We start from the raw sequence: 72,089 nt of genomic DNA, 5'->3' as shown, positions 1-72,089 counted from the left end.
CCCACTGACTGCTGCCACTGCATCAAATATTTATCAAGGAGTTTCAAACATGTCGGTAAATCAGCAGTGCATGTCTGTGTGTGCCCTACGGCCGCACAAAAACGCGCAGACATCCTTCCTTGTCACATAATTCATCTCCAATGCTATTGAAACAGTGGGAAAAGTGAAGACAGGACATTTAAAAGAGGAAATGTGGAGTCAGACACGTCCGTTTGTGCAATGTCGCCATCTCTTGGTGATTTACAGTGAAGCGTTATGTTGCAGCTCTACTGAAGTTCTTAAACCAATGGGCTTCAAATCACTCACAGATAATAAAAGTGTAAAAAAAAAAAAGTGTCATGACTGACTAGTGATTTCACCTCTAATCTCTTTCCGTCATTCAAGTATTGACTTTATATGAATAAGAATAATTTCTGTGACAAATGTGAATGTCATAATAACATGGAGAGCATCACATACCATTCTGCTCACACTTAGATGTTCCCAGAGGCCTTGTTAGGAGGTAATGAAGATGAGGGCAGTCAACACCACTTGTCACTTGTCACTGAAATTTCATTAAAACGGCATAGAGCGTTGATGATGGCTGATTCAGAATGCAAAACGCCATTCACTGAGCCGTCACATTAGAAAGTCTCTCCGGCAGAAGTCTGTTCTATAAAAAAAAAAAAAAAAAAAAATACAAATTGACACATTCAAATGCACAAAAATTTTTATAATTATAATACATGATTTATTACAAACATTAAATGTAAGTTTTTAAATATTAATAATACATAATAACAATTTTCTATCAAATATGATAACATTTCAATTTTATACAAGGAAATTGTAATCATAACATGAATTGATTAAATAGAAAATAGTGCAAGTCAGGAGAAATGCATGCACAATTTTCTATTGTTGATATTTGTATTTAAAATGGAATTCAAGCACAATTTTTTTTTAAAGGTTTGGATATAGACTAAAACATTTATAATGCAACCTCTTTTACACCTTTAAAGAGATACAAATGTGCATGAATCCTAAATAGAGGTTCATAGAAGTATTCAAATAACTAAAAATACATAAAAACTGAATAAAAGTGACCAAATTTAAAAATACAAATACTAAAATAACAATTAAGGCAAAAAATATAAAAAACAATCTAATTCAGTGTAATATCTTGATGTTAAAATAACAAGAAACTGCAAAAGCTACAGTACTGTTAAAAGTACTAGGCACTTGTGTAAAACTTCTGTCTAAATTAATATCATAAATAGATTTTCTTTATCAATTAACTTCTATTAACAAAATTAAATCAACATTTGGTGTGACGTCCTCTGAATTTTAAAGCAGCTTTAGCCGTAGGTGCACTTGCTCATAGTTTTCAAGTAGCTTCGCAGGAAGGTTTCTTGAAACATCTTAGTGATATTGCCACAGTTCTTCTGGATTGAGTCTGTCTCAGTTTGTTCTGTTTCTTCATGTTATTCCAGACAGTCTGGATGATGATGAGAACAGATCTGTCTGTGTGGAGCACTGACTGCTGTCAGACTCATTGTGCAAACTAAAATCTCACTGGATTATTACAATTAACGGCAAAATTAACATTTGGAAATGTAAACTCATACGTCCTACTGACACAATACAGCAAAAGATAAAAATAACAGACTTTAAACCATTTTTACCTGCTGAAAAAAAATACTAGCGTTCTAATAATTTTTGCCCACCACTGTATATATAAAGTATATTTTATGTACAAATACTAAGGACAACATACCCTATATAAGATGATACTGTAGGACGAAATGTGCTTTGCTGTAACTGTATGACTTTAGATCTTAAGCATTCCTCGCAAATACATAAAACATGGCAGATCAGAGAAACGTGAAGCATTTGGATTTCATAACTCATTTACCTTTCCCACCATCACACCTCGGTAGAAGAGAGGAACTGGCAGCCTCAGCGCTCTTGTTATTGGCGACACAAGAGAGCTCTACCATCTCTCAGCTGCGGCCGATTTGGTTGCCTTGGAAGAACAGCGGCAAGAAAAAAAATGAAAAGGAGAGGATTGGGTGTGTTAAATCAGTTCCACTCTCTTGTAAATTACAACCCTGCATTTTTAATTTCCTCTCCACATACAATGTTATTCATTGGCGTCCAAGCCAAACACGGACCAGCAGCCTTTTCTGCGCGCGAGAACAAACCGTCCTCTTTTGCGCTGTCAAAAATATGATGAAATGCACACATTCCTTATGTCAAGCTGAAAATTTTAGAGCCTGTAGATCAACACTAAAACAAAAGGGGCTGTTGGAAATGAAAAGGACTGCGGGATGTGACTGACGGGGTCCTGCCTCGGAATCGACCTCATTCCTGCGAGAACAAAACTGTGTGAGAAGTTTCTCCAATTTCACGCATGGGGTTTCAGAGGGGTTTTGTAGGTATACTGTATACATGGACTTATTTCATGCCAATGATGCAGCAATTAGAGGACCAATGCATTCATAATGTGCCTGAAGATATTGTCTTGGCAGTACAAACCACAAGATCAAATGCTGGGAAAAGCTGTCATAATATTGTGTTTTATAACGCAGGCTTTATCTTAATTCCATCTGAAAACCTTAGACCTTTCAATCATATAAACATTTAAAGTGTTAGAGATTCATTTCGTTATTCGTTTTTTTCCATAAATGGTTGCCATTTTCACATTTTATGGATTACATACACATGTAGTGTATATGATTAATTGTAAAAAATAATAAATAATTTAGAAATTGCTAGCTTGACATAATTACAAAACAGTAAGTAACAACAGGTGAAATTTTGAAGTAGATCTATTACGGTAATCTTTGTTTTATTTAAAACCTCAAAAAACTGATTTTTACAAGGTGTATATTTTTTTCATGCATTTGCACTGGAGGTCAATGCGCTGATATGTCCCTGTCATCTTTTTTAATTAATAAATGCAGATCAGACAGATAGTTAGAGTCACTTGTCTGTCCTTCCTTGTTTCAGTATAAATGCAACACCACAGGCCTTTGCTTCACACCAAGTTTGATCCAACAGAAGTGCAAATGAGATTTGAGAGCTATTGCTGAGGGAAAGATGCCAGTGGAACTACAGTGGGGAAAAAAGTATAACACAGGTGTGAAACAACATTAGAGAGTGAAAGATTGCTTTCAACAGTAAAAGGCCACGGTAGTAGTAACAGTACTCATGAACAATAACAGGTTAGCTCAAAGTTACGACAGCATCTACAAATATTTGTAAATAAGATAAAAAAAATAGTACTGTTGTTAACGGAGACACTTTATGCAATTTAGGCTTCTTTATAGTAAATCTTTTCAAAATATTCATTAAAAAAAAAGTCTCAATTTCTATGCATATGCACAAATAGCTACAGCTATATATAGTAAAAACATATGTATACATAATTTTTTTTGGGTTATTTACAGTTAAAAAAATAGTTTTGAAGTCTATGTTCACCACAGCTTTATTTATTTGGTCGAAATACAATAAAAACACTAATAATGTCAGTGTGACAAGATCCTAAGAAATCTTCAACATTTCTTACTTAATCTTTCTTAATTTCTTTTTTTTTTTTTTTTTGATTTTTTTTTCTTTTCTACAGGATTCTTTTGAAGAACATCTTTTATTTCAAATAGATTTTTGTAACATTCTACATGTCTTTATGTTGTTCACTTAAATAAATCCTTGCTGAACAAAGGTTTTCAATAAATAAAATATTACTACCTTCTATATAGCACATTAAACCATTATATAATGTACTAATTACGAAAAAACACAACCCATGAAATACAAATGCTGTTTAAAATTTCAATTAAGACACAAATTATCTGTAATTTTCTTAGATCGTATGGTGGATCATTCAGTTTTAAGGCCTGCCGAGGTGCTGTGGCTGTGTGTATGAGTCAGTGTGTGTATGTGTGTGTGTGTCTGTATTTGGGAGTATGAGGTTGGGGGTGACCATAACTGAAACTCACTCTTCGGAAGGAAACCCAGACATTTAACAAACACATTTTATGCTTGGACTCCTTTCTGAGGCCCTCCATTGTCATTTTCACTTTAGACCGGCTCTCGTCAGAAGAAACCTCAATGCTTTGGATGTCTCAGTCGAGGCGGGAGAGCTCAAATGTCCCGTACTGTGTGTTTACACATTATTATGTTTTGATTTCACGACAAGCCCAGTCTAAACCTGTGAATGAGAGGCGTAATAGTTCTGCTTATTTCATCCAATGGTGAAAAAAGCGAGCGCTCTACAGTACGGAGACCAGATGTTTTCACTTGGGCATGTGTTTTGTTTTGTTTTCACGATGTAGCGCCACTGCACTGGCATGTCTCTCTGGCAGCTCCAGATCGCTTCAGCTGCCCGAGCTGCTGTTTCAATCCAATACGCTAATCAGATCAATGGATCCGAAATGTGCCAAAAAACTGCAACACATTAAACGGCCTACTACTGCACTGCATAATTCCAACAGATTTTGTAAGTGAATCAGAACATTTTGCATAAGAAAATATTATGAGTGTACATTTCGCTAACATTAATTTTAGCATATTCGCAGATACGTGACCTCCTAAGTACACCGACATTAAAAGAATTAGCCGTTCATGCATATCGTAATTCCAGGCCTTACGATTATGTCTTGGCTACTTCGCAAGCATCACAGATTAGTCAGGTATGTACCACTGGACTCATAAATAACCTTGCTTTCCTTCAGAAGAATGACAAGTGACGCCAGACAGGCGCGTTCGCTATAGCAGTCGAGAGAAAGAAACCCTTAATTATCCTTTGGCTCGTAGGTCAAATGAAGTCTTAATGATTTGGAATGACAACAGAGGAAGAAAAGTTTCCTCCAACCACTTCCGTCCCCCCATCGATAACCAGCAGACCTCAAGCTCTTGATGGCTTCTCCAGAAGGATACAAAGTCCATTCAACTGTGGTTGCTGTTTGAAATAAAGTGACAAGTTTTTATGAGCTCTGAAACCTCAGAAACTTTCAGCGTCATGCCAAAACTGATCCCGGCAGATCTCTTTCATGGGGCCTCTTATAAAAGAAGGGATGCCTAAACGGATATAATTCCCTTAATTGCTGCCATCATAGGCAACGGATGCTTTAGAGTTATGGGTTCTTTTAGCTGACTTAACAGCCTACACAAATCTTGAATATATATATATATATATATATATATATATATATATATATATATATATATACACACACAAACACACACACACACTCTCATACACACGCACATATATAGGATTTCATGGCAACTGTATTAAATCAACAGTATTTAAATTTAAATACTATACTAATAACAATTATAAAGAAACTTTCCATTTAAAGGGATAGTTCACGATCAAATTACATTTTGGTATGTTTTAGCTTACCTCAAGGACATCCAAGATGTAGGTTTCTTTGTTCCCGCAGGTTTGCATTTTGATATTTTTAGGTCAAACCGTTCTTGTTTGTGACTCACATAATGGAGGTCTATGGTCACCACCTCAAAGAACATGCACAGAGGAGTCCAAATTAAACAATTCCCCATCGTAAGTACACATTGATGAGCTAAGACACGAAACGAGCGGTTTGTGTAAGAAAACGAACAGTATTAATATCGTTTTTACCTCTTGTACACAACCACGTCCAACTGATCTGAGGGCGCATGTGCTTCCTGTTGTGTGCGCGTGCTCAAGCTTAATCTGCGCAATCGCGGAAAATGCCAGAAGTGATCTCTTGCGCATGAACGTCACTTATTGTTTACACTTACTGTCTATGGTTTACACAGAGATTTCGGAAGTGTTACCTTTCACTGTAAAAATATCAAAAAGGGAAATACTGCGGAAAAGAAGACACCTACGTCCTGGATGCCTTTGAGGTAAGCTAAAACTTATCAAAATTTTATTTGAAAGTGAACCATCCCTTTAATAGGCCTATTTTATAATGATTCTAAAATTATTCAAGGAGAAACTTTTTATGAATAAAATCTAATATACTAACATCTTATATCAAGTCTTAATTTCATTTAAAAACTGACATTCTATTAAGATATTTTACATTTTTACATGAAATTCTTTCACAAAGAAAAAAATTATATATAGTATATAGCAATGCATACATACACACACACACACACACACACACATAAATACATTAAAATGTTATTGAAAACAATTATAATTAAGAATTTTTAAGATGTGGTTTAGAAACGTGCTTGGAAAAAGTATATGATTTTAATATATTGCCCAATAATTACACATGTACACATACAAAATAAATGAATGAATTTGTGAAAAATCTTTGAAAAAATAAATGTAGTTAAATGTAAAAAATGTTTTAGAATTTTTTATTATTATTATTGATAATAATAATAAAAATAATAATAATAATAATAAATGTTATTATTATATTTTCATGTGTTTTAATTTCACATTAAAATGCAAAATGTTTAAAATATTCCCCTGGAGTCTCCACTAAGGTTTTTCAATGTTGATTTTGGGATGGCAGTTGGATGCCAAAATCCCGAAGCCAGCATTCGTTGAAAGCATGTTTAGAAATTGGGTGTAGGTTTACAGATTTTTTCTATTTTCTGTCACACTCAATGTTCAACTCCACTTGGCGTCATTCTGAATGGAGCAGAGAGATGGAGAGAATCTCTGTTTGGTTTGTGTGTCAGGATTCAAAGGCAAACAGGAAATGCAATTACAGTTCATTTGGTCTAGGGACAAGGCCCAATTTCACAGCAATTTCTGCGAGACACCATCTGGTAAGTAGTCCTAATGAGGACTTTCATCTCTCTTTCGCACAGTGTAAAGCACCCTTTTGCGGTTTCATTCCACTGGAATTCAATACCCCTAATATTCTACGAGCTGTTTATACTGTACACTCTCAGTGTGGACACATACGAGGACCTGGAACAAGCCGAGGCCTGTGTTTGTAGAACGCCAGCATTAATGAACGGCCAACCAGGATTCAGTTACTATTTGACATTTTTGGGGGCAAAGGTTTCCTATTAGTACAGGCTGGAGCTAAAATATACATTATTTTCATAACCTGGGTGGCAAATTAAAGATTATGTGTAGCTGGTTAAACATAAAATATAAATTCAACATGTCCGAGAGTCCTTCCAGTGAAACACACAAAATTTAATATAGTAAATGAAATTTGTTTACTGTAATCCTAATAAATTTATGTTTAGGATTACAGCAATTAAACATAACATTTAATCTTTTATACCTGGTATACATATATATATCTCACAATTCTGACCTTTTCTTGCAATTTTCTCGCAACTGCAAGTTTACTTCACAATTCTTATTAAAAAAATTATAATTAATAACTGCAAAGAAATAAACATGCATTAAAAATCTGAATTGTGAGGGGGAAACGTCGCAATTCTGAGAACTGAATTGTGCAATTGTCACAATTCTTGCAATTCTGACTTTATTTCTCATAATTGCAATTTGTCGCGCAGTTCTGTCTTTATAACATGCAACAGCAAGATTATATCTAGCAACTTTGAGAAAAAAAGTAAGAATTTATCATTTTTGCCATGCAATTCTGAGTAAAGAATTCTGAGATGTTAACATAAAAAAAAAAAACAGAAATGTCAGAAAAAGTTGCGATGACCTTTTTGATTTTTATTCAGTGGTGGAAAAGCTTCTATAATATTGAAATTAAAAACTCACCTTGACTTTCTTTCATGGGACACAAATTAAAATATCTTGCATAATATACATGCTCCCCCCCCCCACATAACAAAAGGACTAAAAAATACATCCTACATATTGGTTTATTTTGTATTTCTAATATATTCTAGCTTGACAGCCCAGGTCACAATGTTTTTATTGTATATACACGAGCAGAGAATGTTATTCTAAAACATCTTATTTTGTGTTCCACCGGAGGAAAGTAAGTCAAATGGGATTGATGAAAGGATGAAAAGATGACAGAATTTTGGGGTAAATTATTCCTCATCCAATTTTAAATCGTCTATGACATGAAGCATGATATGGCTGGAAATATATACATTAAACAAACTAAACATTAGACCTCATCAGTTTGTGATTTAACATTTTCCTCCAGCTTTAAACTCCTTAGCAGTCATGGTTGTCCCTGGCAAGAGCTTATAAAACCCATATCATCTGTAATTTAATTGCTGAAACACCCACAATTAGTGGGGTAAGTTGTATTACATAGTCGTGGAGACTGTTTTTTCGGTCATCCAAGCCCTTTGCTACCCGTGCCAAGACACTGAGGCCAGTGGCACTTTTGCTGGACCACCCAAACGCCAAGGAGGAAAAACCAACAAGAGTTTAAGCCACAGACTTAGCATAATCTCAGCCTCCTCTTAAAAAACTTTGACAAAGGACTGTTCCCCCTTCATTAACTCCCAGGCATATGCTGATTGAAGGTTTCAGTTTTCCATGACTGGACAGTTTTGCAATAGAGTTCATAAGTGAAGCAGCTGCCCAGAGCTGCCACTTCAGTCTATGAATGAGTAGTAGCCTTTGGCGTACACTTCAAACATGAAAACAGGCTTCAAGAACACATTACTAAAACGAAAACCCCTGTGCCAAAGAATGATGTTTTAAACCATTCATCTTACTGAGAATTATTTTATTACTATTATTTGTTCTGAGACGGAATGATCAAGTATTCATGTTTTGACCCAATACGCAGTGGGTCAAGAATCTCTGCTCTATATAAGAGATGCAGTATACTGGATTATCATAGGGAACCTTGAAAAAACTTGAATAGAGTGAGCTTTTGCACATTTTAGACTCTTTTTCCATCTTATCATTGTGCAATACTGCTCCCTTCTGGTAGAGACTCTAAAGGTCCTTTAAGAAAACAAAAATCTGAAAGAAAGAAAGAAAGAAAGAAAGAAAGAAAGAAAGAAAGAAAGAAAAAATTGGTGAAGTAAAAATTTCCCCTTAATGTTGTTAATTTTAATAACAGTTTGTAGAAACAAAATTAAGACTTAATGGAATATTTGTACTATTAAACAATAATTGCACTGTGCACTCAAAGACCCAATTTGTGGTATAACATTTTCAAAGAAGTGATTGTTCTTCACAGTCTGTACAGTAATTATGAGATTATAAATCAGTGTATAACTCCACACTAGACTCTTGATTTAACATTGTTTTTGGGTTAAACACTGTAATTCATCTTGGAGTACACTATTATTCACCTCTGTGGCAAATAATACCTTGAAAGATTCATGCGATTTGCACAAAATGCATTTGTTATTCAATGCTTTTTGTGTAAGACTGTGGGCTGATGCATTTTTAACATTACGTTTTTTTTATTAACTGAAGGCATTAATCTATAGACAGCTTCAATTAAATGAACAGCATTCTTTTTTATGGTTCTTCATGATTAATACATGAACATAATTTAAAGACTTAACGTGTCCATTAAGTATGCAGCAAAATGAATGTTCTAATTTGAGAAGTAAGGAATCATTTATGAAACTGGTCAAACTTTATACTATATTAAAATGAAATATGCATGCAACAGATAAAATAGCTTGTGTAGTTAAAGCATCCACCAGCAGGGGACATACTAACCATCCAAACCCGGACCCCTTGTTCAATACCAGGTACGCTGCTGTTTAGTCACTAGGTGTTTACTGTATTTATTAGGTACTTTAGACTAGTTCATCTGTTGTTTGTGACTCTTTAGTCCCCCGTCTCATCTCAGTGTACGTGAAACTAACAGGACACCTCTCTCCTCTGACAGATTGTAAATCGGACTGACAGCATAAGACTCTTACAGCTGAGCTCTGCCTGGCCTCATACACATTATGAAAGACATCTACAACACACACACAGCTCTGGCATATTTACAAAAATAGCTCTGCGGGTTTGCATAAAACTTAATGTCACCTTAAAGGTTTCCTCTGTGTGGTTCATCTAAATGATTCTCAGCAGTCTAAGATGCACTTTTTGGATCTTGTTAAATTAATCAATAGATATTCTAGTTTAAAATGAAAGTGGGCTGATTTGTTTATGAGACTGGAAGGGAACAATTCTAAATAATTTAAGAAACATCTCTGAAGGAAAACGCTAGAAAAATCCAATAGAAGAGAGAATGCATGAAAACTAAGTGCACTATACTGCTCAAAAGTTTGAAATAATTATGTTTCGTGTGGACACGCATTTATTATTATTTTAAACGTGCATCTATAAGAATGTATTTTTAAATGACATGTATTCCTGTGATGCAAAGCGGAGTTTCCAGCATCATTGCTACTGTCTTCAGTGTCACACGATCCTTCAGAAATCATTTTAATATGCTGATTTTGTGCTGAAGAAACATTTATCATCTCAAGAGAGACTCCTTAATTATCCAAACATTTGAAAGGTGGAGTTACTGATTAACTTTCATATTAAAATGATTAGTAAATTGTGAAGAAGAATGAACAAACACCTCAAGAACCTAATATTGTGTTCTTAACATCGCACCATGTTTAAAGCTGATGGCATTTGAAGTACAACCACGCTTAAAGAAACTGAAGGTTGTGACAACGAGATCCAAATGGCCTCCAGAGCTGCCATGTGCTCACTCTGTAATTAAATACATTTCCTAGAATCTGTTTAACATCAGTTAATCCGTTTCGGTGTTGTGCTGAACTAAGTCACTAATGCATCTACAATTAAAGGCCAAAAGCCTCTGGAAAGTCCCTGAACACATCTGTTATTGATCGCAGGCGATGGAAAATTGTGTACTGGTTCAAAAAGACCAATCCAATCAATCAACCGGGGCTGCTGAGAAAACACTTTATGCTCAAGAACAATAAAAGCAAATCCTTAAGCAACTGAGGTTTGTTTACAGCAGTGCATGCTGGGTAAAATAATGCTTTTTGAAGACAATTGCTAAGTCCCAATTCAAACAGCAAAGCATATAGTTTTTACATATTTTTAGGGTATAGTATGAGGCAAATTGGGATGCAGCAAATGTCATTGAAAACCTGAACCTTTTATTCAATGTTATGCAAAGCCACAGAAAAACATCTTTAGGAAGCAAGTCATTTGCATGCACTCAAAACCACAGTCCAGGAAAGAATACAATTCATATTCATGATTCATAGCCTTGCAAATGTGCTTTAACTGAGCTAATTTTGTTTACTGTTATTATGTAAAACAGTAAAGCAAGATCAATTATGAAACAGGTTTAAAATAAGAAAATAAAATTGTCATCAAACCATCCAAATGCATTACATAACATGTCATACATTTCAAGCATGAAATAAACTGCTGTTCATTGCATTCTTTTATATGGTCTCAATGAAGGGCATGCTGATAACATACACATAATGATCAATGACACAGGGCTCCAGACCAACATTTGAGAGCGGGACCTGCACCACTAATTTCTACTGATGGTGGCACCAGGAGCAGATTTGGTAGTGCTGGGCGTATTAAAATATAGATCATTTAAATCACAAAACTACTATTGTTTTGCATTAATAAGTGCAGTTACTAATAATATTACATTTTCATTTCTTGTTTATATTATTTTTTTATTATTGTTTATACAGATTTGACAGTAAAGCACTATGCTTGAGTTAAGATGGATACAAAATGTACTTTTATTAACAACAGTAATAGGTGAAAAATGGAAAAATGTATATTAAAAAAAATAATATATTCAATTCTTATTAAATGTACCATTTTTCTTCTAGTATATGGAACTGACCAACTTCATTGATTATGTGTGATTTAGTAGCAAATTGAAGAAAAGTTAGTTTCAAGGCACTTTGTGACTTTTCTTACTTTCTCACAAAAAAAAAGAAAAAAAAAAGTGTAAAATTCTGACAAAATCATTTCAATCAAAAAACATTTCTTGATGATTTGATATTTTATTATAGTGATTAATGAGGGCTCCACAGTCCGGAGCACTGTTGACACTAAATTCATGTTCAAAATTTAACATAACCTTATTGGGGGTTAAAGGTTTATTTGTGCAGGGTTAAAGGGTTTATCCAAACCCTTTGTGGTTTAATGCACACATTCAAAGACTAATAAATACTTATTACTACACATGGCCACCGATCGATTCACTCTGATTATTATTTGTTAAGAAATTTGTAAATAAATGTGATCTTATAAGTCTTTGTAATTATTCAATTGCATTAGACTACAAACACATCAGCAATGTAAAATTCTGAAAAATGCTTTAACTAAGCTGACCTTTGAGCTGGCAATTTCTGCAGTGGAAATAGCCTAATATTACACAATAAAGAGTTTTTCTTTACTTTATGTTGTGTGAGAGGTCACAAGCCTGCTCTCAATTTTCAATTAGAATGGTTTGTGAAGATTTTTCTAAACCATTAGTAGCATCCACAACCTTTAATCAAAATTTGTTACTATTCATTCATTCATAGCAGTCTAAAAGGACTTTTTTGTAAGAAACGAACAGTGAAATAGGAAAGCGAAGGCTGAAAATCCATTCAGCCGTTCAGTAGTTTGCTTTTAACGCTAGTGCTATAGGTGACGCATGATCTGAAAGACTCGGGAGAAACTGAAGTTGCATGGTTTGAATGATATAAAAGATAAAAATATATATATTATCCCACATTAGATTCCCAACATTTCCCATGAGTTCCACCCACCAACAGCTGCTATAGCATAGACATCTAAAAGGACAAGAATGGAGAGCAAATGAATAATGGAAACAATCTCTGAAAAATATTTGCCCTATCCTTTTGAATCTTCTACATGAATGTATATTTTTGTTTGTCTCAGTGGTACTTTGTAATGGGCTTTACTTCTGATTCCTGAATGTTTCTAGGTAGAATGGAACTGAAATAATTGCATCCTCTGATAGCATCATCTATTTGCACACACTGCCATGACTTTCTTTCATGCATGAAACACAAAGCAAGATGCTCACTGTGCACATAATTATGATGTTCTTTTCCATACAACAGCATTATATAGCGAGCTGAGCTCAAAAAAGGACAAAAACACACAATAAAAACACATCATAAAAATTGCTACATAATACACTTAATTGCATTGACTTTAAATCTTAAAAGTATTCAAAACAGTACTAGCAGATAACATAATATTCATTTAACAAAAGCCCACCTAAGTGGACTTAAACTAGAGGTTGACCGATTGATCGGCCAATTTTTGGCATTTTTTAATTATTTGGCATTGGCCGATTGTAATGCAGATTTTGCTGCTTAATAGGCAGACGCACCAGCGGGGAGCCAAGCATTGTTGCTGAACTCCCTCTGAGGAAGTGTTACCATGTCCGGCTACTTTTACACTGTTGCCTCCGCAGGATGATCTTTGTGGCCGTAGGTTAAAGTGACCCCAATAACTTGATATTTAGCCCCTGCAATGTGACTTTTACCAGAGGAAACCACCAAAGAATATGTATTTTACCCCCTCGGAACACGATTTTTACCGGGAGAACAGCCATGAAAAGCCATTGGGCTAGTTTTGAGTAGCAATTGTTCACACGCAGCTTCAACTAATGGCAGGGCAAAACAGCCCGTTTCGAAAGCGTAATTACCTTTTACCCTACTAGAAAAGTTATCATATTCATAAGTGCAACAAGTCTTTTGCATATGAAAGTAGAAAATTAGTTACTTAACTCTTTTCAGAAGTATGCAAAAGTGCACTACATTTTTACAAGGGATTATCTGACTTGTGTGCTTTGTTTCAAGTCTTTTCATGTATCAATCTTTTTGAGTTTACATACAGTACAGTTCAGTGTTGAGTATGGAATTATAAAAAGAACTTACATGAATATGAATCAGGCTGATATGATTTGTGCTGGCTTAAAGGTCAAGTACAAAGCTAACTGTAAGACCGTTGGTGAGAGCTGAAGAGCCCTTAAAATATTGGTGATGGTTTAATCTTCAATGGAATCGAATACTGCATCCTGATAATGAAGAAAAACAGTGACATTTGCTAGTGATAGAGAGTGCGAAAGATCAATGGTCAGGTAAAAATCTTAAAAGAAAAGTCCAGGACAGGTGCTATAATTCTCACAGCATGGAGCAATAATCCATAATACACGAATTCAAAGGATGTAGGATCATTGGTAGGGCTATATAGACATAATGGAGTAGCATACAAAATCACCCCTGATGCTTCATTTGAATAGAAATTCTGGAATTTAATCATGCAAACCACAAACAGTGATGACTAAAAATTAAATATGCACACTGAATATATAATATGTCCTCAAATAGACTTCGGGAACAGCCGAACAAAAAAAATTGCACACTTGAGTATTTTAGCCTAGCAGCAGCCAACCTTTGCTTCTTAGCATCCAAATTCATTACTTTGTGTTCAATGTATTAAAATGATGCCGAGTTTAATGCACAGTATCTTCTGCAATACCTAACGATTTTATCTGATGCCCGTTTATGATAGGTTTGCAACAGTGACAGTGTAACACATTCTAGAACTCGATCTTGACACATTTTGTCTGGTATATCTTGCTATAATGAAGCTCCAGGAACCTACAGAAGCTATATGAAATGAGGAGAACAGTTTGACGCTATACAGGCTGTCACGTTGACACACCAGTGTCAGTTGTAATCCTAATCAAACGGATGGTTCGCGATGATTCCTGTGCAAGCTGAAGTCAGCACACGGCTGAATAGTTTGTGTAAGTCGTCCGTGTATGAAGAGGGATTACTCTGAATGAAAAAGGTGGGGGGAAATTATGTGCCTGGTGCAAATGATTATGATTACAGGATGTCAAACTGGAGTGTTTTATTTCCTGAGAAAGTGGAGGTGGCATTTGCAGTCAATTCAGACGGAGGAGCAGGAATGGATCGCTACACCTCTAAACTGTCTCCTGCTGTTGATTATGGTGCTGGAGTGTTCTTGTTGGTGGTTGGTAAGTACTGTTTTTTCACACTGCTATTGAAAAATACAAGCAAGGTTTTAAATTTTCTACATTAATGACAACCCTCTGAATTATACCTAGGAAGTCATGTCGAGTGTCTGAAGAGTGATAAAAAGATTCATAACCTTCTTCCAGGTTCTGTTTAAATGGGAATGATTGTCACTGTGAAATATATAATATGAAGTATCCACATTCTCAGATTTGATAAATGCATTTAGTTTAAATTAGACTTTGAGAAACTGAAACATTCAAACAAAACATATCCATTACATATCCATACATATTTTTCGCATGTTACATTAGATTGTGTACATAAATTATGTGATTTTTATATGCCAGGGATTGGTAGACATTGGCAAACTTATCATTAGACACCATTAATCGCCTTGTCCATCTTGGACCAGCTAATGACCATCACACAAGCTCAAAAGCAGCTTCTTCCATAACTATCATTTTTAGCCAGGTATCTTGAATGTATTAACTAAATGTTACCTATCAACCCTCTCCATTGCGACTAAATCACTAGCATAAGCAACTAAATTTTACTCTGGGTGATTAAATGATGTCTATCGTTAGCCATTGGCTAATAAATTCTTAGATTTCACTCGCTAGTTTGTGTGTTCGAGGCTACTATAAGATTAGCACATTTTAATTTGCTGAACACTGACTGACTCTCTCCATCAAGCGATCTGTACTGTTCAGTTCATCTCAATGGACGCACAGCGCACCTGTATTTGCCAAACTGTAAACTCTTAGTGAAGGCGCACAACTTTTTTTTTTTTTTACAGAAACCCTGAATGGCCAACAATATCTTAAGCATGCTTAATACCATAATATAATGCTTGACTAACTGATTAACAAGCTATGATTTAAGAAGCTGTGCCATTTTACAAAGACAAGCTGATTGGAATCATATATGTGTGTGTGTGTGTGTGTGTGTCTGTAAAACAGTATATCAATCTGGCAAATAAACTGAAAAATATACTAGCCGATGGTGATTGATTATATTGCCAAGGTGTGCAATGAGGGTTGCCTATGATATTAATGAATGCTTGATGAAGCCTTATCTCTGAATGGATTTTATGCTAAAACTGCATCTCATTAGAAACCATACCAACTAGATGCAGAATGCGCAGCTCAATTTATGAAATATCTGGTAATGACATTGGTGACCTAACAGACTAGAAACAAGCAAGCAAAGGTTTCATACAATGTTCAAAAGCCTGCAATCCAGAGTTTTAGTCATCGGTCAGTATAAGCCGCAAGTACAGATTAATCACTCATTAAATTATGTAAAATAATCAATCAAAGCCTCTGTCCCACGTTGCATTCAGATTAACCAGAAGTGCTATATTAAATCTAGATGCAGATTATGTCATTGATTGATGCAGTATATAATGCTTTCCACCATTATTAGTAGCAATGAAATTTCAAAGTCAGAAAGCCATGGTAACAAAAGTCTATTTTATTTTGCAACTGAGACAAGTTACTTCCACATAAACTCAGGTATTTAAGTAGCAGGTGATGAATGCCACTAAAAACACGTTTAATGAATCACTTGTATAATTGGAGATGAACTCAGAATCCAGCACTACTGCATACAAATACAGTCACATCAAGTTCTAAAGAAAGCGCTTCTCATCTTCAAGGCTTCATACGTTCACAGTCACCAGCTCTTTTACATCAGATTTTAAATAGACAGATGTTATGCTCTTTACAACATAAATCAAATATTCTGCAAACGATTCTAAACAGCAGCATTCAAAAAGGTGTTGAACTAGGATATACAATTTGTATTTATGCTAATTCCATGAAAGTTAAGTTTTATCTAGTTTAGAGCATTGTATTTAGTTTTTAGAGTCATTCATACAGCTCTTTTTAAAAAAAAGATGTGACGCAGGTAGTGAAATAGGTAATACATGCAAGAATATGGGAGTTAGCTTCTTTTCAATTGAGCGCAGTGTTTTTAGAAAGGCGCAACTGTCAAACACATTCATATTCATACAGAAAAAACAATGGTAAAGCAGCGCAATCAAATGTAAAAGATTGTATGTCTGATATTTCATGTTTGCATCATGGTGACAGGCTAAAAGCTGTTGTTGTTTTTAAAGAACTGTTATAGTTAATAATAGGGGAAGTTGTAGCCTAATGGTTAGAGAGTCAGACTGGCAATCGAAAGGTTGTGAGTTCGATTCTCGGGCCGGCAGGAATTGTGGGTCGGGGGAGTGCATGTACAGTTCTCTCTCCACCTTCAATACCACAACTTAGGTGCCCTTGAGCAAGGCACAACCCCCAACTGCTCCCCGGGCGCCACAGCATAAATGGCTGCCCACTGCTCCGGGTGTGTGCTCACAGTGTGTGTGTGTGTGTTCACTGCTCTGTGTGTGTGCACTTCGGATGGGTTAAATGCAGAACACAAATTCTGAGTATGGGTCACCATACTTGGCTGAATGTCACGTCACTTTCATAGTCTGCTGGTGTTAAACCTTCAGTCATTATGAATTAGAATTACCTTAACTTTTGCAATTTTCTAACAGAATTTTTATTGTATTATTTCTGAAAACAATTAGTTCAATATGTGAAATATTGTTAAATAAAATACAATATGTAAAAAAGACAAGTTGGTACAATATGTAGTTGTAGTTTAATAAATTATTTGTGTAAAATTTACATGTTGAAAACTTTGTGTGTGACGCACTTGGAATAGAAATGTAGAATTTTCTTTAACTAGAGGAAAGAAAAAGTAACTTGAATCATGTTGTAGTTACATTTTCCAGTTGACTAGTTAAAAATCGTAAAATTCTGGAAAAATTGAGATAATGTGAAAAAGACCTGCTTCCAATAAACTACAGATAAAGCACAGTCTCCAAAGGCTGGCTTTGTCAAACAACAGCCATTTGTTGTTTATATTTTAATTGGAAATTTAATTAGAGAAAAAAAAACAAGCAATTAATTGCTGGCATATCTAGCTCACCAATTTGAGGACATGTTTTATTAGCATTATATAGTGGACCACATTATGCAAAATCATGCCTTTACTTACATTTTTGCACAACTCCATATGGTCTACACAGTATGGCTGCACGATTAATCGAACGCCATTAATCGCGGTTGTCAAGCACATTTAAGCCGGGCATACACTGTGTGATTTCGGCAAGGTACCAACTCACACTGTATGATTAGATCGCATGCGCGATGTAAAACCAAACCTCACGATTATTATGCGCTCACTGTACGGTCTGATCGTCGAGTTGCGATTTGACTGCGCACACTATATGTGGGGGAGTCAACATGTAGGATCCATCAGAACCCGGATGTTTGTGGCGGTTTCAGAATAAACACGCTTTAAAAAAATATATATATATATATATATTGTTAGCTTTTGCTTAAAACAAACAAAAATATCAGTCAATGGGGTAAGAAAAAAAATCTTAATTAAAAAGCTAAACAAGATTATTTTTCTTGCTCCACTGGCAGATATTTTTGCTAGCAAAATACAGATTTTTATTTATTTACTATTATTTATTTTATTTTAGAATTTTTATATATTTACAGAAAACGACAAAAATACTGCTTCATAGCTGTTTCATATTCTTTTAATAGAGCTTCACTGCAATGACAACCTTTCAAGTGAGATCAGATTTGTTGTGTTAAAGCTTGATGCTTTTTTTCCTCCTCTCAGAATCCTTGCTGAACATGCTTTGCCAATAGCAATGTCATTGTCCTCCACTGCCACCGAGAAAAATACATGTTCACGGGTGAAGACGTAATGAGCGCGACACAGTTCAAAGCTGCAGCCACTTGCACTCGGAAAGCGGATGAATCCTGGATAAATCAGACTGATTGATTTACTAGAAACCAGTATTTTATAAGGGCTGGGTAAAAAGAATGATTTTTCGATTAATCGTTTTTTAAAATATGGTCGATTCAAAATCGATTCTCAAAGGCCATGAAATGATTTTTTTTTCCATATTTATTTCCGCAGATACTGAACGTAAGATTAACATTTATCTAATTACAAGTCTTCTCCACTAGATCTCACCCTCTTATTTGCCTTGTGCGATGTTACCAAGGAGCGAGAGGCGAACATGTCATTAATTTATTCGGTGCTTAAAATGGTGGTTTCAGTTGCTTTGTCGACGTTGATGCCACTTTCACATAAAAAGTCAGAGGTATGGAAGCATTTTAGATTTCGCAAGCAAGATGATGATGATTATGTTGTGGACAAGAACAAAGCATTTTTCATCTTGCATTAAAAAATTTTTTATTTATTCAACATAATCGTGTGCATTTGAAAATTAGAGATGGGTTCTGTTTTAATGTACCCAAGTGTCCCTAAAATAAAAGTTTAATATACAGGTTTGTGGCTCTTAATTTCTTTTTATTAATTACCCATTTGTAAACTTATGTTCACTGTTCTTTTTTTAAAATATATTATTTGTATTAAATCTATATTTATTGAGTTGAATCGAGAATCGAGTATAGAAAATCTAATTGAGAATCGAAATCGAATCGATTTGAGAGCCTGTGAATCGAAATCGAATCAATCTGGAACATCTGAATCGATACCCAGCCCTATTGGATCAAAAACTGGATTTCATTTATCGGAGAAATAAAAATTACATGTCATTCTTTTAATTAAATGCCACTTGATTTGATATTGTGATCCAAGGACATTCCTTTTCCGGTGTGGAACATATACATTTTATGGTTTTACATGGACAGACTTTTTAATACATATTATACTTAAGGTTGCTTAAGGTTTTAATTCGCCTCAGGCTCCATGACTGCAGCTGCTTGGAACGGAATAATGTAAAATTGTATATTACTGTACAGATGTCATCTCTCAAAAGACCACTCTTGTTTTTCTTTAACATGTTTCTAAGAACACTGTTGACTGCACAAGAGAATCAGTCAGATATCTTCCCTGCTTTCATACTGCTGTTGGCTAGATTGACATGACATGCCTTGCTGTTCAACCCAGGGTCTGCAAAATTGATCTTTGGGGGGATTTTCATCACGAACAGATGACGTGTATGTTTTTCAGCTGAAGAGTCATGGTGATTGTTTAGATTTTTCACTGGTATTTCCAAGGATTCTTCAGCTTACTAAGATAAACCAAAAACTTTGAAAAAAAATTATATGCATGTACTGTATTTGCTAAAATGCAAGAAATGGATTGACTATACAGAGCACTGAGACTGTACCACCTATAGCCATACAGTCTATTTGCTTACTGCAAATGATTCAAAGGTTGAAACAACAAAGCCTACTAAAACATATATTCATTAAAGTATACATTATTTCAACTTCACCTTCAAACAACGTTTTAGCAACAATAACGGTCAGCGTGGCTGAATAAATTAGATTAACAAGACCTACGTGTTGTCATTAGCAATTTGTCTCTATTATCAAACTCTTCTGAGGCGACAAGAAGATGCAGATGAGAATGAGCCAGGTGATGTCATTACCGCGTGCCACCAACAACAAACGAAATCCCGCACGTTGATAATAGGTCTACTTTATTGATAGTTGCCATATCGTCACCTTGAAACTATTCAGTTCAGGACACATCAATAATTCCAATGGGAAGCTCGTTTGTTTAATTTAGTATCGGAACAGGCCAATGCCTGGGTGACGAATGATAAAAAGACGAATAATTTAATAAAAAATTAATTTGCGGTACAACAGTTAACCAGCACCGACTCAACACACAAATATACATCTGAAGTCAAAACCCTACAGATTATGTAGGCAGGCATTGAAAAGAATAAATAAAAATATGTGACAACCTTACCTCATGATGCTCTTGGTGGAATGTATACAGGAGCTGCGTTAGGAAGGGGGCTGGAGCCCCGAATGTTTTCAGTAAAGCCCCGAATGTTTTTATTACTACCATGCCATCAATGAGTTTTCATGCCCAATAAAGTAATTTATATTAGAATTTAAATAAATGAATAAATATCTCTCGACTCCACGTCCACAGTGTCTGTAAATTTACCCAAGTAAGTTACACGTTGTCATTCACACCCGACGAAAACCGCCCACTGTGTCTAGTGCTTCTGACTGACATGTAAACTGGCCAACCATCGATGATCGTCTGTACGATCCAGCCAATGAAATGAGCAGGTGGTTTGTTGGCGTGTAGTATTTTACTAGATCAATTTATTTGAAAATTAAAATGGATATTGCAAAATTCATCTTTTTCTTCTTCAAAAAAGGAAGTAACCCCCCCAGCCAAAACACTTGAACGCCAAGATACAACAGCTTCAGGTATCTGTAACTTTTAATCTTATTATATTTCTTTTTCGGTTTTAAATTGTGTCTGATTTAATGTTACATTTTGAACATCTAACAGTTAACGGTTGCGCAGCACAGTCTTTAGGACACACACACACCGCTACGAACTCCCGAGCTGATTCAAATGATTTGCGACCCCAAACTGATCAAGTGATTCGCGATCTCGCTACGAACTCCCGAACTGACTCAAATGATTCGCGATCCCGCTACGAACTCCCGAACTGACTCAAATGATTCGCGATCCCGCTACGAACTCCCGAACTGACTCAAATGATTCGCGATCCCCAAATTGACTCAAATGATTCGCGATCCCGCTACGAACTCCCGAACTGATTCAAATAATTCGCGATCCCCAAATTGACTAAAATGATTCGCGATCTCGCTCCGAACTCCCGAACTGACTCAAATGATTCGCGATCCCGCTACGAACTCCCGAACTGACTCAAATGATTCGCGAATCCGCTACGAACTCCCGAACTGACTCAAATGATATGCAATCCCAATAATACACATAATGCTATAAAAGTGTGCACATCCAGAGAAATAAACAGCAGATGTTCATGTTAACAACTTCTTTAACTTGAGCAAACGCTGCTAATACATATAAATTTGTTAATAAAGTAAATAAAACGAAAACATGAATGTTTTAATGCTACTGAATAAAAATAAACTATCCACTCGAAAGTCTCTGCTCATCATGACAGCACCTGGATCAGTGAGCTGCGTCTAGGGCTGATGACGTCATTTCCATGGAGGCATGTTGTACACGCCCCCGTCCATTGACTCCGCCCCCACGTCAAAACAGTGACACAGAGACGTGCAGAAAAGTGAAGGGCAAAGGAAAAATGGCTTCGCAAGCTCAAACTAGACTGACACGCAAAATAAAAGCAGCGTTGCAAATAAATTAATAGATATGACCATGGAAAATATGTATTGCAAAATCATTGCTTTCGCGCTGTTTCATTTGTTTTGCAATTCTTAATTTTTGTTTGCATAAAGCAAATGTATTTTCCTCAATACTTTAAATAAAATGTTTTAAATTTGTTTTTGTTTGTATTGTTTTTGTATATTTTAAACAAGGTAAATCTTTCTGATTTATTCAAATAAAAAAGTCACATACATGGATTTTTCTGGGCTAAGCCCCGGATCTCCACTCACCCTAGAACCACCCCTGAATGTATATATATCTTAATCAGAAATCCATAAAATATTGCATAATCCTAGATGAAAAAAGAAACTCCCAAGTAGATGAAGTGTGATTACCATAACCTTGAAAAAACAAAGCTGTATTCATACCGTCAAATGATTCAAAGTTGGCTTTAATTCCATAAAATAACAACTTTAATATTACTATATAAAAATATATAATCGGAGTGCTACAAACGCTTGGAGTTTGTTTAGGCCTAACGTTGATCCTGTCTCTTTGAGAGGAATCGCTTGTTTCCCTAAGAAGTCACTAACATAAAAAATTGAAATATATACATTTCAATATACTTTTCATGCATAATTTTTAACATTATTTTTGGGCGCTGATCTTTATGTTGTGTTGAATTTACATCTACCTGTACAGACCTGCGTAATGCACGAGCCTCCAAACGTAAGCACGCTGCACGCGAAGTCCTGCGTTTACTGTGTGTGTGTGTATCAACATTTTCGATTACGAATATCGAATAAGCCAATTTGCAGATGACACAGTAATATTTTTAAAAGATAAATCTTTAATTAGAAAAGCCCTAGATATAATATCAATTTTTTTCCAAAGCTTCAGGATTATGTCTAAACCTGAAAAAATGTGAAATATATGTCTTCATCCATGTGCTGAGACAAATATAGACTCCATACCTGTCAAAACTGAACTAAAATACCTAGGATTAATAATGTCTAAAGATAGAAATAAGAGAGAACAACTAAACATTGAAGGGAAAATAGAGAGTATGAAAAAATCTCTTAATCATTGGCTCATGAGAGATCTCTCTATTCTTGGTAGAATCTTACTAACAAAAGCAGAAGGTTTATCAAAATTAGTATATCCTTGTCAATCTCTTTATGTCCCCCCTCAAATGATTTAAAAGGTAAATTCAATCATTTTTAATTTCATATGGAAAAATAAGACACACTACCTTAAAAAGTCTGTGATGGTTAAAGACTATAAACATGGTGGGCTGAAAGCTGCTGACTTTGAATCCATGATAGGTGTATTAAAGTTAAACTGGGTTAAAGCTTATTTGACACAATCAAATTCCATATGGTTCCACATACCAAAATATATTTTCCAAAATGTTGGTGGATTAGAATTTTTGTTAAGGTGTGACTTTGAAATAACTAAACTTCCAATCAAACTGTCTGACTTCCATAAACAGATACTGCTCTACTGGAAAATGATGTTCACTCACAACCTCACACCGCAGTTCCACCTTGTGGAATAATAGAACCATATTAATTAACAGAAAGACACTATTTAAAAAAGAATGGGATGGTAAAAATGTTCTATACGTTACGGACTTGATGGATAAAAATGGCAGTCTGTTGCAGTTTAATTCCTTTGTCAATAAGTTTAATTTGAAATGCTCTTATAGAGAATTTAACCAAATCAGTAGAGCTATTCCACTTGCCTTAAAATTCATGATTAAAAGTATCCTCACAAATTCAAATGGGACTGTTAAACTTCCTGAATTAAAAATTGGTGAATTGGAATTTGGAGAAAGAAAATGTAATAACAAAATACTTGGAAGTGTGTTTGAAGAAAAATTATTCTATGATATCAAAAAGCCAACAAAAATAAAGATAACAGATAATCAAGTTACATTAACAAAGACTAGTTGTAGCTATCTTAAATGGCCAATTTTACCCAAGGTAAAAGAAATTCAGTTCAAATTAATAAATAATATTTATCCTGCTGCTGAAACCCTAAGGAAAAGGTTTAATTTTGAAGTTAATCGGTGTGTTTTTTGTATGACAGAACACGAAACAATTGAACACCTTTTTTTCTCTTGTTCAGTCACAATGGGGTTTTGGAAGGATGTTTATCGATGGTTAAATATTGGGATCAATAACTCTTCGTTTAACAAATTTCAAGTGATGATATATATGGATGGTATGTCAAAAAAGGTATCTAAAATGGTGAACATTATTTTCATGATGGGAAAGTATCATATAAACAAAAATAAGTGGAATAACAGCAAGCCCAACATAAACTGTTTTAAGAACGAAATTAAAAATTATATAGCATCTCTAAAGGTGTTATCGGAAGAAAACCAGTCCATAAACGAGTTATATGAAACAATGTCAGAGTCTCTTGCTCTTTGAGTTTACAGTCCTATGTTCTTAAACACGCTTGAAGCATTTATGTTGTTTTGTCAGCCCCTGTAATTATTTTTTATTTTATTTTTATTTGTATTTTTTATTTTTCTTACTTGATATGATGTGAGTTTGTACTGTTTTAAATGCGAGCACATCTTTATTTATTTTCTCCTCAAACGAGTTCTTGATGTAAATTTAAGTTCAAGTTTGTATGACATATTGTACTATTTGAAAAATATTGTACTATCTGTGTGTGTGTGTGTGTGTGCGCGCGCTGCTTAAATAATTGCTTGGAGATCAATTTGCTTTTTTTATTTTCTGCGAATTTTTTACCAATAATTAAAATAAAATGATTTAATTTTATTTAAAGTTGGACAATTAAAATAATTGACATCATCAACAACAACAACAAAAATATAAATTTTGCCATTTAAAATTGAATTTTTTTGGTATTTAACAGGCAGCCAAATATAACAAGTGCCATAAACATTTATTCTACTTTGGCTGGATTAATGTGATATTATATTATCTGTATTTCAGTACAGGTGAAGATACAGTACAATGTTACAAGTCTCTAAAATCATAATTGAAACACAATCTTGCTATTTACTTCATTGATCAGGAATAAGATTTATTTTTTTTTTTTAATTTTCAGCCATTCTCTCCATCCTGGGCAATGCAGCCGTCCTTGTAACAGCTGCCTGGCGTCACAGCGTTCTCAAGGCTCCTGAGCTCCTCACAGTCAATCTGGCTGTCACTGACATTGGTATGGCTCTCAGCATGTACCCGCTCTCAATCGCCTCTGCCTTCAACCATGCCTGGATTGGAGGTGACCCTTCCTGTCTGTACTATGGTCTGATGGGTATGATCTTCAGCGTGGCCAGCATCATGACCCTGGCCGTCATGGGGTTGGTGAGATATCTGGTGACAGGAAACCCTCCAAAATCAGGTGCTGTGCTGATTCCATTAAGGCCTAAATGACATTTAAAAACAGGATTTTAAAATGTAAAAACATTCATTAGTTTATTAATCAGCATTTAATTGAATTTCATTGTTGTTGCATCTAAGAATGTTGGGTTTGGGGTTTTTTGTTTTAATAGTGGAAATGTTCAGTAGCTTTTTTGTAGCCAAGATTTTAAAGTTTGAGTCCATGCCACTTGATTTTCAAAACTAAACCCAGACTAATAAATATTCACTGTAAAAAAAAAAGTGTTGCAACTAGCCCAAATCTCTTCTACAAAATGTATAATTTTATACAAAAAAAAAAAAAAAAAAGATTAGAAATGCAAATGACAATGTAATCACAGTTGTGCAATCAAAATCAGAATGGAGAAATGAAACATCTTTTTGTTTTTCAATGATTCTATTGTTTAATCAAGGAAGCAGGATTATCACAAATGTCAGGAAGCCACAAATAATAACTTTGCCACCACAAATGCCAGGACTCATGGAATCTAATACAATTTTACCAAACCCATAACTGCTAATTTCTTTTTTCGCAAAACACAAAGAACATCTATCCATGAAATCTTTAAATATGCATGAAAAGGTCAAAGGACAATACAGACAAGCATAACAATGGTTCATCTAAAATTTGAGGGATCTATTTACACCCAATTGTTTTCCAATTAGGTAGTTTCAGATTGCTCTGTTTTTCTTTTCATTTTCAATTAGACAGTTTCTCAGTGCCCTGATTTTCTTTTCATTTTCAAATTACCAACCTGTTAATTGCCTTCATGTTGCCTTTCCATTTACAAAGGAACTCTAAATGAGGAAAAATAGGTTATTGGCAGTGGGATTTACTGGAGGATTCTTCAGTTGTCTATTTCTAGACCTCTATATGTTTGATAAAAACTCTGATGAAAAAGCTTTCCCCTTTGAAGAACAGCATTAAATAACTTTTTCTTATCTCTCTGTTCCAGGTAGCAAGTTTCGAAGAAAAACTATCAGTATATTGATCGGTGTGATCTGGCTGTATTCTCTGCTCTGGGCAGTGTTTCCTTTTCTGGGCTGGGGAGGATATGGGGCAGAACCCTACGGTTTGGCCTGCTCTGTGGACTGGACTGGGTACCAGCACTCCTTAAATGGCTCTTCATTCATTATGGCTTTGGCCATCCTGTGCACCCTGATCCCATGTGCAGTCATCCTGTTCTCCTACACTGGCATCGCCTGGAAGCTCCACAAGGCCTATCAGGCCATCAAGAGCAATGATAACCTGCCCAACTCTGGGGCCGTTGAGAGGAAAGTCACCCTGGTAAGGGATATCCAAAATTGTACACAAAAATGTTAAGAGCTTTCTTGAAATTGCCAGGCTCCAATCTGACTGGCCAGCTTTACACAATTTCCGAACACTGGGATGTACTGTACAAGCATTTATAAGACAACTGGAAAACAAAGTCAAGTTTGCAACGATATAAGGTATCATTCATTTCCATAGCATAAATGGTGTGGGACAAGTACACATCAAAATTTAATGGGTTTGTTCAAATGTCCAAATGTCTAAAAAATTATGAGTACTATGCTCACATTTACCATTGTTTAGCAAAATCTAGTAGGCCCTAATTTAAATAGGAAACCATGCAAATTGGTAAATCTAAATGGGGCAAAAATCTGCAAGTTGGTCACAAATTTGCCATAATGGCCAAGACTAACACAAAACAACTCAGTTCGAAAAACTTTTGTGTGAGCTGTTGACAACAGACAATAGACCTCTTTTGTCTGCAAAATTTTGTGAAAACAGCCTTTATATGACCTTTAAGCCCCTTTCACACTGCCATTCCGGCAAATACACGGGTAAAGTGTTCCGGCAATTGTTCCCGGGTCGCTAGATTTTGCACTCTCACACTGCCAGTGATTACCCGGGATATGTGCGTGCTTTCACACACAACCCGTGAAGATCCCTTAACGACACGTGACATCAGGGCGTGACGTGTAATGTACGAATCGAAAACGCTAGGCACGTTATACTTTAACTGAAGCAAGCAGACGATCTCTGCGTCAGCGCGGAAAGTGAGGAACAATCTGATCTCTGCTTCATTACAGTTTGGACATATTTTTTCGTCGCGTCATATTTTTGATCTTCCTTCAAAACAGCCGGTAAAAGAGTCGCGCTATAACGCGCGTCATCACTTCGACACGGCATTAGATCTGGCATTTGTTCACAATGTTCCGGCAATATTCCGGGTCTGACGTACAGTGTGAAAGGGACTTTAGTGAGCATTGCTATCAAATATTTGATTACTGAAGATATCAGGACAACATTTTTATTGCATTCTTTCTTTAAAATGTCCTTCTAGTTGACAGTATGTACACTAAAATTATGGTTATTATATTTTTCAAATGTATTTTAAAGGACAAGTTTGATGTTTCTCAAACAGCTTTGTATTATATGCTGTTTTATAACAAAGTTCGGGAGGAACAGTCGCAGTTCATTAACCTGATTAACACAAGTGGAGACCAATCAGTAATCAACTCATGACAAGGTATAAATGACAGCAGAACCTATCTCTGTTCATTGACCGTTTTCAGCATCCCGGTTCGCGCTGTCTGTCTTCTCATCACAGACCCGATTTTCCTTCCAGCAAGGAGATCCATACCGGGGATTTTTTCAGAAATGCTACTTTTTCTGACACCCATGATCATTAAACACGGCAGTTGAGCACCATCAAACGTCATCGCGACAGTTGCTCTTCTCGCCAAGCCACACGTCGTGGCCAATAGACCGTGCAAGCCGAGCTTACCTCGCTCGACACCACGCTCGATCCGATCAAGACCGGGCTCTCTTTGAGCGCTGGAATCGCAGCTCCAGCAGGCACCCAACCAGCCCGCTCCTCAGTTCCTACTGCAGCAGCAGCAGGCCTCTCTCACTTCCCGCCGCGGCTCAGCCCTTCACCGCGGCTTTTCCGGCCGAGGCGCAGTTTGAGGCCGCCTCCTCTAGCGGCACAGACCGTGCATCATAAATTAATACATTTTCAGGTGAAGATGCTAAATACAGGTTTTCGGCTAGAAAGTAGTGCGGGAGCCGCGTGGAGATTCGATCACATACGCATGTGGAATTTCAGATCCAAATTGAGTCTCGGATGCGTACAAATATTTACACTTCCACGATTAGACCGTGGGCGAACGCCCGACCGGATGTGATGTATTCTAATCAGATCTATCGGTGCGAGGTCAGAATTACCTATATCTTGTTAACTATTATTAAATGTATTTAAATTATAAATATTAGAAATAAAAAGGAAAATAATATATTACAATATATCACAATAATCGTAAGGGGGACCCTGTTAATTTTTACAAGCAGCATCTGAAAACATATTTTTTCTCTGTTATCTCGGTCAGTGTCATGTACTTGTCGAGGTACGGCCACGGCGACTCACTCCTCGGGATTAAATGTTCTCCGACCTCATCCTATGCCATCATTTCATCAAATAATTTTTTGCGTGACTGGCCAAGGAGTGGTACCATCCGGAGCAGAAGGTGGCGGTAATGCATCATAAAGATGATTGGTTGCTATCCACCTTAAACGCGAACAAGAGCGTCACTCACTACTGATCCAGGATCAGCGATATTAGCAGTTGTATTTCCCGATTTGAGTTTGAGCTTCAGAAATGCTTGCGAAATGTAGCTTGTGTGGAAGCTACCGCACTACTTGGTAAAAGTAGCTTCGCTACTGAAAAGCTATTCGATTCAGAAAGTAGCGAAGCTACGACCAAGCTACTGAGAAATGTAGTCAAACTAGCTTCGCTGCTTGTAGCGACACTACTGCCCAACACTGATTATTAATTTTACCATGTTGAACACGTCAAGGTAACAGTTGCTGCACGACCAGTATGCGACAATCGTTTCCAAATGCCGTGTGCTGTGGAAAGGAGGCTTAAAGTTGTTAAATGAGGCTATGACGTAGTCATCATCCACACGGAAATGTCCAAAGATATTACCTGCCTTACCGTGCACGTTTAAACCTCACTGAGGTTTTACAGACATAAGTTTCATTCAATTATTCTGGCAGGACCAATTTATTTAGGGGCATATTTCACCATCTACTGGCGTGATCACTACCCTCGTTTTACCGCAGGACAGCAGTGTGAGTAAAATTCTGTTGTCTTTCTAGGACTGTAATATGAAAAGCATGCAAGTAAATATCTTTAGAATTGCTTGGAAGTGAATAGCACATAACTGCAATTAATGTTATTGCCATAATCATGTCTTGGTATGTTTTACAGACATAATGATATTCATTGTATAATGAAATTCATAGTTTTCAGAAGCCTCTGTTTCCACAGTCTATACTACAACGTGAAACCAGTGTTCCAAATGTATCCATTAGGACTAGTGACGTGTCGTCCATGAACGAATCGTTCTTTTGAACAAATCTTTTAGCTGAACGAATCTTTTAGGTGAACGAATCGCTCATGTTATCCACTGACTCATATTTCTCGTTCAATGAAGTTTCTCCCTCCATAGCAGCGCGGCGCTATAAGCAGCGCATGCGCAGCTCAGTGAACCGGGTAACAACCATTTCATCCTGTCAAAGAATTACTCAACCTCGAGCCGATAGCCTTCGAGTATGAGGTGACAGAGTATGTGATTCGTTGAATGTAGTAACGAATACGCCCTTCAATGAACGAGTTTCATATGAGTCTGAACTAGATCTAGAGATCTTATCGTTCGTGAGTGAAATTACTGAACTGGCACACATGTCATTCGTGAACGAACTGAATGAACGGATACATGTCGTTCGTGAATGAAATGAACTGGCACATAGCTTACCTTGTTCGTGAACGAAATTAGAGTAAACCGGGTTAGTCTGCTACTTAGCATGTCAATCTCGAAAATGCAAAGCGCAGTTATAGGTACAGTACTGTGCACATACGCTCGTTTTGATATTTAGCAACTCCACGTTTAATCCATAGACCGTAAAAGAAAGGTTTAATCCCCGATTTATGGATGTGAATTTATAATATACAAACTGTTTGACCAAACAATTAAAACGCTAATTAGGCAAGAAACCTTGTGCTTTGTTCATCTGAACAACTCAATTAGACTTTATATATTGAATGCGATTACACACACATTTTAATAAAGCCAGATCAGCTTTTGTAACAAGTGAACGCGTTCGTTGACTTAAGACATAATACACTCTTTTTTTTTTTTTTTTTTTCCGCCTGGTGGCACATTTTGCGTAAAACGAAGAAATCCTCACTGGACGAATCTGAATGAATCATTTTGGTGAATGAACTGAAAATGAACGAATCTCTAGAAAGAATCATAATTTCCACCACTAATTAGTGCTGCAACGACGCGTCGACATCATCGTTTACGTCGACTACTAAATACATTGACGCGTGTGAAATGCGTGAACGCGTCACACTGTTTACATCTCGCATAATGGCATACTGCGAATAATAGAATGCAACTTTCTTCACAAACCGAGACCACTGTTATTAAAAGTATGAGAATACTTTAAACAGAGGACAAATAAAATGGCTCTTTGTTCCCTTTGCAAAACCGATATGGTGTACCATGGCAGCACAACTGCGATGAGCGAGCACCTCAGAGAAAACATCTAGGCGCTCTCCGGTGTCTCCATGCAGTTTAACTGGTTACCCTGTGATCTGGTGACCAACTTCCTGGTTCAGGTCTGATATTCTTGCACTGCGGCATTCTGAAAAGTTGAGATATTTTCAACTCGATGCGGTGCGGACGCGCTGAAAAAAAAAAAAAAAATAAATAAAAAAAATAAAAAAAAATAAATAAAAAAAAAAAAAATAATAAAATAAATAAATAAATAAATAAATATATATATTATACATATATTATCTGCTCTGTTTTCCCCCGCATGTCCAGCGAGCACAAGTTTGTCAGCAGACGCAGTAAATATTTATTCGTTTCCACTGCCCGTCCAGCGAGCACCAGTCTCTCAGCGGACGCAGTCAATATTTATCCGTTTCCACTGTCCGTCCAGCGAGCACCAGTCTCTCAGCGGACGCAGTAAATATTCATTCGTTTCCACTGTCCGTCCAGCGAGCACCAGTCTCTCGGCGGACGCAGTAAATATTTATTCGTTTCCACTGCCCGTCCAGCGAGCACCAGTCTCTCAGCGGACGCAGCAAATATTTATTCGTTTCCACTGCCCGTCCAGCGAGCACCAGTCTCTCAGCGGACGCAGCAAATATTTATTCGTTTCCACTGTCCGTCCAGCGAGAACGAGTCTCTCAGCGGACGCAGTAAATATTTATCCGTTTCCACTGTCCGTCCAGCGAGCACCAGTCTCTCAGCGGACGCAGCAAATATTTATCCGTTTCCACTGCCCGTCCAGCGAGCACCAGTCTCTCAGCGGACGCAGCAAATATTTATTCGTTTCCACTGCCCGTCCAGCGAGCACGAGTCTCTCAGCGGACGCAGTAAATATTTATTCGTTTCCACTGCCCGTCCAGCGAGCACCAGTCTCTCAGCGGACGCAGTAAATATTTATTCGTTTCCACTGTCCGTCCAGCGAGCACCAGTCTCTCAGCGGACGCAGTAAATATTTATTCGTTTCCACTGTCCGTCCAGCGAGCACCAGTCTCTCAGCGGACGCAGCAAATATTTATTCGTTTCCACTGCCCGTCCAGCGAGCACCAGTCTCTCAGCGGACGCAGTAAATATTCATTCGTTTCCACTGTCCGTCCAGCGAGCACCAGTCTCTCAGCGGACGCAGTCAATTTTTATCCGTTTCCACTGTCCGTCCAGCGAGCACCAGTCTCTCAGCGGACGCAGTAAATATTTATTCGTTTCCACTGCCCGTCCAGCGAGCACCAGTCTCTCAGCGGACGCAGTCAATTTTTATCCGTTTCCACTGTCCGTCCAGCGAGCACCAGTCTCTCAGCGGACGCAGTAAATATTTATTCGTTTCCACTGCCCGTCCAGCGAGCCTCAGTCTCTCAGCGGACGCAGCAAATATTTATTCGTTTCCACTGTCCGTCCAGCGAGCACCAGTCTCTCAGCGGACGCAGCAAATATTCATTCGTTTCCACTGTCCGTCCAGCGAGCACCAGTCTCTCAGCGGACGCAGTAAATATTCATTCGTTTCCACTGTCCGTCCAGCGAGCACCAGTCTCTCAGCGGACGCAGTAAATATTTATTCGTTCCCACTGCCCGTCCAGCGAGCCTCAGTCTCTCAGCGGACGCAGCAAATATTTATTCGTTTCCACTGTCCGTCCAGCGAGCACCAGTCTCTCAGCGGACGCAGTAAATATTCATTCGTTTCCACTGCCCGTCCAGCGAGCCTCAGTCTCTCAGCGGACGCAGCAAATATTTATTCGTTTCCACTGTCCGTCCAGCGAGCACCAGTCTCTCAGCGGACGCAGTAAATATTCATTCGTTTCCACTGCCCGTCCAGCGAGCACCAGTCTCTCAGCGGACGCAGTAAATATTCATTCGTTTCCACTGTCCGTCCAGCGAGCACCAGTCTCTCAGCGGACGCAGTAAATATTTATTCGTTCCCACTGCCCGTCCAGCGAGCCTCAGTCTCTCAGCGGACGCAGTAAATATTTATTCGTTTCCACTGTCCGTCCAGCGAGCACCAGTCTCTCAGCGGACGCAGTAAATATTGATCCGTTTCCACTGTCCGTCCAGCGAGCACCAGTCTCTCAGCGGACGCAGTAAATATTTATCCGTTTCCACTGTCCGTCCAGCGAGCACCAGTCTCTCAGCGGACGCAGTAAATATTGATCCGTTTCCACTGTCCGTCCAGCGAGCACAAATCTCTCAGCGGACGCAGTAAATATCTATTTTCATTATTATTTTTCTTTCCTCTGTCTGTCCAGCTAGCCTCAGTCTCCCAGCGGACGCAGAAAATACCTATGTCTCTATCAGTCCGCGAGCACTAGTCTCACAGCGGACTCAATAACATCTATTTTTCCTCTGTTTGTCCAGTGGGCCTCAGTCTCCTAGCCTGGTAATACCAGACTCTGTCTACGAAGCAAGTGAAGTAGCAGAGTCTGCAATGGCATAATAGAGAAGTGTTTTCTCTCTCGCTAGGGGGCACTTGTCTGAAGTTTAAAATCATTGGTTACCCGTAAGCCAATCAGATACGTTTAGTTATGACGTATGTTATGCGCCTGTACAGCCGCATCGAAGCACAGACATCATGCATCGAACTCAAATCTATGATTGAACTTCCACTGTAAATCTGTTGTTAAACACTCTTCTTGTTCTGGCTTCAGTTTGAAAAAGAGTTGAATGTTCTCCATAACAAAGCGAATTGCATCCCGTGTCTCGTTTCCCATTTCCGCGGTCGTTTCAGTTTTCGATTTCTCTAACCTACAATTTAAAACTCTGTGCTTAGCATCTACGTCACGGCTCTCAGCCCGCCCTCTGCTCGTTGATTGGCCCGGCTGTTTCCAGACCGGTGGCAAACCGAAAGCTCTGACGCTGTATCAGACTGAGTACAGAAGCGAAATAAAATTGAGCGGAAGTAGGAAGTCTGTCGTAGTCAGGCTATCAGTCTCCCAGCGGACACCGTAAATACCTATTTTTCCTCTGCCTGTCCAGCGAGCACTAGTCTCTCAGCGGACGCAGTATGCATCCATCTCTTCCTGTTCTTCGTCCAGCAAGCCCAGTCTTCCAGCGGACGCAGGGACATAATTCGTCTCCCATATCTGTCCAGCGAGCCTCAGTCTCCCAGCGGATGCAGTAATATCTATTAGATTCCCCTGCCTGTCCAGCGAGCACTAGTCTCCCAGCGGACACAGAAATATCTATTGGTGTCCCATGTCTGTCCAGCGAGCGCTAGTCTCTCAGCGGACGCAGTAAATACCTATTCATTTCCTCTACCCGTCCAGCGAGCCTCAGTCTCCCAGTGGACGCAGGAATATAATTTGTTTCCTCTATCTGTCCAGCGAGCCTCAGCCTCCCAGAGGACACATTACGCATCTAGTCAATATATCATTACACCTCGCAGGCAGACGGTGGAGCTTGTCTTCCCGACATCGTAACCGCTTCTTCCTCAACTATTAACCAACAGGACCTGCCTGCTCCTCTACTTCTGCCAGAGGCATTGCGAGATCTCCTGGTCAACGACCATACTTCTAAAAACGTCAGCCCGCCAAATCTCTGCGTTTTGGGGGGTTCGTAGTCCGGCGGCTGTCCTTTTGCTCTCTTGTTTTGGGGGGAGTACTCTGGGTTCGGGCCACTTCCCGAGCTCGGAGCCCTCCACCCGGACAGCACGCCAAATACGCATAAACTTACGGTATTAATATACGTAGATGTGAACTCGTGAAATGCTGTTTTATAACAAAGTTCGGGAGGAACAGTCGCAGTTCATTAACCTGATTAACACAAGTGGAGACCAATCAGTAATCAACTCATGACAAGGTATAAATGACAGCAGAACCTATCTCTGTTCATTGACCGTTTTCAGCATCCCTCCTCCACCCCATTTCTCCTCACTTATAGATCCATCTACTCTTACCACAACCGGGGGGAGTACTCTGGGTTCGGGCCACTTCCCGAGCTCGGAGCCCTCCACCCGGACAGCACGCCAAATACGCATAAACTTACGGTATTAATATACGTAGATGTGAACTCGTGAATACAGTGTCGCGGTATAATATGTAAATGAACATTTGTTTTTCTCCAGGCAATATGCAGAAAGACAAAACAAAGCTGGTTGAATATCAGCAAACTTGCTTTTTAAGTTTTTAACGTCATGCAGGGTCACAGTATGTGCAGACCCCGGAGCGTTCACACATCTGCAGGAAGCTTAACAGTTTTTCCTGCTACAGTGACAGACACCGATTCACACCCCAGCTTCACCCTCTGCCCAAAACAGTTTTTTTTTTTTTTTTAAATCAAAAATGTTAAACCTAAAACAACATTATTTTTCTGTTTGGAGTCCAGATTATAGAAGTGAGTTAAATGGGTAAAGGTCAAGCAGCATCCAGTCCTTAAAGGTCATTATTGAATGTAAAGGACTTCCAAGAAATAGCCTTGTCCTTTTCCAGGCATTTGCCTCTAAAGCTTAATTTGCCTCTAAGGCTTAATAGTGTATTGTCAGGTCTTTTCCTCCTGAAGCTCAGATCAAAATGGTAATATGAAGCACAGCCTATGTTGTTCATAAGCCTTAATTATTAATTCGTTCATGTAGAGCCATCACTTTAAATTAATGTATTATTGCCCTTTCCCCCATGCTACAACAGCAGTAGCATGTCCAACATGAATCTCTTTTAAAGGAAAAGTTCACGCAAAAGGTTTCTGAAATGTACTCACCCTCAGGCCATCTAAGATGTAGATGAGTTTGTTTCTTCGTCATAACAGATTTTAAGAAATGAGGCATTATATCACTTGCTCACCAGTGGATCCTCTGCAGTGAATGGGTGCCGTCAGAATGAGAGTTTTAACTGCTGATAAAAACATCAGAATGATCCACGAGCAATCCACACACCAGCAATGCAGATAGAGGACTCACGTTTTGGAAACTTCACAAGACATTAATTGATGGACTGGAGTGGTGTGGATTTGTTGTGATATTTTTATTAGATGTTTGATCTGTCACCCATTTTTATTCTGTTCCGATGAAGAAACAAACTCATCTAAATCTTAGATGCAATTTTGTATGCAAATGTACATTTTTTGGGTGGAATATTCCTTTTACTGCTTTCTGCTTTTAATTTTTTCTTGTGCGTTTCAGATGGGCATCCTGATCAGTGCCGGCTTTATTGTATCCTGGACGCCCTACGTGTTCATCAGTCTCTGGACCATGTTTCACTCTGATGGCAAAGACAGCGTGGCACCCATTGTCAGCTTGCTACCCTGCCTCTTTGCAAAATGCTCAACGGTCTACAATCCCTTGGTCTACTATGTTTTCCGCAAATCCTTCCGCAGAGAGCTTCGGCAAATCCGGATGTATTGTTGCTGGGGTGCTGTGAACAAAATGACACTCTGTATAGGAGCAGAAAGCTCAGAGGATACTAGCAGGGCACAAGAGACAGCAGAAGAGTGAACACACACTCAATAAAAAGACAAAGGTTGCCGGATGTTTTGCAATATGGAAACTCTTGGACTTGGTGTGCTATGGCATTTTCAAGAGCATCAAGCCTGTCTCTGAAGCCCACCGAAGTGCACTACTGCATGAACATGGGACACGGAATGGACATTTTTGGAAACATTTCATAAAGATTCATCTTTGGATGCCAGTGAAACATGCAGCAATTTAGCTTCAGATATTCACTGTCCCAGTCAAATGCTGCCTGTTTGAGAAATATCTTATTCTTCTCTCCTTTTACCTCATCTTTTACTGCTGCCTAACCTTTTTGCTTTTGGCAGATTATTGGGAGATCAGAGCTACTGTAATCTTTATAAAAGATAAATGCTTTATAAGAAGATAGAATGGTTGTTTGATTGATTTATCAATCACAAGGAATGTTTTTTTTTGTGTGTATGTTTCAATAATTTTGTCTTATGTCGATTTCAGTTTGCCATTGAACCTTATTTTTCATTGATCATTTCTCACACTGACTGTTTCTTGTATGTTCCTCCTTCGTTCTTTATTCTGCAATAACAATTGTGAATCTTTCTTTAATAGTATGCACATGTAATGCATCCAAAGCTGTAATTATTGGTGAAAAGGGCTGATCATCAGGTGAGGTACACAGATTGAAAGATGGCTGTTAATGCATGACTCCTTCAAGACAAACACCCCATTGAGACTTTGATCAAAAAGTCACACTCACTTAGTCAAGCTATAGGGCACAGATGCTAAACTTGTTGTTAGACAGAATTCTTCAAAAACAAATAAATCCACATTAGGTGTTCCTAAACTACAGTATGATCCCTTTTAATACAGGCTTGGAAATATTTAATCATTTCATTGTTTGTGCTACTTTGCAATTGCCTTTTATGTACAAGTATATGTCATTGTTTTAGTATCACCCAGTCACAAATATAAAAAAATAAAAATGACATTTAGAAAACTTTTGGTCGTTGGCTCTTCCCCAACCATAACTTTTGAAAGCACCACTGCAGAGTAACTCTCTGTGGGATTTCCGAGTTGTCGGCAGGAGTGTCTTATTGAATTAGGGAGCAGATAAAAGTGAAAAGGGCTGACCAGGACCCATAGGACACACATCCCAGCAGCCTTACTTTACGATCTTCAGAGAAGCACAAATGGACACTCTGAGAAGTGCACTCTGGATGTAGGTTAATGTCTGGGCATATAATTTTGCTCAGTTTCCTGAAAGTTTAAAGTGTCTGGTAGGTCAAAGCAATACTTCGCTAAGGAACAGACAGTGACGTCATCAGTAAGCAGAAAGATATCAGTTTGTTCATTCCCTGCCAAACTTCATTTCAAATCTATTACTGCCATCGGCAATTCAAATGTTGTTCCAAACCTGTTTGACTTTCCCTGTTATGACTATGTATAAAACCCCAAATGTTTTATGACAAAGACAAAAGATGTGGATCCAAGAACATGGCTTGCTTTCATGAGTCATATTCATCATTTAACATTCTTTTCTTCCACTGTTAGCCACCACTCATCAAAAGAGAATAGTGAGAATTTCACAGATCCTCTGTCCTTTATGGAGAGCTCAATTTACAGAGATCTGCATCTTCTACAGATGAAAGCTCAAAGAGAATAGAAAGACAGACCTCCTCCAGAAACCCCACTGACGATGAGCATCAGACAGACTTAGAAGTGAAAGGGGAAATGTGTGTCATTTCTCTGAAACTAGCGTCACCAATCAGAATTACAGGAATAAGTGTTGTGCCACATCAGCCATTGGTTAAGCCATTTATCCCGAGTGCAACCATTACAGCACATGTTCCAATCCACATTGTATTCATACAGTGATAAATACAGCATAGCCAATTTGCATGGGAAGTAATGCTAATAATATTCATCTGAGCCCCGTGAAACTTTCAGATCTTTAAATCACTTTCTTGGAGGGAAGGGTGACAGATCCATGATCTAATAGGATTTCCCAGACAGCTTCATCACAAGGAAATACTCTACCATTGAGTGCTTCAGTGGTTTACTCCTGCATCTGATGACTCAAACCACAGTTGGAATCAAACTAAAACATTAAAGGGTTAATTCACCAAAAAAATGAAAATTCTGTCAATAATTACTCAAATTAATTTGAAACCCGTAAGACGTTGGTTCATCTTCAGAACACAAATTAAGATATTTTTGATAAAATTCAGCAGCTTTCTAAACATGCATAGACAGTAAGAGTCCTACCACTAAACGATAAAAGAAGGTCTTAAGGGTCTGGATTGACATGAGGATGAAATATCCTTTTGATTAGTCAAATAGTTTAGAGTGATCATTTCTATAACAGCACCAAATTAAATGAAGCTTGGATCAAATTTGAATTGATGACATCTGCACCCTTATAACACACAAAAGAAGATATTTTGAAGATTGTTGGTAACCAAACAGTTACCAGTGGCCATTGACTTCCATATTATATTTCCATACTATATTCCTAACTATTCATTTAAATCAAATTTTAGCTTTTTTATAGACCTTATGCATCATAGAAACAAATGCACAGCCATCTTTAGATTTTCGTCTCTGAATTCCCATTTTTGCATGGCTAAAGCTATCACAGTTAAAGAGCAATAAACTGATGAAGTGGATTTAATTATCGAGTTAACCAAACATATAATGAGCAATTGTAATGTTCAAAGCAGATGTCATAATAAATGTCAGTAGATTGTATTCGTACGACTTTACCTTCACCCTGAAGAAATACAAACAGAGGACAGAAGTGCTAAAAAGGTACAAAGTCTTTTTTATGCACTACCATTCATGTAAATTCCTAAATATGTTCATATTCATATTCAATAATAAGACACTATAAAACTAACTAAAGCAACATATGCAGCATATGTTCAAGTCTATTTCTACTATTTTTTTTTTCTTTCTAAGTTTTCCAAATTACCACACATAACCAGATATATTGCATACTTGCATAACACCAGATGTTATGGTTTCCACTAATTAATTCAGAGTTATAAATAATTCAAAGTTATCGATCAAAGATAAATGAGTCATGCAAATGTGTTATTATGAAGTAAAAACTAAAATAATAATATGCAAAGGAGGGTTTTTGATGTCCTTTGAGGATGTAGTGTCCACAGCAACTGCATAAGTGAAGACACAGAAAGGTTAAACGCACACAGCTGGTAGCCTATAGAAATGAGAAATGTAATTGAAGACAAAGTTCACCCTAAAATTTTAAATTTTGCTGTGTCTGTGCAAATTTTGGATGGGTTAAATGCAGAGCATGAATTCCGAGTATGGGTCACTTTCAATGGATTGTCTACAGTGAATGGGTGCCATCAGAATGAAAGGCCAAACTGATAAAATCATCAAAATAATACACAAGTAATCCACACTACTCCAGGCGATCAATTAACATCTTGTGAAAAGCTGCATTTTTGTAAGAAACCAGTTTATCATAAAGATGTTTTTCAAACCATTACTACCAGTTCAAATACAAGTCCATAATCCATAATCGGAATGTTGCATAATATTGCTGTTTCATTCAGATGCCATCCATTCACTGCAGAGGATCCACTTGTAAGCAAGTGATGTGATGTTCAATTTCTCCAAATCTGTTCTGAACATAGAAACTCATCTCATATACATCTTGGATGGCCTGAGGTTGAGTATTTTTTCAGAAATTTTTATTTTTTGAACAAAGTATTTAGTTAATCACAGTACACCCATAGGTCTCTGCTGCACAAGAGCCAGCAAAAAAAAAGAATTAAAAAAAAAGATTGCAGATGAAAACCACACTCTAAAAATGGCTGGGTTAAAAATAACCCAATTGGCAACCCAGCACTGGGTAAATATTGGACAGAACACGTGCTGGGTTAAATCAACCCAGCATGCTGGTTTACACATTTTAACCCAGCATGCTGGGTTATTTAGAAAACCCAAGTTAGAGTCATTTTTACCATTTGTGGGTTTGCATTTTTATGATTCTGGGTTATTTTTGCTGGGTTATTCTCTTAATTTCACTTTTTAATAAATAATGAAGAATACAGGTTATTTAGACTGTTAAAAAATAATTTTAATGCCATCTGACATTACAAAATTTGTACCAATGACAAACAATATGGAATTTTCCATTTTTTTTGTTTCCAGCAAATGCAAAATAAATAATTAAAATAAAAATCACAGAATTACAGTTGCAATAAATAAGAAAATTATTTCTGAATGACCTGTGTCTAGCTGTTTAACTATTACATTTTGACATGTTTAGCTATTTAAATACACAGTGAAATGACATTTAAATTTAAAGAATGTTAATTGTCAATGTAAAATCATTTAAAGATGTCCTTAAATGTATATCAAGTATATAAAGACTCCTATGTAGGTAGATGTGCACTGCTTAGGGTAGTTCAACATATAGTTCACCCAAAAATGAAAATTCTGCCATTTATTACTCAACTTCATGTCGTTACAAACCCGTAAGACCTTTGTTCATCTTCAGAACACAAGTTAAGATATTTTTGATGATATTTGAGAGCTTTCAGACCAGGGTGAATAATTAGTGACAATTTTCATTTTTTGGGTGAACTATTGTCAAACACTTAAGCTCTGAAGCAAATATCTACACCTGAGAGCAGTGTACTCTGCTATAGAGCCTGTCAACGGAAGGACAATTTTCAAAAGGAATTGAAAATTAGATTTTCAATTGCGTTTTCCACATGTGACATAATCCAAACACAATTGCAAATCTTGAACAAAAACACTTTCAAAAACACTGAACAAAAATTACTGTTTCAGTTTTAATGAATGCACAGTGACTGTCAAATTTCAAATGAAAAAGCAAAGTCCGTTTGCAGCTGTATTTTCCATGTATTATGACTAATAAGCCTGTCATATTAAACAAATACTGCATCATAGCAGCTTTACAGTATTAAATTGGAAAATAGTGTGTAATAATGCAAAGGGACAACAGTAAACACTCAGTCTTCAGTTAAAGTCAGTTCGTCATTGATTCAGTGATGTATCGTCCCTCTGTGCAATCAAGTCGATGATATCGCTTGATCTTAATGGTCCCCAACTAAGGAAAACCAAAGAACCAAAACTCCATCGGTGACAGAATGGAGAAAAAAACCTTGGGAGAAACCAGGCTCAGTTGGGGGTCAGTTCTCCTGTGACCAGACGAAACCAGTAGTTCAATTCCAGGCTGCAGCAAAGTCAGATTGTGCAGAAGAATCATCTGTTTCCTGTGGTCTTGTCCTGGTGCTCCTCTGAGACAAGGTCTTTACAGGGGATCTGTATCTGGGCTCTAGTTGTCCTGGCCTCCGCTGTCTTTGAGGGATGTAGAGGTCTTTCTAGGTGCTGATCCACCATCTGGTCTGGATACGTACTGGATCTGGGTGACTGCAGTGACCCTATGATCTGGATACAGACTGGATCTGGTGGCTACGGTGACCTCGGAATAAGAGAGAAATGTTAGCATAGATGCAACATAAGAACAAGTACATGAGGTGTTATTAATTACCATGTCTGTTTTTTCACTGTGTCGCACATGTTACCTGCCAAAACTCAAATGGAATCGCAATTACTTTAGTATCTGAATTTCCAATGCCTCGCATGGAAAACTGTCAATTTTTGCCAGAGGTGGGACCATACTATGGAGAGTATTTGTATTGGGAGGTGATGTCACTTAAAGACAATTGTGCCAATATGCATTGAACAATGAAGGTTAAGGAACTATAAAGGCAGTTGCCACTCCGAGAGATGCGTGTTAAAGAACAGACAGTGCAACCCGGATCTCCCTATATTCTTGGCACCATACACAATAAATAATTCTGTCATTTTTACCCCAAATGCAGCTACTATCTCCTGCTAACAGTTAGAACCACATGGTACTATTGGTCAATATTCACCATTAACCAAATGCTTTTCACCTGAGGAATAAAATATAGGGTAAGATGCAAATAGGTAAATAAGAGTAGAACTGCAATGTTGTTTTGCTGACGTGCATCAGAGTGCATACAGTGAGAGATTTGGGGTAAAAACTACAGAATATATCCCAATAAAAAACACACCATAGTATAGTCCCACGGTTGACACAAATTGACAGCTTTCTGTGTAAGGCATCTGAAATGCAAATACTTTTCAATTGCGTTTGGACTATGTCACGATGTATGCGTCCACATGTGGAAAAATGCAATTAAATATACAATTTGCAATTACTTTTGAAAATAGTTCAGAATATCCTTACCTGTCCATTGATTATGATCAATGCCTGAGAGATCTGCTGGCATTTTTAAATCGCCACGACAACTGGATGGGGTTTTGTGGACTCTGCTTGGTTAAGGAATTCCATGTTTGTTCCAACCTTTAAAATGAAGTAAAAAATAAATAAAAAATGGTTTTAATAACAGTGATTCAGTTCAATTAAGTGTGGGAAGTTAACCATGAAATTTACCCATCATGATTATTTGTTAAATTCACCTATGAGTTCTACAGAAGCAGAATTTGCTCTAGTGATTGGCTGAAAGGTGTGCTTTCAAACTGTCTAATCAATGGGATGTTCCAGTCATTATAAATCACAGTTTTATGTTAATATGCTGGGCTGGCTATATCAAACACACACAGTCACTGGCACATATAAGGGAGATCACACTGCATGCGCGCACACAGACATTTCTAAGACAAGTCACGTAGGTACTGGGTTAGTCCGCAGCTTTAAAACAGTCCATATATAAACAATTATAGGTCTACCAAAGTGATAAGGACAAGTCAAAAACACGATCTGGATGTTTATGTTTACGCTCATAAATTATGTACATTCTGAACACAAAGTTACTAAGTGCAGCTTTAACTATAACACGAAATAAAAATCTATGTGCGTTTAAGTTACGTGAGGGTTAACGTTAAGTTAGTTGATTATCACAGACAAACAATTATGTAAAATGAATAATAAACACGAACTTACCGTTAGACGCCTCAATAAGACTGCACTCAAAGAGTTTTTCTCTCATAAATGTATCCATGTGCTTTTCTGACAGAAAAAAAAAACATTTTGAATTATAATATGCATGTAAAAAGACTTTATAAACCACACAAGCATCTTATCACCTCACTAAAGCGGCCTACATCACTCGCTGTGCGTGCGTCACTTTGAAATGCCTGAGACGTCGATTCTCTTCCGGGAATCACTTTGTTCGAGAATTACTGAACCGGTTTATTTGAACCGGATCGTCGGTTCTTTTAGACCTGCGGTCCGACTATATTGTACGTAATTTGTATGATTTACATGTCGATATGGACAACTGTAGTCGTTTACATTAGAGCAGAAAGTCGTATTCACTTTTTGAACTCATTTGACTAACTTAAATGTCAAATTCGCTTTTCAGTGTCAGAAACTACTTTTTCCTCTATTTTCACAGGTATTCGCATATTTCAGCCATCCGTCACTGTCTGAAACTTAATAAAACTGTATTCTGTCGTCTCAGATATCTTAACATGATTATTCGAGTCGCATAACGTTGCCCGTTTGAGGTGAACAGTTCATCATTTAACGTAAATAATGTTGGCCTGTAGACGTTTAACAGTATTGTTGTCGCAAAAAAGTTATAATTCTGCCAATTTATAATAATTATTAAAGAAAAAATTAAATAAACTTACCTTAAAACAGTTGAAAGCCGTGGCTTTGCCCCGTTGTTCTTCCAAAATGACAGTTGGGGAGCGATTTAAACATCTTCAAGGCGCGTTAAATAACCCAGCGCTGGCCTGAAACAACCCAGCGACGCAACCCAGCAGGGTTAACCCAACACCTGGTAAATTGAAACTACCCAAAAGTGTTTAAAAAGAAATAAAATAACCCAACAAAATGACCCAACATACTCAACCCAACATTTTGGGTTAAAAAATAACCCAGCCGTTTTTAGAGTGCACACAAAATCATATGTGCTGAAATGTACTCGGTTACTAATGTAATTTTGTTACCCTGAGATACGGGAACTGTGGAAACTGAAGGTTTTCTAAAGCTTGCTTATTTGATTTGATTTAATTGCCTAAATGTGAAGAATAAACAACTACTTATTTCTTTCTGTGCTTTCTGTTTCTGTAATCAAGTGTGTTTGGTGAGGATGCATGATTGCAATTTATGGCTATTGTACAGACAGGAATGCACTTGTATGAGAGATGACTTTGATTCTCCAAAACAAACAGAATAACAGTAGTTACAGCCCGACCCCCCCCCCCCCCACACACACACACACACATATATATACAGTATGTGTGTGTGTGTGTGTGTGTGTGTGTGTATATATATATATATATATATATATATATATATATATATATATATATATATATATATATATATATATATATATATATATATAAAATTCTGTGTATATTAGTGTATATATTCATATTGTATATTACAGATGTATCTATCTATAACGCAGGACTGTGTGGACCAGTCATCACGAAGTACCTCCTTTTGAGGCTTTTAGTCAAGCGGACCCTTGTGGAGATGTTGTGTCAGACGCGGGGGTCCAGGTCGCACCAGTAACCTCTTGTGGCAAGTTCTTCTGTTTTATTTTCTCGGAATGTTGAGGTGGGGGCTTCATTTAATCGCGTTCTTTATCTCTGTTGGACATCAAATGTTTCTGAGACGTGACAGCAGTGTAGATCGTCTATAGCTTCTTGTTCCAGTAGAATTAGCCAACGCAAATATTGTCTTTTACTTCCACATCGCGCTGATCCATGTCGAGCGCGTTTCTTTCTGGGAATTAACATCTCGTCCCGCTGAAGAGCACATCTGAGTCTTGTCCACATGGATATTTATTCCTCTAAACTATCACCTGCTGTGGATTATGGAGTTGGTGCGTTCCTGCTGCTCATCGGTAAGATTGCGTTACTGGGTCTCCAACTTTTGTTGGTTACCGTTTCTGGCGCGTAATAGCGAGTCTGTGTGTTTCCAAACGGATTAATTCAACTTTATATCAAGTGTCTCAAAAGGGATAGTAATTCTGAAAACACAGTGTTTTATAGGCTAGAAAAAAACGACCGATGCTTTGTCAGGTTACTTTTCCTTTCCTTTAGGGGAAACCGGGGATATTAATTAATTGACACCAACAAAATATATATTTTTGGGGGGGGGGGGGGGGGTTACCACTTTTTACAGGTTACCACTTTTATAGTGATTTTTTTTTTATGAGAAATTTAGTCGCAACAATAGACTTAGCTAAAAAGTTTGCATTCTCTTCCATCCTTTGCTGATAAGAACAAGAAATGTATAATTGACAGTCAATTATTAGTTTCATTCACTCAGTTAATATTTATATAGAGAGAGTCAAGTTGTCTTACTGTTTATATCTGGCAGTTTCCATTGTGACAACATGCTCACTATATATGTTGTGTTCAGTTAGCTTTCTTTTTTTTTTGAGCAATAATGGTTGGCCACTTTTTTTGTGCTAAGATATTTAAGTATGTGTTTATGACTTCTTTCATTCTTTGAACATTGTTACTCGTTTAGTATTTATATAGAAAATTCAATTTAAATATAATTATTTTACTGCAGATGTTTGATAAACCCTTGATGCAGTTGACAGAGGGAGCATTGAACCTACAGTATTTAGAAGCTGAGGATAATTGGGTGAAGCTGATGGCATATGACTTACTGTATACACACGTTGCCCTTATGGCTCTGCTGAATGAAGCAGCTCAGTTCCCTATAGACTTGGACTGTTTGTTCATTGCACAGCAAGATGTTGTTCATTTTGGTGGAGCAGATCTGTTTTTTGCTGCATGGAGAGCCTATAGATTCACATGTAATGCTTTCAAATGTACAGTTACAGATGGCTTGTATTAAATGTAAATCATATATCCAGCAGTCAAAAATGAAGCGTTAAGGATTTCACTGGCACAGCACAGATTAATCTTGACAATGCAGGAACATTCAGCCACGTTAACTCACACAGTATGTGGGGTTTGGACTGAAACCAACCTAAAACTTGCTTAGGACTTTATCATGAGTTTGTACAGGATGTGGGTTTTACATTTAAGCTCAGTTCTGCAAAATGTGGTGATAGATTTTAATTTATTTATCATTTATATTTAAATATGCATAAAAATACTACTATGATTGACAAATAGTTAATCTTTTTAAATGTAGTCAGAAATTAAAATTAGATTTTTATTACATTACAGTAATAGGAATCAGTGAGGACGTGTGATGCTAGTAACTCCAACTCCATGATAGTAACTGCAAGGTCATGGGTTCAATTCCTGAATGCATGAATTTATTAATACATGTATATATATATATATTGCAATATATATATAAATACATTTTTTAAATACAGAGATAGTATGTTAAAAGCACATTTTAGTTCATATTCATGTTGTCCCAAAATAGCACAATTCAGTACACTTAGATGATCTTAAGTTTTTCTCAAGAGGTACTAGAGTATAATTTTTAGTATATTAGGTACAAAATGAGTGCGTGAAAATAGAACACTTTAAGTACATTATGGTGCGTTTTTCATCTGGGTATGTATTTCTTCTTTTTGTCTTTCACATGCAGCAATTCTTTCCATTGTGGGGAATTTGATGGTTCTTGTGATGGCATACAAGCGGTCAAACCACATGAAGCCCCCTGAGTATTTGAGTGTAAATCTTGCTGTGACAGATCTGGGAGCAGCCGTCACCATGTACCCACTGGCTATAGCTTCAGCTTGGAACCACCATTGGATAGGAGGAGACGTCACCTGTGTGTACTACGGCCTGATGGGATTTTTCTTTGGAGCAGCTAGCATGATGACCCTGACAGTTATGGCTATTGTTCGATTCATTGTGTCCTTAACGCTCCAGTCACCCAGTGAGTTCCCCATGGCTCTATCTATGAACCTATTTTTATTCTGACTCCTACATAGATTTCTAATGATTGGTCCAACCTCAGAGCTCCTGAGAGTTGAATTATGTTTTCTTACCATGTCAATGTTCTGTTGAGAATGATAATTATGTACATTTCAGAGGTACAGACGTTTGCCTGATGCATGTTTACTCCTACAAAATAAATAAATAAATAAATAAATAAGTAATCCAATTAAAACATGTAGTATAGGGAGGGTTGGAAATTTCCAGTTTTCAAGTGGCAGCAGCAGTTTACAAACTTAATTCAGTCAAACAGAATGGTGCTGGTCAGTCATCAACTAATAATTTACAGTACATAGTTGTCATTTACACACAAACCCAACATGACAGTTCTATAAAGCTAACTTAATGGAGTTTTTTGGTGTCTCATGCTGGGAGACAAACACTGAATTATAGAAATGAAACTTGGCATGGGAATAACTGCTGTGGAGGGAAACAAATAGATTTTTTGTTTGTTCTTATTACTTGACAAATGGTAATAAAGAGCTGAAAGAGATACCAACCCAGAATAGCTCATTTAGTAGGCCCGTTAAATTAAACAACCACCAAGAAAATACTAGAAAACACCTGGAATTCCCTACCAAAAATGTAGAAACTATATAGCATTGCCTAATCAACCGGAACACTTTAGCATCACAGTGGCTAATTCTGCATGAGCAAGCACTACTCAAGTTTTCATAAAATGAAACATGAAATCTATTATTCATGTTTGCATTTAGTTCCAGATGTCTGATTCAGTTTATGTGTGCATCTGTAATCTGGAAAAGATTCCCACATTCCCACATTCCCCTGTTTTCTGGGAAAAGAGCACCTACATTGTGTCACAGCGGAAGTTTTACGGTTTTAGAGTATCAACAGAAATAAATAAACTAACAAAATAAAGTACAGGTAACAAGGAAAGACAAATATTCTCTGTTTTTTTTTTTAATTTTTTTTATTAAATTTATTGTTGTGGATTATCTGACCAGATGTGATAAAATAAAAAAATAACGCTTGAGCATGAAAGTTATTGGAAAAACATGAAATGAAATGAAACAGTTATTGTTAAATTATTTCAATTATATATATTGCTATATAGCCACAGCCAGCCCACATGGGTCCATTCATTTGCTCCGTTATTAGAAATTATGGCAAAAGTATGGCACTTCATAAGCAAAAAGCACATTTTGACAGCCACTGTTAGAAGACAGTCATGATACAAAAATAAGCAGAGAAATTGTCATACTAGGGCTGCACGATTATGACAAAAATCATAATTGTCAATTATTCCCTTGAAATTGTAATTGCGATTATTATTAACGATTATCAAAATTTACATCAAATTATGTTTATACCATCATTTGATGCAACTGCATGCCGTATTATTATATAAAAATAAACTAGCTTAAAGCATTCTAACTGAAAAAACATTTCTATAGTATTAAGCCTCAAATGTCAACTATACATTGGATTGGGTTATTGTTTAAATGATAAAAAAGTAAAAATATGAATGGTATTACAATGTTATACTAAAATTAAAATTAAAATAATGAGAAAAACCCTTAAGATAACATGTCGAAAGAAAGAAAACGCATCTTAAGGATGCAGAATAACATAAGTGGACTTTGAATGATTACATAATTGTGGCATCCATAGTTGTAATTGTGATTAGAAATCCGATTAATTGCGCATCTCTTTGACATACCAGACTAGATTATTTAAATTATTCTTTCAGGAAAACAATTAAATGCTAAATATAAAATAAAAATAAAAGAGCAACACATAAAAACTTATTTTGTATTCAGATCCCCTTTATTTAAACCTTTACTGTCTGTTTTTTCCATAGAAGAGAAAATCAGCAAAAGGAATGCAAAGATCCTTGTGGCGACCACATGGCTGTATGCACTGCTCTGGGCTATTTTACCTTTGACTGGCTGGGGAAAATATGGCCCGGAGCCCTTTGGCCTGTCCTGTACTCTGGCATGGAGAGACATGAAGGAACAGAGCCAGTCTTTTGTCATCACCATCTTCTTCATGAACCTCATCCTCCCAGCCATCATCATCATTTCATGCTACTCTGCTATTGCTCTGAAACTATACATTACCTACAAGTCTATGGACGACAGCAACCACATCTCCAACATGATAAAGATGCAGCGGCGGCTCATGGTGGTGAGTCTGTCTGATTTACTATTCGCACCAGCTACACTGCATTTTTGAAAAAAGATCTGTACATTTTGTGCTTACCTGAACGTGATCTGAAACTCAAGAGAATCAGAGGCTTTCTATAGCTGAAGGCTTTATCATCAATAACACATACAAGACGTGCAATAATGCAATTATCAGAGTAACTAGTAATGTTTAGGTCACAGTGGGCAGGGATCAATTTGACACTTCTTTAAATATTAAAAAACGTATATACATATTGAATATTTAATCTTGATTTTTAAAACCTTGATGTTTTGTGGAACACACAAGATGTTTCGCACTAGGTGTATTTCAGGGATTAGTGCATTTATTTTGAAAGATGAAACTCGCGATTATGGAAAGGGGCATTACATTTCAGTGTGCTCTGCATTACATTGCAGAGTGCTTGCTGTGTTCGGCCAATTACAGTGCACTAGGTCAGTTGACCAATCAGAGCAGACTGCGATGGTTGGAAAGAGAGACTTTGTAGAAAATGATCCATTTGAGAGAGGCTATTATTGTTAGTATTAGTCTTTGAAAAATAATGTGTTTTTCGAACATTAAAGCATGTCAACACATTTTGCTACATGATCTTTAAAAAAAGCATCATATGACCCTTTTGGAGTTAATGTACTAAAATTCCTAAAACTGAATAAACAAAATATATATATACATATATATATATATATATATATATACACAAATTGCATGGCACAAAATAGACCACATTGTTTTTGACGGCCATTGTGTTCTTCTCTAACTTGCTTCTTAATCTAATTGTCTAACAAACCTGCACTGTACAAAAGTTATCATATATCTAATGTTGAAAGACTATAGTAAAATCTTGTTAATTTATTAACAGTAAGTTCCCTTAATCTATGATCTAATTGGGTATTTCATGTACTTTTACAGTAAAATATTGTTTGGCCAATATTTGTTTCTTCATGAGAACAGATTTGGAGAAATTCAGCATTATAAAACTTGCCAATGTATCCTCTGCAGTGAATGGGTGCTGTCAGAATGAGAGTCCAAACAATTCGATCAATTAACATCTACTGATGCAAAAAGTTTACATATGTATAGAACATACTCCAAACATAACAAGATCTGAACGTGCTATTTTTTGCTTTTACAGATCGCTGTGTTGATCAGCATTGGGTTTGTCGGCTGCTGGATGCCGTACGGCATCATCAGCCTGTGGTCCATCTACCGGCCTGGTGACTTGATTCCTCCTGAGGTCAGCATGTTACCTTGTCTGTTCGCCAAGTCATCCACTGTATACAACCCGTTCATCTACTATATCCTCAGCAAGTCCTTTAAACAAGAAGTCAACCAGTTGGGCCGCCTCTGCGGGAGATCCAACATCTGCCATACCTCTGATGCCAAAATTGGACCAGAGAATACCATCTTCCTAGTGTGTGATGCAAACAAGTCCAAAGCTGGAGCAGAGGAACAATCAATAGAGAAGAGCAGGGAGAATGAGACTCAACTGATCAGTAGGACCTGTGATTTGCACTCTTAAGAGTGAATGGGAACAGAACACTGATAGTGGTATCTTCTGTGCTTTTCTTGCACGGCTGAAGGCACATTGAGTGGTCCATGGACTCTTGAATGAACTTTTGTTGCTTCTTTCATTCCACAAGCTTCAATGCCACTCCATATCATCACATTGTATGCATAGTGCAGTGCTGTGTGACATTATCAGTGAGGTGTTTAGGTGTTATCTTTCATTATAAAAAAGGGCACTTCGCTGACACATTCAGTGCACTGTTTCAGAATTCTAATACACTCAAACAAAAATCTTATTTAAAAGATCACCCCAAAAATCTTTTCACCAAAAAGATTCTGCAAAACCCATATGACTTTCTTTCCTCCATTGAACTTAAATATAGATATTGTGAATCAGCTTAAGCTTATACAGGTGTATCTCAATAAATTAGAATGTCATAGAAAACTTCATTTATTTCAATAATTAGATAAATTCAAAGCACACAGACTGAAGTATTTTAAGTCTTTGGTTCTTTTAATTGTGATGATTTTGGCTCACATTGACAAAAAAACTAAAATCTCAACAAATTAGAATATGATGACATGCCAATCAGCTAATCAACTCAAAACACCTGCAAAGGTTTCCTGAGCCTTCAAAATTGTCTCTTAGTTTGGTTCACTAGTGTTGTATCCAAGCATGTTATCAGAAAGTTGAGTGGAAGGAAAAAGTGTGGAATGAAAAGATGCACAACCAACTGAGAGAACCGCAGCCTTATGAGGATTGTCAAGATAAATCGATTCAAGAATTTGAGTGAACTTCACAAGGAATGAACTGAGACTGGGGTCATGGCATCAAAGGCCACCACACACAGAAGTGTCAAGGAATTTGGCTACAGTTGTCATGTTCCTCTTGTGAAGCCACTCCTGAACCACAGACAATGTCAGAGGTGTCTTACCTGGGCTAAGGAGAAGAAGAACTGGACTGTTGCTCAGTGGTACAAAGTCCTCTTTTCAGATGAGAGCAAGTTTTGTATTTCATTTGGAAACCAAGGTCCTAGAGTCTGGAGGAAGAGCAGAGAAGCTCATAGTCCAAGTTGCTTGAAGTCCAGTGTTAAGTTTTCCACAGTCTTTGATGATTTGGGGTGCAATGTTATCTGTTATCTTGAAGATGCTGATTAAATTTTCCAGCAGGATTTGGAACCTGCCTGCACTGCCAAAAGCACCAAAAGTTGGTTAAATGACCATGGTGTTGATGTGCTTGACTGGCCAGTAAACTCACCAGACCTGAATCTATGGGCTATTGTCAAGAGGAAAATGAGAAACAAGATACCAAAAATGCAAATGAGCTGAAGGCCCAATTACTGAAATAGATGAACCTTTCCACGACATTCTAATTTATGGAGATGCACCTGTACTTTTATAAATCAGCCCATGCTGATTTATACTCCCAAACAGCCAAAACACACAATTAAAGTATCATAAAACTAGTTCAAATGGCCCATGCAGTATATATTTCAAATCTTATTAAGTTATAAGATAGCTTTTTGTGAGGCACAAGAAATTAAAGATTTGTTAAGCTGTCAAATCTGATTTCTTTTTTTTCATTTGATGAAGGTAAATATATTTTGTTTATATGTATATATACTGTACATACATACATACATACATGCACGCACGCGCACACACACACACATATGGTTTTACAGTACTAATGCATTAAGTAGTTTAATTGTACATTTTTACTAATTAATTTACTACAGACTCGTTTTCCATTCACTGATTTCTTTACATAGATTTAATATATTATCATATATATATTAGATAATCACATATAATATCTATAGATCAGTGTTACTTCAGTGTGTCAAATCAACACACCAATTCCAACAGCACAACTAGTGTGATATTCATAATTGCCACAATTGTTTCTTAATCATTAATACAATTTTGTGTGGTCATTTGTTTGCTATGGATTTACAATCACAGATGTAACCCTGGAGTACAAAACCAGTCTGAAGTCCCTGGGATATATTTATGCCAAAAATCATTAGGATATTAAGTAAAGATAATGTTCCATGAATATATTTTGTAAATTTCATACTGTAAATATATCAGTATGTAAATAACTTTATCTCAGCCAAATATTCTCCTATCCTAATTTCATTTTATGACTGGTTTGTGGTCCAGGGTCACAATTATTGTCTCAACTTGAAGCGCACACGTGCATCCAAATTAGTTTTCATGGAAAAAAATTAAGTCAGATTTGAAACAACATGACAGTGAGACCGGATTTTCATTTTCGGGTGAACTACTGCTAAACTTATTTAGTCTTATAATGGCCCATGTTTATTTCTGGTGTGCCTGCATCATCCTGATTTTGCCATGTTAAATGAAAACATGTTGAATTGTTGTTTTTACCCTTTTTATTGATTTAGCCATCCTCGGGAAAGAGAAAAAAAACATTCAGTCAAAGAATATGTGGATGCTCTGATGAAAAGTGCTGTGTTTTCTCGCTTCAGTGACTCCGCTGTGACCATAACCAGGCCGCTTGAGACTGCAGGCATTCATCTCATCAATGAGAAAGAACACTTTGCTGCTGGATGTGCAGGTTGTTTCTCAGCATTGATGAGAGTGTTTGCACTGGTTCACCCTGCAGGCTCTCACTGTCTGTGAAGCACACAATATCCTTTTATTAAAAGACCTTTTTGTTCTGTTTAATACCTGGGGAGGAACATCAAAATACGGCTGAAAAAATTAAGAGACCCTTGTAAAATGATCCATTTCTCTGGTTTTACTATTTATAGGAATGTGTTTGAGTAAAATTCATGCTTTTGTTTTATTTCATTAACTACTGACATTATAACTCCCAAATTCCAAATAAGCATTGTCTTTTGACAAAAATATGCTTTCAGACCTCAAATAAAGCAAAGAAAACAAGTTAATGTTTTAATGTATTTGGTGGAATAACCCTGATTTTCCATCACATTCTTTATGCTCTCCACCAGCCTTTCACATTTATATGTTGGGTGACTTTATGCTACTCCTGTTGCAAAAATTCAAGAAGCTCAGCTTTGTTTGATGGCTTGTGACCATCCGTCTTCCTCTTGGTCCCATTCAAGATGTTTTCAGTGGGGTTCAGGTCTGTAGATAACAGGGTCTCGATCTGGTGGTCCTCCATCCACACCTTGATTGACCTGGCTGTGTGGCCTGCAGTCTCCTGCTGGAAACAGTCCTCAGAGTTAGGGAACATTTGTTTTCTTCCAGGACAACTTTGTGTGTGGCTTGCTTCATGCGCCCTTCACAAGGACGAATTCCAGCCTTGCTGAAGCACCCCCAGATAAAAATCAATCCTCCACCAAATTTCACCAAAGTGGTTGTAGGACACTGTTGCTTGTATGTCTCTGCCTAATAATTAGACGACCAGGTGTTGGAGAAAACAAATTGGAGTTATCAGAGACCTTGTCCATGTAAAACCTGGCTCTTCTTTGCTTCTCATTGACAAAGCGTTGTTTTCTAGCTTTGCATGACTTCAGCCCTGCATCCAAGAGCCTGTTACGAACCATCCGCTTCCGCTTAACATTGTTTTGTAGGTCACTTGATATCATCCTACGGTTCTTGAGTGACATCCGAGAGCGTTGATAGTCACCCAGGTCAGTGGAGTTGTTTTTACCCTCTGCTGGCCTGAAGCTTTATTGTCCCCAATGTCTGCAGATTGGCCATGTCCTCATGAAACGCTGTCTTTGACATTTTAAGGATTGAAAACAACCTGAAACTCACTGTATCCCTATGCCAGTAAAGCACTCAAAACTCTTGCCATGGTCAGTAGATTACAATCCAATCTGATTCCAGTAACTTGTAACACCACTAGCAGGTTTTGCTTTCCAGCTGGTCCTACTGAAAGAGGAAAGTGTGGAAACTAATCAAAATTGCTAGGTTAAAGAAAACATAAAAAATAGCATAGGCTACCATTTAGTCACAACACCCTCATAAACAAATGTTTTTGGTTTTTCACTGATGACTAATACCATTATTCATTCAGTTTGTTTTGAAGCACTTACATGATTGCACACGGTCAAGGCAGTGTGAACAAATGCAGATAGTTCAAATATTATTTAGAAGTACTTTTGGCTAAAGCTGTCAAAACATGGACATGAATGTACATTTTACTTTTTTTTATGGATTATAATTTTTATTATTTACATTATTATTTTTCTTTGCACTATTTCTTAAATTAAACAGAAAATTGGGCCTTATGCTGGATTTCTAACATGTTCTCAGACAAGTACTTCACATCCAAAACTCAAGCAGGAGGGTACATTCAACATAAAATCTAAATCAAGATCTAAAACTTAAAGAAAGAGGTGGGCAAACATAGCTTTTTCCTGGTTTTGTTTAGATCTCAATCTTGTGTGACCAGCGTTGTGTTTACAAAGCAGAAAATGAGATATGAACTACAACCGTCTGACCATTCCCCACATGTGGTTAATAAATAAATAAAAACAGATAAACCAGCATGCTCTCTCCATCTGAGTGTTTCAGATTGAAGTGTTTGATAAACATGCTGGCTCGCTGCAGGCACTCCATTCAATGTTTGTTTGGCATCAGAGTAATAAAAAGTAATGTCAAAAGCTGCTGATGTCATATAGGGAAATTTCTTTTATTTTTTTATACACTCCAAGTGGGTAGGTTCTCTTTCAAAAGGTACTAATAAATACCTTTAAAGTACTTATATGTATAAGCAAATGTATATTGCTGAAGGCCGTGTAATGAGGGCTGCAGCATGCCTTCAGTCACGTCTGTAATTTCAGTCAAAGCAGGTAATAAGAAATATGAGGAAAAGCCATGATAAGATTTTTCATTTTATGCTGACCTTGATCTGTCCATGCAGTGCAACGACAGCTAATTCTCACCTTCCTCACGTCACATGATGATTTGATTACACTCTCTTTAATATTAGCCACTGGACTGCATTGCTTCCATAACCACATCCATGCTTAAATATGTCCTGCTTTCCTTACTGTTAATAAAACATCAAATCTGTTTTCGTTAATAGATCTAATGCATAATTATAAAACAAATAAATACATGTGATAATACGGAGCTAATGATTTATGTTAATTATAATGTTCATTTAAATGATAAAATATACACACTTGAAAGTACTTATTTATCCCAATTGGTCATAACGTATCAACTCAATCAGATGTAACTGTTAAAAAAATAAAAATAAAAATAGTAATCCAGTAATCCACAAAATTGCTATTTTTACCTGCACTTTAGAGCCTCATTACAGAAGAGAAAAACAACTTTAAAAAAAAAAGATGGTGTTACTGTATTTTTGCATTGAGATTGCACAACATTATTACCGACCATATTGTACAGCATTAACAGAAAAGTAAGAAGAAAGAAAAAAGGTTTAGGGTCAAATAAAACTGTACATACACAACAGAGAATATAAAACAACATGAAACTGTATCCCTTCATGGTTAATACCGTTTATCATATGGGTGCCGCAGGGATGCTGGGAACTTGAAAACAGAAATGTTTATAAAGCAACAACTCATTAAGCTTCAAAAGGTTCAATAAAAATATATGAAAAGTTAAAACCCATGTAGAGCAACGGAAAAGTCAAGGGTGACACTTCCCACACTGTACATCAGAAAATCTATAGAGTTTTTTCAGCTCACAAAAGACTGTTAATAAAGATCAGCATTAAAGCATTATCAATCAGCCCTGATTCATACTGCTAATTGAACCTTTCAATAAGATCTGCATGGATAATTAGAATGATTCATCTCTTCTGCAGAACCCATGACCCCACGATGTGTACATTACCATGACAATCAGAGTTCACGCTGGGGGAGATGACCCTCATGCGTTAACCTCCAACCATCACTCTTCTGCAAATAACAGGTTTATCAATCTAAAAAAACTCATCACTGAGCGCTCGATTAATGGCTGGTATTGACAGCACTAATAATCCCCTCTGAAAGCCTTTCAAAGGCTCGATTCGAAGAACTGAGATTTTCTTGAAGACTACATTTAAAAACTGGGTTGAAAACAAACTTCAGGTTTCACAATGATATATTTAAGTGCTTAAAGAACATGCAGAAATGACTTTATTTATCACTGTCTATATGTTTTGCATTATAGAATATCTAGTACAATCACAATTTACCTGAAAATTAATGATCTTAGGGTGGCCATTTCTATTAAAAGGAGGATTTAGTAAAGCCAGGATAGAAACTATGAGTAGTCACAAATTAACTTTTTAATTAAGGGGTGACATTTGACATCTTAAATAGATTTCCAGGGGCATTAAAAAAAAAATGTACAGAATTTTAAAAGGGCAGTTTTTTATCTTTTTTTTTTTTAAAATGGTTGCACTTGCTTTTATTGAATGCATGCAGTTCAAATAATGAGACACTGTAGGGCTGATACTAATCGAACGAATCAGTAACTTCAAAATCCAGAGGTTCAATGGAACTCGGAGATGCAAGGAGTGCTGCAGCTTCATTTGCATAAGTAATGTTTAATTAAGTATTAAGACTAATGTTTTAAACATAAAATATTATGAATACAGAAATGTTAAATGTTTGGGGTTAAAAAATAAATTAAACTACAAATATGAAATAACATAATATGCTATAAATTATGAATAGGTATAATTAATGACACTTCAGTGACATTTTCTTTGTGTGAATTCAGTGAAAAGAGAAATGTATGTGAATTACAAAAACATCTGACGAATGTTATTCCAATGCCTGTCAGGGAACATTTTATCAACATATAACATGTTCACACTGAATAGATGAAAATATTCTTAAACTGTTGTATAAACCTGTCAACAACATAAACAGGCCCACAGCAGGAGGGACTTTAGCGCCTTCTACAAAGCTCACAGCCCATGAGACGTGAACAAAATGTCAGACTAAATAACGCTTCCTGTCATACTCCGTTTGTTGTTGTTTGGAAAAATCTAGTTAGAGGCATGTATTTTCTTTTTGAGGAGATGCATCACGGCGTGAGAAACGCTATATGGGGTCTAAACACTGTGGCAGGTGGTCATTATCATGAGGATCATGTGAAGTGACCGCTGAGATTTGCTCCCGTTTAAGATGATGGACACCGAGGCGAGAAATACCTTTCCATAAAAGAAATCTGAGAAATTACCAGCATAAAGCGACTTGTTTTTTAAAGATAAGTTCACCCAAAAATAAAACTTTGCTGAAGATTTACTCACCTTATACAGGGTGTGGATGAGTTTGTTTCTTCATCAGAACAGATTTGGAGAAATTTTGCGTTACACCACTTGCTCACCAATGGATCCTCTGCAGTGAATGGGTGCCGTCACAAGTAATCCACATGACTCCAGTCGAACAATGAACATATTGTGAAGTGAATCATGTGGATTACTTGTGGATTATTTTGATCTTTAAATCAGCTGTTCGGACCCTCATTCTGACGGCACCCATTCACTGTAAAGGATCCATTGGTTTTCATTTTCAGCAAAATTTTTTTTTGGTGAAAAATTCCTTAAACTGAGATTCCTTCATAAGAGAATTGTTACTTAAAGCAAGTTTTATGAGTGAATTACAAAACATTAACATCATAAAATCAGCCAAAAGGCAGTCACAGGAAGCATATGTGGCCACTCACTTTCAGGGTTTACGGTTTCATATGGACTCACAGATCTCAACATCAACATCCACATTTCTACTGAAAGCTGAAACAGATGTTGCTCAATGAGATAGACATCATGTACAATATGTTGTACAATAAGTCTGTAAGTACACACTTTGAAAAAAGACAGAAAGCTTATATCACTGTATATATAAAATATATTATCCAAGTTAAGTTCCAGTGTTTATGGTGTTTTCTACTCTTGAATAAAACCACAAAACAGCTTCACTCTGATGAGAAGACTATGAAATTATGGGTTGAAATAGCAAATGATGATGCAAGAAAAGCGCTGGTGACCACATCAACATATTGATTTTAATGCATTATGTCAAACTGTACACATTTCAGACAAAATCAAAGACTGCTTCAACACGTTTTCAATCAAACACAATTCTGATAAGAGTCGATTTCATACGGATTACACTGTACTTTGATAATTGTTAGAATATCAAACGTTTTCAGCTTTTTCAACAGTCAACCTATTGAATTGCTGTCTTTAGCTGAAGTGCATTTAGAGATGCAATAGTGATTGTTTTGTGGTTACATGGCCTGTCGGTTCTTCTCCAGGCTTTTTTCAATGCTGTCAAGTACTTCCACCGCAGCTTGAGGAATCCTGGTCCCTGGGCCGAAGATACAGCTGACGCCACTCTTGTACAGGAACTCATAGTCCTAAAAAGATGATGAGATAATCAAATCACGTAAAGCATCAGTACTGAACTACGTCATGTCATGATTAGCAAACAAATTAATTTAACTTGTATTGAAACTGCAACATGATAAGTGTGCTTTGGAGCACATACTGAAACTGTCGATCATAGTCATAAATAGAAACACCTAAGTCTTGAAATGAAATAGATTGCAGACGGAAAAGAAAGAAATGCGCCGGCTCACTGGTTAAGCTCCGCGAACATGGCTTCAGAACGGCGTTCTCTAGAGCCAAAATGAGCCAAAATACAGAAAGCACGTTACAAGTCCCACCAGAGACAGTAATATGTTTGATCACTGATATACAACAATTAAGGATGCATATCACTCTGTTCCATGGGCAGCTTTGGGGCTCTCTGACCACTGTTTGGTTCATCTTATACCGGCCTACAGGCAGAAACTGAAATCAGCTAAACCTATATTAAGGACTGCTAAAAGATGAACTAATGAAGCAGAGAGTGATTAACATGCCTGTTATGACCTCACCGATTGGAGTGTTTTTGAAGCTGCTGGGTATAAAAGTGGGGATCAAATCTTGTATAACCAGGCCAGGAACAGACAAACAAGTTTACATGCATGCAAGGTCAAAAACATGTTAGTTTTCTCAAAAAATGTATTTTATTTTTAAATGATTTGTTAAATGATTCGTCAACAACTCATGCAATCAAGCGACTTTAGTTCAGTAAAACATTCTTTTCAACAGGGTTAAAATAATGTAATAATAATATTATGTACTGTGCAGTTTGATTTTCTATCAAAGCTATGCACAATTATATGATCATCTGTATTATATTATTCGCACGCATGACTCTTGGCTCACTGATTCAAACCCTCCCTTGCAAAGCAAATCACATCAGTGTATATTTGAACTGCCTTGCCAAATGCCAGTGGAATCTACCTGACAGATCTGATCCAGTACAAACAAACGGATTGGGTGCATTAAAAGGATTTTCGTGTCTGCTTCAATTAACGCAGCTTCAAGCTGCATCCACTTACACTCACTACATGTTAACATTCAATAATCAATTAATGACGCTCAGGCAAGAAGTCTAAGGAACTAAAGACACCTCCAGAGCTCAAACAGCCAAGCCTAGGCTGAAATGGAATCCATTTCTAAACACAGCCACCAGTTCACCTACGCAGCAACAAAGTGTATGCATGGCTGCTACCCACAATCCCATGTTCATATTGACTAGCTAAGAGATCATTATGTAGGAATGTACAGACTGACCTTATACAGGTCCTAATTACACCCCACTGTGACTAAGAATAGAGTTTGACTTATACATAAATGAATCGACCCCTTGGAAGCAAATGTATCTGTTTATCTGTGTAATGCTGAAAGAGCAAGCGGCTTCTGGTTGAAGATGAAAACGTGCAAATTTACATCGTGTTTGAATTCAACCCATAACTAACTCAGTTAGTTATGTGATCTGAGCACAAATGGTGGGGTCATATTAATTCTAAGGCAATATTGAAAATAGCAGATTTATTAAGGTTACTGTATAAAGTTTGGGGCTAGTAATGTTTAAGCAATTTATTATTATATTCAGCAAGCATGCATCAAATTGAAAAAAGTGAAACATTTTGTTCTTTCAAAATGTATGCATCAAAGTCCTGAAGAAAAAGATTTCCACAAGCATATTAAATAGCAAAAACAGTTTTCACTAGGAATGGCTGCAACACACGGACATGGCATCCTGACAAACATAGATTGCACAGACTAGGGCTTAAATAAATTTTTTATATACACTTTATGCATTCTATTTTTCTTTTCATTTATTATGCAATTGTATATATGTGTGTATGTGTAAAGACCTCTAACTAGCTTGCTCTATTATTTTTTTTATTCTATCGGTTGTCTTTTTATTTATTATATTATTTAAAATCCCATGCTATGTGTACTGTGTTAACCTAACTGAGACTTGTTATAGCTCTTATATATCATTGCTCTTTTGTTGTTTTTGATTGCTTCCAGTGTCTTCATCTGTAAGTCGCTTTGGATAAAAGCGTCTGCTAAATGAATAAATGTAAATACATGGGGAAAAAGGGACAAACTAACATGACACACTTGGTCACAGGCAGCACATGGGGAGAAAAACACACACAAACAGTCCAGAGGTGTGACAATAGTATTACTGTATTTCTGATCAAATAACTTCTTTCAAAACCAATAAAAAAAATCTCTCTCTCTCTCTTGCTACTATAAAATAGTCAAAATACTGTATAGCAACCTGTGTGTGCACATCAATAACATTTTATATGAATGAAGCAGTTGTTGCACCATTCACTTAATTGCTAATCATCAGTGAGCTCACATGAATCGAATTCTATATTAATATGGCAAAGGTAAGAATGGTGTTCATTATATTGATTTTAGATCATTATGCCGCTCTGCAAGCATAATCAGGCTATGCTGCATGCTGTTCCCAACAACCCTTAATCAAGCTAAAAGCAATATAATAGGTGGCCTTTCATGACTCTCTGCTTTATTAATCAATAGAATAAAGTAATCTGACTTTTTGAGATTCAAAAATGTAATGATTAAGAGAAGAAAAACGTTTCTGCCACAAAAAGCTTTCTTATCTTTTCTTTACACATTGTGAATGGTAAAATTTCAGTCTAATCTACTATCACTGTCAAAACATAATGATCAGGTTCTGGACAGATCATCTAAGTTGAATGTTGTCCATGTCAAAACGAAGATAACAGCTCCCTTTGAACATTATGGATAATTTTCTTCGCAATCTAAAGCCATTTGAGATGTAGACAATATATTTCAAGAGAAATCGAAGAAAGAACAGTTGTGATGGCATTTGGAACAAAAGGTAGGTGTTACCTGTGGCGGTATGACCCCTCCGCAGATCACCATGATATCGGGTCGGTTGAGGCTACGCAGCTCTTTAATGAGTTCAGGAACGAGGGTCTTGTGTCCAGCTGCCAGTGTGCTGATACCCACACAATGTACATCTGCATCCACGGCCTGCTGGGCGACCTCCAGCGGGGTCTGTCATCACAGAAACAGATACAAGCATTAAATCCTGTTAAATCTAGAACAATAAATACAATCATAACTATACCAGCCTCCACATCAATGCACAATAACATTCCATATATTTTAAGCAAATACTGTACTTTTGGACTCTTCTATTCTTTTAAAAGTATAATGATATTAAAAATGATATATGACGAGTGGTGCAGGGCCGAGAGCCATGGGAACAGAGCGAGGCCGGTGGAGTGATTGGGAAATGAGCGAAACCTGCTCCACTCACCGGTCTCGTGTTTTGTCACATGACCTGAAGTGTGCTTGTGGCATTCTGAAAAGTTGAGATGTTTTTATCTCTCTGTGGTGCGGTCGTAGCTGAGTGCACAAAAGACTCGATATGTGAATGGCCCCTAAGAGACTTCTTTCAAACACATAAAAAAAAAAAGATCTTACCCCAGCATTTTCTATAGTAGCATAAACCCTTACACCATGTTTAAAGTCCTAGGGACACATTTTTTCACTTTATACCCAACAATCTAATGCAGAAACATCCATGTTTAGGATGGTGATGAGTATTCATGGAGATTTGGACTTCTTTTGAAAACTGTAAAGAAGTGGGAGCATTTGATCTGCTCAGTAATGGATTCAGTGTTTTAATGATCATGGCTCAGAAAGGATCTCTTATTCTCTTAACACTGTGTGCTAAAATGAGTGATATTAAAGATTCTTGAGCATCTATAACACAAGGATAGATATTTTTAACAACATACACAAAGAAAGATTCTTTTAAATAGAAGATTTAAATGCAGCATACAGCATCTCTCTTACCTGAAAAAGCGGGCCGACGTCCACATCAAACCCAAGGTCTGCAAATCCAGTGGCGATGACCTTTGCCCCTCTATCATGACCGTCCTGTCCCATTTTGGCCACAAGCAGACGGGGATTTCTGCCTTCATGCTTTTTGAACTGTACAACTCTGAGAAACAAGAACTAGAAATTACTGATAAAGCTTCAAACACTTTTATGGATTTAGAACTATATGATGGTTAGTTATTTTTTGGGTGAGCTATTCCTGTAAAGGACAAAACTGTGGTTGGTTACTTCATATACTTCCCTAACAGACTTACTTTTTTTTCCAGTGACTGAAATAAAGCCGTTTTCAGTAACTAAAGTAGAAATTAAACATACAATCGGGAAAATACTCATTTGATCAAAGAAATATTTTTCCCACTAATATATATATATATATAAATTTATGCATTTAGCAGACGCTATTATCCAAAGCTACTTACAGTGCATTCAGGCTATCAATTTTTACCTACCATGTATTCCCGGGTAATCGAACCCCCAATATTATATATATATATATATATATATATATATATATATAAATAGACACACACACACACACATACACACACACACACTTTGACTTTAATGAAATACATTGCCAACAGTCAAGACCTGAGAAGTACCAGTTTTTGTCCACTTATTTGGACATGCTACTCATTTGACTATATAGTATGAAAACAAGCATATCTGGATGTGGTTCTGGGTTTCAGGAATCTGCAAGCTCTTACCTGTTGTGTGCCAGTGCTATCTCCTCATGCTCGCCGAATTCACTGCGGTATGCTCCGCTCACCATACGTGTGCTGGCCTTGTGTTCCCCAAAAACAGATTTCATGGCATCTGTGATCTCCCCCACTGAACACCTACAGAATTCAACAGAATCCTTTAATCCACACATTGTCACATTATATAAATGTAACACAATTGCTGTATTGTTGTTTCGAAAACATTTTTGCCACTATATCTTTGCAAATATGGTGGTGTAATGTTTCTTGTTACAGATTAATAATTATGCAAATGATTAGATGTAAAGCTAATAAATACATTGATAAATAAAAAATAATCTAATGAGCAATAAATGAAAAAGCAAATGACACACTAATTCTTCAACACAGTTAATTGACACCCTAACTGACACCATTATTTCAGATTCAGGATTTGCATAAACCTTTTGTAAATGCGTTTGCTTTTTGGTTGCGATACAATCATTTTCTAAAGTTCTCTGCATCTGGACTTCATGAACCCGTACCCACCGGGCTCTTGCAGCCTCCACGGCGAGCTCCAGCAGGTTTCCATCTCTGGTGCGTGCACACTGTTCAATCGCAGCCAAGCACCTCTTCGCCGCCTCTGCATCCCTGCTTTCTCTGACCTGCAGTGCAATCACAGTTTCATTACAATGTGCAAACACTGACCGTGGATGAGCCAAACCAGGATTAAAAACCAGCCAACGTCCATCTGAAACCATGTAGATGGAGTTGTAAGAGAATGTAAATACAAATATAAAATATATAAGTTAAAACTATGTAGAATAAAAAAAATGAAATACATTTTGGTTTGTCTATATAGTCATACTAATAATACTGCCTTTGTTGTGGAGGCACAGGAGGACATCTGTGCGCTGTGACTTAGGGCATGATGGAACATGGACGTTGTTATGGCTAATCAGTTGCAAAAGGAAATCTGCTGCTGTAACGTCTCGCTCCAGTGTGGCCAATTAATATTCAGAGAACGTGGCTAAAAGAAGGCCAATTTGTTGCTAAAAGTGACTTGATGTGACTTGAGTGACACAATGACATCACAACGTCATTTAGAAATGTTGTATTTTTGTGTAATCATGACGCAAAATTGTCACAACATCAAATCTCAGCAAAAAATATATTCTATATGTCATTTAGATCAGTTTCTAAAATGATATGCATGATGCAATATTAAAATAGAAATAACTGTATTTTTAAATGCATTGAATTACAGAACACTTACATATTTTTGAAGGATTACAATTTTAGCTTTTTTAATGCTAGTAAACTAGTAATACTACACATTCTCAACAATTATGCTTTAAGCAGTGTAGTTCGTGCCCTCACATCTCTTCTTCACGTGCTTCACAATATTCACCGCCTGTCACAGGACTGCAGGTTTTTCTTCTGCAGTTTTTCAGTAGCTCTCTGTCATACCATTGACATTTCCTGAGCAGTTGAAGGCTACGCATTTATTGCATGGACGGAGCAAAAACAAGCACACGCACAGTTCCATTGAATGATAAATGACTTTTAACTTAATGTCGTTTAACTGAAAGTATGAAGGAAACTGATAAAACAACCACAGCATTAAGAAAAAACATTAAAATAAAAGTGCAAGGTTTATCTGTCAATCAGATGTGTGAAAATTGTGTTTGTTATTGTACTGTAGACATCGGGCTCATTTTCTTTCAGAATCAACATTTAAGAAAGATTTAAAAAGTTAAATACTGTAGGATTTTATTTTATGAAAATAAGATAAAGAAGCTCATCATGTAAAGGTGTGACATAAAATGTTACCCTGTACATTCCCACTATGCTACATAATAGTTAACACAAAATAATAAGCTACTGTTAAAGTATTTTATTCTAAACCTTGGCTTACATACCATAATGAAAAATAAATATACTAAAATTTATTGTGAAAAAAGTTTATTTTATTTTATGCTAAGTATACTTCAAATAACTGTACATATTTATGTAGGCTACTTAATACAAGTACCCTGCAATTGTGCTTTTAGAATAGGTTTATTAAACTTCTATACTTAGTCTGCTAAATTGGAATGACTAATTTTGTACCTAATGCTCTTTAATAGTGAGGAAGCATCTCTGAAGTCCTACTAAAGATATACTTAAGTACATTTGATTGTGCTGAAGTTGAACTATTGGAAGTTTACTTCAGGTACACACACTTCAGCAGAATCAATTTTGTTATGTGACACAAACATTAAAATACCTGCCCCTTAGCTTTTAGAGAAATGGTCATTGCTATTAAAAGATACATACCTTAATGTTCCCTTAATGCTCCTACATCACTGAATAGAAGGAGTTAAATAAAGTTCAAATCTATGTCATGTATGTTCTTTAATGTTCACAGATCTGTATTGCAATGATGAATCCAATGTTGACAGTTTCTCTGAACAAAATGATAAATTCTGGTCATTTCTATGAAGCACTTCACGTACTTGATTGAATTACAGCCCTTGATTGTGATTAGGTAACTTCACAGAGAGCTCTGCAGGGAAGAGACTATATGTGACTATTTCAGATTGCATCAACACGGATGAAGGCACTTGACATCAAAATCCGTGCAGTGAATCATTGCCGGAGGGAACTAACCTTGCGCAGCTTTTCAATCTGCTTGTTACGCACAGCGGTGTTGTCGATGGCAAGCACGTCCACACTTTCTTCCTTCTCCAGGCGGTACTTGTTGACCCCGACGATGACCTCGGAGCCTATTTTGAGACAGAGACATCAGCAGAAGACCCTAAATAATGAAGTGGCGATGCTAGAGATGCCTGGAGCTAAAATAAACCATCTCAGATTTGCAGATCTAGGTGCATTACCATGTAGGTCCAGGTCGGAGGACATGGGCTCCTTTCACCTCATTATGAGACAAAGATAATCAGCCATAAATATAGAAAAAGAAGCTCACAAGAAGTGTTCTATAATACAGCAGTACGTTCATTAAACACAGATCAGGAGAGCACATCTATAGGGACATCATGGCAGTCTATACAAATATATCATATATATATATATATATATATAGATATATATATAATTATGCAGGGGAATGTGCAAAGGAGGCTTATGTTAAAAAAAGGTAAGTATAAATTGTGTTTTTTCTACCTACATCTACATAGTTTGTATTCCTTTTTATTGATCAAGTTGCAGTGAACTAAATGAAAAGATTCTATCACAACACTAAAATAGCTCCTAAAATATGACAGAATTTTCTATATTTTTTTTTACCAGATATACAGTAAAGTACAGTTCTGGGTTTGAAACTAGGGTCAGTAAGATTTTTTTTTAAAGAAATGATTTCTATTTTTTTCTCCTGATAAGTGAAGTGAATGACAAGATAATTGACAGGCTGGTGTGCTCATGCATATTTCACTACTCTCCTGAAACGTACCCATGCACACAAGATAAGAGGGACCCTCGAGATCAAAACCCTCAGCTTCTAGTGTCAGAATGAACGCGGGGAGCTTCAAACATCTGCTGTGAAACCAATATGGCTGAGTTTCTGTTTGAAATGATGTTCACTGCATCTACTGGGCAACTTCAGCGAGACTGTGACATTCGCTGAAAACCACAGCCTGAGAGGACTGTTTTGAAGGTCATATAGAAATGCTGGAAAACTGCCAGTTTCAGGACCACACTGAACATCTTGGATTTTAAAATCCAATTTAAACCTGTAAATAAAGTTTAAGGATTCAATAATTGTAAAACTAAGAAACTACATGGCATAAAACTAATTAGAAATATTTCAGGTAGGTTAGCTCAAGAGCTGTTGTCATTTAAGCAATACAGGGAAAGGTTATTGTTTTCCATTCAACTTTTAAATCAAATTGTTATTCTGATGATATAAAGTAATAAACTCTGGGGAGGGGGGGGGGTGCAAAATAGAGGCCTTAGCCTTTGAACCACACTTCCTTTGAATTATTGACTCACTTTTTGAGTGAAGTGAGATATTGTGGTGATGTGTGGTCCATAGCAAGTGTAGCTAATGCATTCATCACTTCATTAATGTGTTCATTTATTTACAGCGTTTCTGTCCACCTGAGGTTCAGACGGAAGCATTAGAGTGGCAGTGGAAAACTATACAGTGGTTCACCCTAAAGGAAAATCATTTGCATAACAGCCACTAAAATATCCAGCTGTGTGGCATAAGTGGGACATCTAAATTATGCATAATTCCTTGGAAAAAGAGCCACTTGCAAACCATTACCTGATGTGAAGAAACACTCAATTAGAGACATCATACTTTAGGCCTCAGGATTGGAAATATAGGCATGCATGTGAAAAAAAATAAATAAATAAAAAATCTTGTGTTGGCATGATAATTTGTGCATGCTAAAACACTGCCCTCTAGCGGAACTGTGTTTATCAATCAGTAAAAGCATTAAAGAGGGTTGAGTTCTGAAAATAGCATGTCAATATCTGAGATCTCCGACTTAAAAACCTTTAGACTACACAGACAGCAAAATCAATTAAAAATAATTCATGTTATCTCCCTGCAGCTGCAGAGCTGGATGGCATGCCGAACAATGTGTGATGATCAGAGCATCATGCACATGCACATCTGTTTACCTAGATTGCAGGTTTGATTTTGACATTCATGGTGTATATAACAGAAGACAACAACCCCCTCCCCATCCAACTACTAAAACATTTTCACATTTATGATAGGCTTTTGACCACAGTTTCATGTAATTTAAAGTCTATTTATAGCTATGATAGCGAACATACTCATAATTCATAAAAAGGGCTTTTTATGTTATTGCATATTCATCAGACAATGATTACACAATTTTGATTACGTGAAACCAACAACATAACAGCAGCGGTTTAAAAGCTGTTTTCTTTGGATTGTTTGACTACACAATAGAAAATATCGTAAAATATAACATATTTTGAATACAATGTATTATACAATGCAATAGTATGTATAAAATTATAATGGTAATCTACACTTATGGTATGGTCCAAGTCCCTATATAGTCAGTTCTGAGAACTGTTTCTGAATGCATATATATGTATTGCTGAAACACATTACAAAGACTGTGAACTATGTAGTACTGAATAACGGAGTTAGAACGTTAAACAGTTTTTCACCAATTCTGCGTTCAGGCTTTTTCTTAGCTGTTACAACTGTGTTGTTCTATACAGTCCAAAAAGCGTCATCTTCTGATGCCATGTCGAGTGAACCGTTCTTGAGAGGGAACGTCTCTGGTTACTGTCGTAGCCTTGGTTCCCTGAGAGACGGGAACGAGACATGGCGTAGGCTGCAGTGTTCATTGCTCAGGTCAGCTGCACTGTTGGTTCAGTCAGAAGATTCTGAGCTTATACCACCAAGACGGCACATTAACCGCTGTACTGGCTGGCATTGGCCAGTGAGAGTTGCAGCTTCACTGGGTTGTGCAATAAGATTTCAGGTAGGTTTAGGAAGGAAGGCAGTCCCCAAAGCATCAGCTTCTGACGCCATGTCTCGTTCCCATCTCTCAGGGAACTGAGGTTAAGATAGTAACCTGAGACGTTTTTAATTGCATATTTCTAAATGAGACTCTTCCATTAAGGCCTTTCCACACAGAGCACGATGCAAAAAAGCAAAGTGAATCGCATGCGAACGGTGCTTTCACACTTAACAAAAAACGCCTTCTGTTTGCCTTCTGCTAATTTACACCTGCAAGCTAGGTGCCGCCGACCAACAATGCAGTTTTCCTCAGATATGTATCTCGTAAATGGATTAAACATCGTCCGCTGCTCAATATACAGCATTGAATTAAGATAAACAAGGTTCTACACCAGAAACAAACTAAACTACATCCTACAATATAATTACAAGTAATATTAGCATCAAGCTACACTTGAAAATGGCTGTAATTAGTAATGTATTTGCTTACCCACTTTAAACCATCATCGAGTGCTTATAATAACTTCCAATTGTGATATACAGTTGATTTTGATTAATAAGCAGACACATTCACTCTTTGTATGTTTAATAACGCTATAATGCTAATATTTCTCATAAACATCCTTTATATTTACATACAGAAAATATATCGTCATAACCATATGTCTATTTGCTTTTCATATTTTATGTGTAGAAAAAAAGTGAACACACTCATAACACTCACACACATGGAAGAAAACGGACAGTGCTCTACAGATCACATAATTCAGTGGACAATTAATAGAAATGTTATTCTGTATAAAGAACACGTGAGAATAAATTTGTTCTCAAATACCAACGATAACAAGAACTCAGCATCCACTTTCTTCTCTTATCCGGGATACTCCTCTTCTGTGTTTGTTTTCAAAACAGCGACTTTTTGCAATATCGCTTTTAAATATTCGTTTTGCTTTTTCAAGCTCAGTGTGGACTGGCCTTTAGTCATGGAGGCTTCTGAAGTAGCACTTTAGTTAAATGGGACATTAGTCTCGTGTCCTGGGCTGTAATTCTGGATTCAGTCACGTGTATATGAGTGTTTTGCTTTGATACCTGAATCAATGCGCGCTTGTCTGCGGGCGGCACATTCCTCGATGCGCAGTTTGGGAATTCCCTCAGCTACAGCACGAGCCATACCACCCATGTCCTCAATCTCAGTGATGAACTAAACGAGACACAAAGAGAACAGAACTCCTGTAAACACACACTAATATCACAGATATTGCTGCCTAAGAAACAAATCAGAGGGCTTCAGAGTAGGAATATCCAGGCTTACTTTAAGTAACTGCTTAGTTTTTTAAATCCAGAAATTGCTGTTATTTTATGATGATGATAATAATAATAACAATAAATTCTAAATTAGTATTAATTTCAACAAATTCTAATTATTTGATTATTTGAATTTATCCAGTATTAATAATAGTAATAATATTTATTTATATAATTTAATAAATAAGTCAAGTTACATTTATTTATATACCACTTATAATACAACAGTTTCAAAGCCTAAACGAAAAAATAACAAATGTTACAAATTTCACTAAATTATGAAACCAATTCAATGCCAAGTGTAAAGCTTAAATCTCTGCAGCTTAAATTAAAACTGTATTATTAATAGAATCAAATGTATTTCTTATTAATTTATACTTCTATCATTATTATAACTAAATATATCATTTTATTATTATTATTATTATTATTATTTAACATTTATGTACTATGAAGTATTTAACATGCATGTATAATAATAATGCAATTAATAAATACATTTTTATTATCATTTATAATAATAGTTTATATTGACCATATTAGCCAGCCACCATATATATTTATTTATTTTAATTATGTTTATTTTTCTTTATTATTATTATCTTTATTATTAATAACAGTAGTAATATTATTATTATAACAGTTCAGACTTTTAATACTGGCTAGATCATATCAATTACCAACCATAACATTCGTATTATAAAATTCGGATTAGCCAAAATTTCTACAGTGTATCTTGGCATTAATCATTTAATGTGTTTATCAAGTTTATTTACAGATCTAGATATAAAGTCTTTTTTTTTTTTATTATTATTAAAAAAAATTATGCAATAAGCATATAATGGTAAAAATCTATTACCACGGATTATAATTAAATACAGCTGTCACCATGTATTATGATGCAAACCACATAATTATGAGCAGATTAGAGAAAGTTTAATAATAGAAAGATATTAGAATTATTTTAACGAGCGGTTCTCTATAGTACGAACCTTGAGCGCTGAGTTGTACACGTCATTAGTGAGGGCCTCCATCATGTAGGACCCACCCCAGGGGTCAGCCACCTTCGGGATGCCCGACTCCTCCTGGATGATGATCTGTGTATTGCGGGCGATGCGGGCGCTCTTGACGGTGGGCAGACCCAGTGCCTCATCAAAAGAGTTAGTGTGCAGAGACTGTGTGCCTCCAAACACCGCAGCCATGGCCTCGATCACAGTACGGATCACATTGTTGTAAGGGTCCTGAAGAGCAAATGAGGTAGATTCAACCAGACCCATCAGAACATAATTAGTTCAAAATACAGCAGCACTTTGGAAATTATATTTCACCTTTCAGCTACCCAGCACACCATCACAGAATCTTA

At 36.8% G+C, this 72,089-nt stretch overlaps 3 protein-coding genes across 3 annotated transcripts in view; 2 read left to right on the top strand and 1 right to left on the bottom strand.

Moving 5' to 3' along the window:
- Window positions 1-14,608: 14,608 nt before the first annotated feature.
- On the top strand, window positions 14,609-37,422 carry opn8a (opsin 8, group member a). Its single transcript, XM_026290313.1, has 4 exons — window positions 14,609-14,873; window positions 25,138-25,431; window positions 26,405-26,736; window positions 36,157-37,422. The coding sequence occupies exons 1-4, from the start codon at window positions 14,675-14,677 to the stop codon at window positions 36,466-36,468; spliced, it is 1,137 nt and encodes a 378-aa protein (XP_026146098.1). The 5' UTR covers window positions 14,609-14,674; the 3' UTR covers window positions 36,469-37,422.
- A 7,564-nt stretch (window positions 37,423-44,986) lies between these two features.
- opn8b (opsin 8, group member b) lies at window positions 44,987-51,536 on the top strand. Its single transcript, XM_026195137.1, has 4 exons — window positions 44,987-45,356; window positions 47,039-47,332; window positions 49,214-49,539; window positions 50,690-51,536. Exons 1-4 carry the CDS (start codon window positions 45,287-45,289, stop codon window positions 51,074-51,076), a joined length of 1,077 nt encoding a protein of 358 aa, XP_026050922.1. The 5' UTR covers window positions 44,987-45,286; the 3' UTR covers window positions 51,077-51,536.
- Window positions 51,537-59,018: 7,482 nt separating this feature from the next.
- LOC113120482 (methylmalonyl-CoA mutase, mitochondrial-like) overlaps window positions 59,019-72,089 on the bottom strand; it is a 19,290-nt gene continuing 6,219 nt past the window's right edge. The window contains 8 exon segments of the mRNA XM_026290312.1: window positions 59,019-59,394; window positions 62,270-62,437; window positions 63,245-63,392; window positions 63,997-64,128; window positions 64,519-64,634; window positions 66,622-66,737; window positions 70,511-70,622; window positions 71,719-71,967. Coding sequence (XP_026146097.1) covers window positions 59,266-59,394; window positions 62,270-62,437; window positions 63,245-63,392; window positions 63,997-64,128; window positions 64,519-64,634; window positions 66,622-66,737; window positions 70,511-70,622; window positions 71,719-71,967 — 1,170 coding nt within the window. The 3' untranslated portion in view covers window positions 59,019-59,265.

Source organism: Carassius auratus, chromosome 20 (genome assembly GCF_003368295.1).
Source record: "Carassius auratus strain Wakin chromosome 20, ASM336829v1, whole genome shotgun sequence".
Classification (NCBI taxonomy): Eukaryota; Metazoa; Chordata; class Actinopteri; order Cypriniformes; family Cyprinidae; genus Carassius; species Carassius auratus.
This window is presented reverse-complemented; position numbering and strand designations above follow the sequence as displayed.

Coding starts and splice junctions, on each gene's coding strand:
- opn8a (XM_026290313.1), top strand. CDS start 14,675: ATGAAAAAGGTGGGGGGAAATTATGTGCCTGGTGCAAATGATTATGAT. Junction 14,874..25,137: donor AGTGTTCTTGTTGGTGGTTG/GTAAGTACTGTT, acceptor TTTAATTTTCAG/CCATTCTCTCCATCCTGGGC. Junction 26,737..36,156: donor TTGAGAGGAAAGTCACCCTG/GTAAGGGATATC, acceptor TGTGCGTTTCAG/ATGGGCATCCTGATCAGTGC.
- opn8b (XM_026195137.1), top strand. CDS start 45,287: ATGGATATTTATTCCTCTAAACTATCACCTGCTGTGGATTATGGAGTT. Junction 45,357..47,038: donor TGCGTTCCTGCTGCTCATCG/GTAAGATTGCGT, acceptor TTTCACATGCAG/CAATTCTTTCCATTGTGGGG. Junction 47,333..49,213: donor CTTAACGCTCCAGTCACCCA/GTGAGTTCCCCA, acceptor TTTTTTCCATAG/AAGAGAAAATCAGCAAAAGG.